Here is a 70,719-nt window from a genome sequence, read left to right on the forward strand (position 1 = left end):
CTGTTGTACAAAGCGAGGCATAATTTCTATAAATATTTATTCTAGTATAATTGATGATGCTAATGAAAAAACTATAGGAGGTGCCGTATAAACTACCAGCTTAAAATTACTGCTTGAGCGAGATTGTTGCTTGCAATTGCTGGTGTGCTTATCTCGTATATAAGCGTATATAATAACCGTTTAGTTCATTGACAGTCCCATTGAAGTGACCATTTACCTTGGGACGCTACCCTAACATCATCAAGGGCTACTCAACAGTTCACCCTTGTTGAAAATCATTCTTTCACTATTTTGTTGGTATCCGCTTTTTTAAACGACCTTCAGCAGTCGAAGTCAAGTTATAGGATATATGCGTACGAGCGTACGCTTCGATCGTCTTTGTTGTTTCCCGTCGTTCACCGTGTTGTTTTTCCGTGCCACACCACTTTCGAAAGAAGGAAACGAAATGGGTGGACCGATTGCTGCGACAGTCAGTATAGTCCTGACGTCCTTCAACTTGGATTTTGAACTTTGCGTCACGTTTCGCTGGTCACCGTAACCGCCCAGCTCAATGGTAAATGAGGAACGCTGCTCGTGCGTTCGACGAACAAATCAAATTTCTTGTCGATTGACCACTGGGTAGTGGCATGCGTGTATACCACTACTACTTGAAAATTACTCGATAAAGAACGGGGATGAACACCGACCAAAAAAACATGCGCCGGAATGCTCAAGGTCGGATGGTCAGGTAGAGTATATGGTTGATCGCTTGATTAATATGCTTCACCATGTAATCGTTTCGTTTTTTTTTTTCACATGCCAGGGATAAAATAATGTATTTAATGTACAACGTTTGAAACATTTTTACCGAAATTATTCGGTAGCAGCCAAAAATTTGTTCCAGAAAAGAATTTCATTGTCTATAGAAGGGTTCGTCGCTTTATTCTCATATGCAAGCGTTGAAGTCTTTTGTTCTATACGAGTGCGAATTTAATAAAAGTAATAAAATAATGCAATAAAGGTAAACGTTTGAGAAATTTTTACTGAAAAAACGCGATAACAACTTGAAAATAGTGCCACTGCCGATATATGGGTTCGTCGCTTGTTTCTCCATATGCAAGCGTTGAAGTCTTTTGTACTATATGACCGAGAACTCTTAGTTCCTGGCATTTTTTGTTCTTTTGCACGTGATTAACTTATTTACTTATCTTTGTTACCTCGTACCGGTACCGTGTGCAAGATGATCTACGTCCGCGCTTGATCGCAAAGTGAATGGAACGCGAATCACAGGTAGCGAACGGGTGCAGTTGCTGATTGTGCGCAGCGAATGGAAGCCGGCGCGTGCAACTGTAGATTGTGTTCCGATTCAAGGAGATCCACTGAAACCTTGCCTAGGGCCAGACGCACTTATGAACGGCTTTGAACTTCGATTGCAGAGCCTTGATATATCTACGGTGCAAAGAAAGGTTCACTCCGGTGCACTGTACCGTAATCAATTCAGTTCTAAATGGGTACGAGTAGCTGATCTCGCTGGTCAGCTGTACTTCTCGGTGCATTGATCGGTGAACGATGTGATGGAAAAGTGGTAAGCAATTGATATTTTAGCGGAAGAGCCTTTTGCTTACATGTGCAATGAGTGCCGAGGTATTTGAGCATGGAATTAGATATGCACATTTATCAATTCGTTCATCAACTCATTATAATAAACGAACATAAATGCACCTATGTTGTACTGATGTTTCTTTCACTTGCTTCATTCATTTTGTAAACGGAAAAGTACATAATTTGTAAACAAGACATTTGCAAAAAGTAGAAGTTCCATTTGCCTTTTTAAATATTATACTTCCTAGCCCGTTACTCTGATAGTTGTCCTTCGACACTTACAACGAGAATGCGCTGACTCACGACCAAAAACAAATGCTTCTAGAATCGGGCACATGTTTCACGATGGTGTAGAAAAACATGAATCAAGCCGACAAAAAACGTGACACCGTATGATGGCAACAATAATGATGACGACGACGACGATGATGATGATGGCTGAGATATTGATGTTTCTCGGGCTACTGCGATATGTTTTCATTAAAAGTAATGTGAAAAGGTTACACGCGTGAGCGGTGGGATCCGCAATATTAATCGCATTCGGTTGCTCAAATTTGTCACGTTGCCAACGGACATAGATCAACGTGAGAAACTTCCATTTGTGCTGATTCCAGGGTCCAATGGAGGTATGGGAACGTTGTGTGTAATAAGTGAGCGGTGGTGAATTTTTTGTTTGTATTCTAAACGCTGTGGATGTGAATGGGTAAATAAAAAAGATACAGGATGGCATGTTTTGTGTAGACAAAGTGTATCAACTGACTTACACAACACAATAAACTAATAAGACATGAAATATCTAAAAAAAATTCGTAACAATTTGAACTAATTTGTAGTTGACTTTTGGACCTCAAAACAGGTTCAGTCTTAAGTTTCGTCTTATTTGCTGGTCGAAGTGAAGTGAATTTTATTGGTCTACTGGTCACTAAAAACCATCAGCATCAGACCACCCTACCGCTAAGGCAAAGTATATTTTCATCTCGATTGCGGCAATATCTGGCGAGCTAAATTTAGCACTCCACGTTATCTTCCGACTGCGTAAGGGGCAGTATCGTTCGCCAAAGGCAGAAACATGACGATAGGCATTTGCTAAGAACTGCAAGTGAAAGACGAATGTACGTTCGGTTTGATTTTCTTCATATCGAATGGTTGCCTTTGCCAGTACCAGGCTGGTCCAGTCGAGATGATTTGCCAGACCACACGCCTTACGAATGTTTGGTAGCACTTTATTTGCCCAGTTGAAGTGAAAGCTGATTGAATAAGTAGGATCACAATGAGTATCGCTACTCGAATGAGCCAGCTGCATCAACCAGGGGGGGAAAAAATATCATTTATTTAACATCCATTGAATCCCTTGGCGGGCGATTTCAGGTATTGCAGGCATGTTTCGTGCCATCCATAAGTATCATTTGGCCCGAAATTCCCTCTCGCCAAGATGGAAGAGGCTCGTAAAATTCCACCGATGCACACGCACGAATGCACGAAAAATACGACGCGCTGCCCTCGAATTTACGACGCTTACGACGTACCGTAACCTGAACCGAATGACGACCTGGGACACGCAGTCGCGACCCGCCAAGCCCCAAACTAGTCAAACCGGGCTGGAAAAAGATCCCGTGGTGCGTTGCCGGAGTTTCTTCATCTTCAGTTCGGGCGGCGCACCACGGCGCAAGGCGCAATCTATTGCGCAAGCCAAAGAAAACGTGTATAAAAGTGTCCATGCCGCGCCGAGAGCTGGTTGTGTTTGTTCGCCGTCTGGGCAGGTTGTTGTTGGGGATGGTATTTTTTTTAGCTTCTCCTCCACCACTCGCTCTCCCTCACATCCATTGGCCACTCATTTTGTGTTGCATTTTTATAATCTCCCGTCGGTGGCCGTCCGGCGGTCGAAACCGTTTTGGAGGGCCACTTAGATGGAGCGAAAACCATCACCCAACCGGTGGGCCTCTTTGGGCCACGATGCGACCATTTTCGCACGCCAGATCGCGCGGGATGTCGAACCACCTCGAGAGATGGCGAGAGAGATTGCTTTCCACCAGCCAAACCGAACGTAGGGTTGCATTTTCCCGAGTCCACTGTGAGTCCCCAGCACTGCGTTTCGGTAAAACGGGGCCGCATGATCGCAACCTGTGCGGTGATGATCGCGGTGTAATTAAATTTTTTAATGAATTCCCGCCAAAGCTGGGGCAGCGGGAAAAATTTACACACTTGTTTGAGGCAAGGGTGATGAGTGGTGTGCGATACGCAACCGCAAAATACTTTATGCCATCTTTACCGTCATCTGTGGCGCGATAAAGCTAAAACATTTCTCTCCAGAGGTCGATGGTGTGATGCGAATGGTGCCTTTTAATGGAATTTTCAAAGCGGAGTTTACCTTGTGAAAAGGCATTTGTGCAGGATTTTGCAATGATTAATAAATTTACTGCTTCTCGTCTGTCACAAATATCAAAGTGCTGTGAAACTTTATGAAAATTCGAACGAAATGTTCGTTTTAATTCACTATGAACAACGACTCCGTAAATCGTCTATTTTGTAGAGCATAGACCGATCGTGGTAGAATTCATCTACTGTCATTTGAAAGGTACTTCCTACTCACGTGCTACCGTTAGAATGACGGAAGAGAATCGCAATAGAATAAGCCGCACGTCTCAGAATGCCGCTTTATACACGGTGGATTTAGATTTTATCTGCCCGCGCCATTCAATCGCCCGATTCCGTTCCGTTTTTTTGAAGGGCATACACCGGCAGTTCCTCTCAATTCTATTTCCAGTGACTCATGGTTCTGTTCTGATCGGTGATCGACATCGTTCCTACGATGGTTTATGCTGGCTGTCCGTGGGTGGTAGAACGTGTGAATGTACGACCATGTTCGCGTACTACGAGTTCATGTGCACGGTACAGGTGCCACAAATCTTAGTTAAATTGCTTTACATAAATGTCGTTGCTTCATAACGATCATTTAATTGAGTAAGTTGTCAGAAACATACGATCACTCAAGATTTAATTAATAATTCCTCGATATTTTATGTTTTAGTTACCCTATAATTCATGCTAATAATTCATGGTAATTGAATAGTAAATAATAATTGATAAATCGAAATAATGATGATAGTTTTACACATAATCAGTCATTTGATCTTTCTTATAAATTAGTCCATCGAAAACGCAATAACATTCAATTAATATACGTAAAAAACTAACCAGTCGGGAAGGTATTCAATGATTTGCAAGCGGCTCAAGACACTTAGAAACATTTCAAAAAGTTTTCATTTTATTCTTGGTTACTTCTTGGTTAATTTACTATGTTTCTAATGTAAATTAAAGTTTATTATGCATACAGCACGAAGTAATAAAATTAAATTAAAATAGGAGTCCAACCTTACAATAAAAGAAAAGAATTAGCACACATCGTTCGAGTGCGAGTATCAATTTAGCATTTTCCTGCTCGTTTACACGGTTGAGGTCTTCCACACGAAACTTAATTTCTGCCTCGAAAATTAGCCGTAAACCAAAAACAACCATAAACATGTGAGGATTCGCAATAGAAACTTAAGTAGTTTTCCAACGTAGCAGCACCATTGCAAGTTCCCTGACAAAAAAAAAACCTCACATTAAATGTGTGACATTCGATAGCGTGCACGATGGAATAACGATTCTAAATGCGTCGTTTGAAACGCAACCCGCGCTGCATGACGGATGTAGATGGTGCCTTTTTTTTTGATGTTGCTATTATTCATCATCCGCAATCCAGCAGCAATCTGTCCGCGGTCCACTCGAGCCAAGCGATCCGGGCGAGATGACCTCCCATACCGGCGTGATTCTGTTTCTCGTCCCTTGACTCGCCGGGACGGTGGTAGAGTTCTCGAATTCTCGGCTTTGAATTTATTACGCCTCGCGACTCACGCCTGTCGGCAAAAGGTGCAATCATGCTGGGGCTGAATGTCCTTGAACCTAGAAAATTCCTCCGAGTGGTTGCCAGCCACCAACTACCGTGTATCCGCTTGGTTGCGGCTGCCAAGCTTTCGGTTCTGACCGACATTGAACCAACCGACCGACCTGTGCGGCTCGTTTCCTGGAGCAAACACGGCCGACGTTTATCATCGGTTGCGTGCTTTTGGGGGCAGTGATGAGTTTGCGGAAGGGTGATGAGTGGTGTGCGATACGCAACCGCAAAATACTTTATGCCATCTTTACCGTCATCTGTGGCGCGATAAAGCTAAAACATTTCTCTCCAGAGGTCGATGGTGTGATGCGAATGGTGCCTTTTAATGGAATTTTCAAAGCGGAGTTTACCTTGTGAAAAGGCATTTGTGCAGGATTTTGCAATGATTAATAAATTTACTGCTTCTCGTCTGTCACAAATATCAAAGTGCTGTGAAACTTTATGAAAATTCGAACGAAATGTTCGTTTTAATTCACTATGAACAACGACTCCGTAAATCGTCTATTTTGTAGAGCATAGACCGATCGTGGTAGAATTCATCTACTGTCATTTGAAAGGTACTTCCTACTCACGTGCTACCGTTAGAATGACGGAAGAGAATCGCAATAGAATAAGCCGCACGTCTCAGAATGCCGCTTTATACACGGTGGATTTAGATTTTATCTGCCCGCGCCATTCAATCGCCCGATTCCGTTCCGTTTTTTTGAAGGGCATACACCGGCAGTTCCTCTCAATTCTATTTCCAGTGACTCATGGTTCTGTTCTGATCGGTGATCGACATCGTTCCTACGATGGTTTATGCTGGCTGTCCGTGGGTGGTAGAACGTGTGAATGTACGACCATGTTCGCGTACTACGAGTTCATGTGCACGGTACAGGTGCCACAAATCTTAGTTAAATTGCTTTACATAAATGTCGTTGCTTCATAACGATCATTTAATTGAGTAAGTTGTCAGAAACATACGATCACTCAAGATTTAATTAATAATTCCTCGATATTTTATGTTTTAGTTACCCTATAATTCATGCTAATAATTCATGGTAATTGAATAGTAAATAATAATTGATAAATCGAAATAATGATGATAGTTTTACACATAATCAGTCATTTGATCTTTCTTATAAATTAGTCCATCGAAAACGCAATAACATTCAATTAATATACGTAAAAAACTAACCAGTCGGGAAGGTATTCAATGATTTGCAAGCGGCTCAAGACACTTAGAAACATTTCAAAAAGTTTTCATTTTATTCTTGGTTACTTCTTGGTTAATTTACTATGTTTCTAATGTAAATTAAAGTTTATTATGCATACAGCACGAAGTAATAAAATTAAATTAAAATAGGAGTCCAACCTTACAATAAAAGAAAAGAATTAGCACACATCGTTCGAGTGCGAGTATCAATTTAGCATTTTCCTGCTCGTTTACACGGTTGAGGTCTTCCACACGAAACTTAATTTCTGCCTCGAAAATTAGCCGTAAACCAAAAACAACCATAAACATGTGAGGATTCGCAATAGAAACTTAAGTAGTTTTCCAACGTAGCAGCACCATTGCAAGTTCCCTGACAAAAAAAAAACCTCACATTAAATGTGTGACATTCGATAGCGTGCACGATGGAATAACGATTCTAAATGCGTCGTTTGAAACGCAACCCGCGCTGCATGACGGATGTAGATGGTGCCTTTTTTTTTGATGTTGCTATTATTCATCATCCGCAATCCAGCAGCAATCTGTCCGCGGTCCACTCGAGCCAAGCGATCCGGGCGAGATGACCTCCCATACCGGCGTGATTCTGTTTCTCGTCCCTTGACTCGCCGGGACGGTGGTAGAGTTCTCGAATTCTCGGCTTTGAATTTATTACGCCTCGCGACTCACGCCTGTCGGCAAAAGGTGCAATCATGCTGGGGCTGAATGTCCTTGAACCTAGAAAATTCCTCCGAGTGGTTGCCAGCCACCAACTACCGTGTATCCGCTTGGTTGCGGCTGCCAAGCTTTCGGTTCTGACCGACATTGAACCAACCGACCGACCTGTGCGGCTCGTTTCCTGGAGCAAACACGGCCGACGTTTATCATCGGTTGCGTGCTTTTGGGGGCAGTGTTGTTGTCTTCGTGGGGGCGTTTTTTTTACACTCCCAACCCCACCGAAATTCGGACGTGCCGTCGATCGGATCTTTAGAATCCGGGTACCCGGTTGTTAGGCGCAAGGAAGTCGTTTGAACGCTGGCTGGTGAAGTGAAAGGCTTCCTAGAGCGGCTTTTGGGGGCATTTTATTCCCCCAGCAGGTCGATCGTTAAGGGTTGCGTGGGCAGGGCTTTGTAGGGGACGTGACATTGGCGAGATTGCCACCGATCGCCGAATACCGTTACGATTCGAATGGGGCCTTTTTTTTTGCTGCCGGTGGGTTTTTGGGTGGCCTTAGAACGAATGCTAAAAGCTATGGCCGGTGAGTTTGTCTTATTTTTTCGCTTAATCAAGTAAAAGATTAGACGATCTCTACCGTACCAGAAAGCCGAGGGCTGTGGTTGATTTATGAGGCGTGCTGTATGAAACGCTCATACTGCTTTTGACAGCTGGCTGTAATTCGTTCGGACAGCTCGAAGGAAACGTGAAACGATTGCGAACCGGATTCGAGCGACCGTTGAACTCGCCAAATCGTTTTATCTTCGATCTGCCTCTCAGCCTGTGGCGTTTTTTTTTCTCGTTGGGGATGGTTTTCGGCGTAGGATGAGCCGCCGGCGATAAATCAGGTCTCGATGCTCGCTGTTGATCCAATCAACCTAAAAGAAGCCATTCAGCGTGCTTTTTTCGTGATGATCGTCGCGATCAAATCGTGCTCATCATCATCAGCGGGTTTGAGTGTTTGGAGTTGGAAGGGCTGGGCAGGATTTTGGGGGCACTTGACGTGGACGAATGTAGTGCCGTCGAAAATGAAATCACATGTACGCAAATGGACGGCAGGTACATCAACTGCGTCTGATGCGCTTGATCGCGTGAGATTTTACGCCGGGGCGGTTGCGCAACGAACACGTTTAGGTGGCAGGTTGGTGAACACTGTGGGGCAGTCTGGAACAGAGTGCTGGGATAAATATGTTTTTCATGACTAAACTAGGATTTACTTAAAAAATATGGAAGGTTTTTTCGAAGAAACATGTTCGAATATTTTGGGAATTCGTATGTAGACTGAGGACCTCTTTTACAATTTTACATGTTCAGCAGATTATTATTATAATTATTTTTTTTAGGGACGGCCAGGCCGTATTGAGATTTGTATAATTGTTTCTAGACCGAAAGGCATTTCAATGTTCAGCAGATTCAATATTAATAAAGAAAAGATTTATAAAAATGCAAAACCAAATCATTTACAGCAGAAGTTCATTGGAATTATTGAATAAACTATCCTTTATTATATCTTGGGAATAAGAATGAATTAATTAAATTGTGAATATCTCGTCTTCTTGTACCAAAATTTAACAAGTTTAATAAGATACACAAGACATTATGATTACATTCAAACAAAATCTTTTATCTTTAGAATTGAGAATTGGTGTACAATAAAATAATTATTTATTGAATAAATTTTTTATATTTTTAAAATTAAACTAAATATAACCATTTCTCACAACTTTTTCTAGAGTTTTATTATCAGAGGATTGAAAATCGTTTATCATACTATTCAAATTTCTCTCATGTTCTGTCAAAGAAAAAATCATTCAATAAAATACCGCTGCCAACTTTAGACTTGGGGTGCCATATAATGTGTGAAATCGTAAATTAATGTGATTTTCGATTAGATGTGATTTTTCTCGAACCAACAAAGTTTGGAACAATACATCGCACTCAAAGCAATCAAAACCCTTTTTTTAATCGGATATCTTTATGGGTGTGTTAATTGCAAGGATTCTATTTTAAATCCAAATGGATAGTTTGAATTTGTTTTATCTTTTTCTTCAATATAACATAGTTGCATGTGTTGTGATTCCTTTGTTTGGTGTACAATATATTTCAAGCAAATTTAATGCAATCAAAAATACCCATCTTTTTCAACGATCTCCATAGAATATTGTCCCCCACTCTATGACACCAACAGTCAATATAATTAAAATCATGAAATAATCAATAGGTTTGAAAACATAGCGTTTCTAAACGTTTGTCAACGGAAAATTCCGCGCTTTTATGCTCACCTCACTCAACATCAATGCAGCATCTTCCATCGGTCAATATTTAATTATTGAGTCTGAACACGAGCCAACGTGCGTTTGTGGAAGGGACTCTAGGCTCTTGGTGCAAAGTATCGAATAAGTTAAACACTCCCAACATGAGCGATGAAAAAAAAATGTAAAAAATTACCGGTTTCTATCGCTAATGATAAAATTTGCAACCCGCGAAGGTTTCGCACAAAATAGCTGTTCTTAGGTTCGCACTCGACCAATTCTCGAAGGGTCAAACATCCAAGCACTCCTCTTAGTCGCTGGAAGGCTCTGGCACATCGTACGGTGGCACGTACCAACCACCGGTTAAGCAGGAGGTCATGGTTGCTTTGGAACGTGCCGACCTGCAGGCGAACAGGCACACCAATCGGCCTCTTCACAGGATCGCTCACGTCACTGCCGTATAGTGATGAAGCTAGTTGACATCCCTCGACAGCTTGCTGGAGAGCCCTCTTCACCATGCAAGAAGAGCTCAGCCAGACCTAGACAACATTAATTACATTTATTTACTCGAAATCAACTGCTAGCATCGTCGTCGCGTAGCCCATCTTCCACTGCGGGGTCGCACTGGCACCGTATCGGCTATTCTAGCGAACTCTCTGGCGTTGATGCGGAGACGATATTGCACAAGCCATCCCAAGCATGATGTGCGATATCTTGCGACGTCAAGTACTCAGCTACCACAGATAAAAATCCACCAATGTGCTGTCCTCAATCCGTTGTACAAGGAGCGCTACCATTGCGATGGTGCAACGAAGAACCATGTGTTGGGCTCTCTAACAATGATAATTGGTTTAGAGAGGTGTATGTGTGAGTTTTTTGCAAACGCTTTTCTCGGATGCAGCAATTAAAATTGAGATTTGTATCTATTTGCAGCTTGCAGCATAACGGGTACTACGACCACACGGTCAGCTGTTCTTATGCGGTGGGGTTGGAAAATGGCAAATTGTGAGCTTTGGTGGAGTTGATGCAAATTTCATTATCCCACTGCACGAAGACAGGTCAAGATGTTAACGGGAAGATGAATATCGCTGTCTGCCATACAATGGGTCTTGATTGAACTGTCCGGTTTTGGAATGATGCTGAAAATATCCAAGGTAAGTCACCTCATAGCTTGTTGGTGGAATTGTGCTGTGTATTTAAATGTTATAAAAAAAACGATTGTGTTAATTAAATTGTTTCTTAAGCTTCGGTTTGATTTGCTTGATCGATGTGAAGTGTTCGAAAAGATCGTTTCTGCTGTGCTTCTTTCAAATCCACAACGGCAAGTAAGTGGTGTGATCTTCTGGGTGAAGTATCGCATTCAATCAAGCATTCCAATCACAGGGCGCTTCGTAATCATCGCAGCAACCATCGGTCAGCTTCGGCAACATCCATGAAATGTCAGTCTGACAGAGTTGCTTACAGGCCACCGCTGCCGAATGGACACCGTGGTGCTCTTTAATACAAATGATGGCTTCAACTAATGGCCAAACGATAAGCGGCAGCTCAGTGAGCGCGTACAAAATGGTTTTAACAGCGCAAGCCCTTTACGTACTGGCAAGCGATGAGTTCGGAGGCGCCAGGTCAATTTTTTGTTCGAATGTACTCTCCGTCTCCGTGGCCTAAGTTGGCAGAAAAACAAATTCCTTGGCCTAAGGGCATGATGTTGCGCTTAATGCCCGGTTTTGTTGCCCAGGTTGCTTCACCACTACATAATTGTGTTGCTCCACCGGGTGTTGGGAGGAGTCCGGAGCTGAATCAAACTCATAGACATTAAATGACGGACAATTGCAAATGCCAAATGAAAGACAAAAAAATCTGCATAAATGTGACTTAATGTGTGATCTTTCATGCCGGTTAATAATGGCATAATTATTTACTGCATTGCCAGAAGTACACGGAATTTAATGTTGTTTCACGATAATTTTCTTATTTCATTTAAAAAAAAATATCTAATTTTTTATGTTTTTTGCACTTGTTTCAAATGCTAATTAATATTCAGTTGAACACACTATCCTTTGCCTAGTGAGACGTTATGAGAACAACTCACGAAACTCATTTCACACGCTGCTCATTCACAGGGTGATCCGTGCTCAAAAGCTCCGTATATTTTGAATCAACCCCGTCTATGAGCTTTATAGCAGGGAGAGCTTTATTTAGGTGGGGTAAAAATAAAAAAAAACCCATGTTAATACTAAATGTGAAATGTGAAAAAAAAATCTATCGAGGATGATTCTTCATAAAAATACACTTATTCGAGTTTAAGCATCCTTGTAAATATTAATGAGTATATCTAACACGACATTACGTTAACAAATCAAAATGGGTAGTAAAAGTATACAAAAATCATCTCAAAAAGTAATTTTTGTTGTTGAGAAGCTTATCTTTATTTCTAGTGTACACAGTATAATAAATACAGCAACGAAATTGATGCATATTTACATTGATATCTTTTAAACTTCTACGCCGCAATGAGTGGCTTTTGCCGTAAGGCTAGGGTAAAATACTACAGCATGGACAAATACATATAGATGAGCATAAAGGGTAAAAAAGGGCTACACAGAACATGACAAGCTGTACACAAAACACAAATGGTACGATTTCTGGCAGTTGGGTAGAATACATGTTGACCAGCGTAAGGGTGTAGCAATAAACGATCGTTTTCAAACAACTCTCCCTTCAATGCTGCAATCAATCAGCAGCATGTTAGCGGTATAATTGCGATTATTCATATATGTAATATCACACATTCTGAAATGGTAGCTTTCGGTGTGAACATTATTTCCTATCGCTTCGCCTGCCTAATCGTACTCGATCGACTTGGACGACTTAATACTATGTGTGTGTGTGTGTTAGGCTATGAACGCAACCAAACAGCCAACAAACTCTGGCATTCGCTGGACTGAACATTGGAGTTAAGCTTGATGTTTGTTTTGACTTTCCCTTTTGGAGTGGAATAAATAAGCCTTTGAGGCGATGATAGACAAAACAAACAAGCAATACACGACGCATATAACGTACTTCTACAGCTAACAATAAAATGAACAGAACAGCTCTCATTTGAAAGGCGGAAAACAAACGAGGTTTTCTTTACGAATACTGAGACTCCCGTTGCCGCCGTTGCTTCTCCGACGGTGCGACCATTCGAAAGTTGCACATACAATCGTGAACGCGGAACACTGGGTGTATGAAGAAGAATCGGCAGCATTTTTTCGTAGCAAAATATATAAGCAGCTGAAATATTCTTCCAGATCGATAGGCGAACGTACGGTTATTAGATGAGAGCTTATACATAAATGGACTGCATGTGGTATATGAAAGGCTTTTTTCAACCAATGCTCCCGACGATCAGCCGAAGTTCTCAAAATGATGTATAAAGTATGGCCATTTACGGCTCTTGTTAACTTCATCACACGCCGACATGACACTTTTGGTGAGTGGACGCGGTCCGCAAGAGAAAACACCGATTTTCGATACCTACAATGGAAGGTGAAAACAATATTTTAAGTTGATCCCAGAGTTTACCGATTAGGATAGGCCACTTACGTAAGAGTGTTTCTTTTGCACAAATTTCAGAAAACTGGACATATCGGGACGTCCAAAATGGTTGACTGCTTTCAATCCAGTGAACATGGACGTCTTCGAAAGACGTTGGAAATGATTTTCGCAAATATACTGCAACGAAAAAATATAAACGTTTAAATACACTGTACCGCTAGAATCCTTCAAGGAAGCTTTACAGTTGCTTGATTTACTCACCAGCATGGTAGTTCGAAGATCGAACTTATGGAAAAACTGCGTGATGAAGATGTGAATCTCCAGTACGTTCGTGACATCTTTCTTCTCGACGTCTCGCAGCACGTCGATGAACCACTCGAAATGCTTGTGCGATGGGCAGATCCAAAGGAAGTACACCTTCTTACAGGCTACACCCGAGTAGCGGTTGGTGCTGGTACCGAACACGAGATCGTTCAGAATCGAAGCGTACGGTGTGACACCGATTCCGCCACCAACCATGACCGCCACTTCAAACTTGTACCAATCCTGGTTTCCTCCACCGAACGGTCCTTCGATGCGGATCTTCGGCTGATCATCCGGATTGTAATTGCACGGGTCAAAGTAATTACGCAGCTTCCATGTCCACGGTCCCTGCGCCTTGATGTGACAGCTGAGGAAGTTCTCGTGTGGAGCCGACGTCAATGTGAAGCTGTGCATTTCCTCAGGCTTTATTTCCGTACAAGAAAGCCGCACCCACTGGCCGGACAGGTACTTCAGGTTGGGTGGACGATAGAACTTGATCTTGATCACATCCGATGGCAGCAGGTCCGTCTCGATGACATCCAGCGCCATGTATTTCGTGCGCAGAGAGACGATCTTATCCAACGTGTAGACTATTCCGGGTCCGATGAAGAACAACCAGAACCTTGGAGCACCGGTCAATCGTGCCAGCCCGTGAATGAGACACAGCGCGTACAACACGACGTACAGCGAATGTGCGTTCCAGAAGAATTTGTACGCCTTCTTGCGGATTGTTGGATGTGCGAAGGCGAAAATGATGCACATCGTGACGAACAACATCACTCCGGTCACACCCGTGACGGTTTGGAATAACCAGTACGTAATGTCGGGCCGATAGTCAGACGTGAAGTGGACTTCTTTCGTGAGACATTTCAGATTTTCGATCGACTGCGTGGAAACGTGGTAAAAGTTGACGATGTGTCCGACGGTATGCAGCAGCGAGAAGAACAACGCCGTGCAGGCCGCGATCTTGTGGAATTGAATGTGCGAATCAAGCGGAATGTATTGCTGGATGGGGAATTCCTTCAGTTTGGTGAGTAAATTCCTACAAATAAAACGTTAGAATGAATTAACGATTCGAATGTTCTTATTAAGCAGGCCAGGAAGAACTTGTCTAATGTTTCGTTACCTCGACATGGTAAGTAGCAGCAGTGAGTAGCAGAACGACAGCGATGCAGCAGAACCTCGCGTAATTGCAATTCCAACGCCCATGATGTGCCGAAGATCGGTATGTTCCGCCATGAATGAGTAATCTGAAGCGAATGGAATGCAACGTTTAGCATGACATTCAAAGTACAAATACACACATTTATAAGCAAATATACTAACGAATAAATCGCTCCACAAATAGCACAATAGTGATGACGTAGAACAGGAAGAGGTAGAATATGTTTTGACGATTCTCCTCCAGGAAGGTCGTGTAGGCATCCCATTTTTCCTGCATCCAGTGGCGCCGTGAATCCGAAATCGGTTCAATGTGGAACGAAGTCATACGAGCAACGTTAGTGGACGTGTCGAGGAAGTTCTGCTTTGCACCCTTGCAATCTAAACCAATCGCCACAAAATCTCCCTTGTATTCCTTCATCATAAGCTTGAAGTCCTCGTACGTCAGATGATTCTTGTGCTCAAGTCCAACATCCTGATAAGGTAAGGAACAGTTTAGTACAAGCGTTCGAAGCAATTTTCAATAAGTAAATCTCATTTTGCACCATACCTGGAACATGCCATCGATTAGCTCGTTTACTTGATCGTCGGTGACGCTCGTTGTTCGGGCAATCTCCACAAGTGATCGCATCATTTCACTAAGCTCTCCCTTATCGATCACTCCATTACGATCGTTATCGCACATATCAAAAATGATTCTGAGCTTATCGTCGGTTTTGCCACGTGAAAACAACACCACTGTCTCCAAGAATTCCTGTGATGACAAAAAAAAATCATTTCTACATTATTGAATCCTCTGTGATCTACAAAATACTCACCTGGAATGATATTCTTCCGTCCTTGTCCTTGTCGACTATGTTGAACATCTTACGCACGAACATATCGTCCGGTTTCATGCCAAGTGCTGCCGCAAACTCCGACTTCGATAAGCTAGTGCGCATCACCGTCATCACTTCACCATCCAGCGAAGCGTCCGATCGACGTCGTCGTTCACCTGGGCGTAATCCGAAAGTCAGCGCATATGCTTCACGGAAGAAGTGCTCCAATCGCTTCTGACGACGTTCACGAGTTTCCGCCTTGGCCAGCATCAAGTCTCGGTTCGATTCCACGAAAGTCATAGCCTTCTTGTGCAGCACAAGGAAGTCTTCCAGCTTCTTGACGAACTTTCGGCGTGCCGAGTTAGACTCCAACTCCAGTACTAGATCGTGATCATTGGGCACACGCAGAAGAATGTACGGCTTCTTCGCTTTGTAGTTCTCCTGCGACTGCTCCACCGTGACCACATCGACATGTTTCAGGTTAAAGGTGCGCAATTTCTCTCCCTTTCGATCTACGGTGTAGATCGCGGCTTCCGGACCAAACTTTACCGTCACCAACCGTTTATGGTTCGCGTGCAGCCACTCGCGGGCAACACTCTTCTCTACCGACACCTTGCTGTTGGCAGTGTTCTTCATCGCTTCTTGTTTGATTTTCAGCTTACGACGTCGGCTGTTCTGCAGCTTGATCACGCAGTATCCTGCACCCGCGCACAGGATGGGCACGAAACCCAAGAAGACACACGAGTATATGTACGCCAGCTCTGATCCGGAGAAGTAATCGTACCCCTCCAGATAGTTACACGGCTCCAGTAGAGTGGCGTTCAGTTGCTCTGGCTGTGGACATGGATCGCCCTGCTTCCAGTGGAACACATCGCGCTGGATTTCATCAGATTCAATATCCGTACTATTGACGATAATGTCCCACAGTGTGAATTTGCGAATTTCGGCTATTTCCTCCTTGGTGAAAATTCTATGGAGCAAAACCCAAAAGACAGAAGAAATTACACTGCATGTTGTTTTTTCTTGCGTATGTGTCATTTTCCTCTTACCCATTGTCTTCATTCTCAAACCAAAAGCGATCGGCGTCTCGGATTCGGGTAAATTGATCGATAATGACTGCCGAAAACAGTTCGCCGGGTCTTCCATCGGACTCCAGCATGCCTCCGACGTAGACATCCACATTATCTAGCCGATTATCGTAGGTGTTGATCAGCAATCTGTGCACAAGAAAATACATAAAACAATAGAATGCAAATACAGTTGACTTAAAGAGATTTCTCATACTTACTCCAACAGTTCTGGCTGGCGTTCAAACACTTGTGGGTTGATTTCTCGCCAATTCTTCTTCCTGGGTAACCGATAGGCTGCCCGAGCCGTGTTATAGTCCGGTAGTCCATTGTCCCGACCGCGCATTATGTTCAACGCACCAAGATCACGCCGTGTAAATTCCATTGGACCAAACAGTTTATCACGCACGTCCGAGCATAGCAGTGGATCCTCTTTTTCGGCAATCTGTGACGCCATACCCATGATGAACTCTTCAACCGGTGTGTTATCCAACACATCCTGCAAACAAAACAAACCAATCAAACTTTTCCAACACACTTTTCCCTGCACGAACTTACATTTGAATTCCACCATGTGGAACAGAGCCGCAAAGCCGGGAAGTCCATGTTTGTACGCCGGAAGTTACATTGACCATCGCGACGGAACAATCCGGGCGGTATAAGCGAATGACCAAATCGGAAAGCCGCCGCCTGGAACATGTGACTTACACCCGGATGAGTGTCCGCTTTGTAACCATCGTACGGGGTCAGTTCCTTGTCCAGGAACGCCGGCAGGTACTCGTACGCGACCACATTCTGCAAACTGGCGATCACCACACGTCGGGCTCGCTGGAAAATCTCCTCATCGCTCCAATCTCGATGCTGACGGCGGACTCGCTTCGCCACCACATTATGCCAACGCAGAAACAGAATGGCGAATGAGAGCAGAGCCGGGTTTTGATTCGTTCTTGGATCGCCCAGCACTGTAACGATGTTACGAGAAGCATTTCATGAGTTTCACGTAGCACACATGGTACTTCCGAAAGGACTACTTACAGTACAGCCGTTCCGGGCTCAGCATACGCATGACATGTGGAACAGGATTGTTAAACAACGGCACGCGCAAGGTGTTCTTCACCGGCATCGTGCCCTGCTTGTCCGTCAGCAACGCTCCATCCTGGAATGATCGCATCGCGTTCAACCAAGCTTCCGACGTACTGTAGATGAAGCTACCATCTATCCAGGCTGTCATCTGATTGATCTGCTCACGCGGTGCATTCGGGCTCTGGCCAGTGTTGCGATCATACGCAGCTCGATGGAACGGTATGTATCGATCACCACGGCACTCGCGATCATACATTTCGTCACACTTCTCAATCTCGATGCGATGCATCTCGATCGGGCAGCCTGATTCGGATGCCATGACGATCTCGTTCGTTACCACCTGGCCGAAGAAGGCGAGCAGAGCAGTACGGTTTTCCATCGATGGTAGACCGTCGGTGCCGCGCATGAAAAGTCTGCTAAGCTTGCGAGGTGATGGCCTATTTGCACCGGCCAACACGTACACGCCGTCTGAGTACGCTGAGGGAGCTTTTCTCGTTAGATGGTTATCTGTAAAAACAAAAGTAAATTTTGTTTACAATTTTTTCGGAGCGTGCTTTGCTTCTGCATGGGATATAGAAGCTGAAAAAGAAGTTGAAAAATTCACTAGCACCATTATTTTGCATATGAACACCTGGAGGAAGGCAATCTTGATGATTCAATCTCATGATTGTTTCCTTTAGCAATCAAGTAGCTCATATATTGGTTACTAAATTTGGCAGCATTTTTAAGTGAGCTGTAGTATCGCAGCACTAGTGAATGGCACTAATGCAACCAAATTTTAATGGACATTGCGTTTTTGCTCCTTATTTCTGCAAAAACATTTCCGGCACTTTGTGGAACACACACACACACACCTCTACTATCTGTCCCTTCTCTTAGGTGCTTGTAATTATAATCATTCTAAGCCATCGTACTGATGCAACACACCAATCGGGACGCGGAGCATGCTAAATAGCACCCACCTAATTGCTTGTACCTTGTGCTAATTTACATATTTTAAGGGATAGGTATGTCTTAATGGATGATTTTCTTGCCGGTGCTTAAGTTGCCTTGCTGGAGCACCCCGGCAGTGAGCTGGTGGTAAAGCAAACGTTCACCAACTAAGCGAAACACGGACGCGAAGACGAATGGGACGGCTAACAAAAAGTGCAAAACGGAAGCAGTTCAATGTCAATGGCGAGCTCATAAATAATAATTATCCCTAAATTGTCCATTAATGGTTGCTCCGTTGATGGAGCCAAAGCAGCACGCCTGTACTACGGTGTTATTAGCGTAGAGTGCAAGTGCAACCGCTTGTGGTGGTCTAAAATGGTAGCGGAGAGTGTTTCTGTGCCATGTTCGTTATGACACGCGTTTCTGTACGACCGAACGAGGTTTTAAATATTTGTACAAAATACACGGAATGAATCATTCTTATGGGACTGAGAGAAAAAAGAGATAGATAGAGAGACAAACAGAGAGAAAGAAAAAGAAAAAATAACCCCAGACATAACGCAAGAACGTAAGATAAATTATGCACCGATAATTGCGGGTGTAAATCCGTCGGAACATATGCAAAGCATGCATGTACGACTGGCAAACACTACACATTGAACGTTATTTAGTACATTGTACCGGTGCATAGCCTTTGAATGCAGCGATATTCGGAGAATAAAATACTACGATCGCCATGCAACTGCTTGTTACGAAAGCACATTCCAAATTTATGACATCACACGCGAATGATCGCCCTAGTAATCATGCGTCATAAATATATCGCACAATATTGTATACGCCCAATATGCGTACCGCAATTAAACTCCTCTTTGTGTGGAGGATAGAAAACACATGCTTGTGTTACATATTTAACACGGTTGGCCTTATCATGCTCGACGGTATCTAGATCAATGCCGTAGATTAGCGTTGAATGTGTCAGCGAGGTGATAATAATAATTAAACTTCAAACATGCGCACTGACATCCTAGTCCGCCATCATACATAATGTATGATGTTTCGTGGTCTCGACAGGAAGAAGTTTTACGGCAGGTTTTTATTTTATGGGTGTAACATTGCAAAAAGCAACACTTTACGCGAGACATTAGGCTCGTGAGTCTCCATTCATAGCCACTGAATGAAGTTCTGAGTACAAATCAATTATATCTTGTTTTTGTAAACCTGTATGCCCTAACATGACGGTAACACAAAGCACACTTTTTTCACGATCTTTATTCGAAACATATTTGTTCATGGCATAGCGATGCTTTACAAGCTTTTTTTTTATTCGTAATACAAATATTTGCTCATTGCCAAAACGACGTACATGGTAATACTTAGCCCTTTGTTCAATACCACTTCTCCAAAAGTGAAATGCATTGGATTGGAATAAAAATGCCTTCGCGATCGCGGTTTCACGTCATACTGCACTTAATGCACTGATTCCATATTGAGCATATTGAATTCTCATTTTGGAAACGCTCCTATTCGACAGCTACACACAGGCGCGCTTTTGAGGTAAGGATTGATGATGACAAGCAACAGATACCATCAAACGGCGCGCAGCAAGTCGGCTGTACTAAATTAACGAAAAGCATTGAGAAAGCTGTCGGCGTACAAAAATAAAAAAAAATATTAAAACGATATACCTGCATTCATATTTCGGATACTCAACATGAGCTTGTGCTCTTTTTTTTTCGTCGAGGTCGAGGTAGCAGGCGACCATCAATTATTTCTTTCCGACGTTTATAAATGACTTGGAGCAGGCGAATTGTTTCATAATGCAATTAGCATGGCGCAGGATTTTTGCATCCGTCCCGATGGGAATGCAAGACCCAATGGAATGTGTGCTTTTTTCAGCCACTCAAAATTCACTAAGACAAAGTAAATAATGTACGACGAAGGTTATGCATAAAAAAGCCGTTTGCAAAAAAGAAATCGCAAAAACATTCAAGAGCAAAAAAAACTTTAAAAGCGTTATTTCACACATTAGAGGTGATGAACAGCAATCAAAAGTGTTTAAGGATCTTGTAGTTGCTGCTTTTGCAATTAAATTCCATTAAAAATTGATAGTTTATTGTGTTTTCGTCTCATTAGTGTTTGTTCTTGAGCCAAATCTCAAACATATGCTTAGTTCGTTTGACGCCAGCTGAGATCAACATATGCAACACCTATGTTGCCCTGCTACGTGAGCTCGTGGTGAAGAAAGACTGCCTGACTGACAAAAGCTCATCGTGCTTCTGAACCTCTGTTCATGCGCATTGCGTTGACACTTCGCTGGCAACTGCGAGCACACAAGGGCGAATGATTTATGATCGTAGCAAACGGCGACAGAACATCACTAACGACACGTTGAATATGCTGGGCACGATCGTAAAGGATGGAACGATCGGTCGAACGATGAATGAATCAACGGTGGTGTGTTGGGTTCGCAGATTGTTTCAAAAAAAAAAAGAATAGCGTTACGAAAACTCCACGCCGGCGGCATTTTTCGCAGACCTTAGGGCGACACTTTGATGGAGGTCCGAAGTGAAAAAACTCAACATTAAACAGAACAAAAAGGACTTGGTGTTAGATTGTTGAAAAAAAAAATCCATTACGCCATTTGGATCACCAGCAGCGGCATTGCCCCGCCATAGGTGCACCTGGCACGGTTTGAATCATTCCGTCGAGCTTGGACTGCGTGTCGCCAGCCGTTTGAAAAGCACACGTCGTGCGGTATTATTGATTCAATTTAGTAGCTGCTGCTGGTGCTGCTGTTCGTGCAACAAAACGGGTTTAGAACGACGTTGTTAGTGCCGGTACCTCCTGCTGGCAACCGCAGTTGAAGCTGGGTTGCTCATGGGAGGGCGCACCACATCAAGGTAATCCATCCTTGCATCGATCCTTCGGAAAAAAACGGCCACCACTAGGGCCACCCTAAGGAATGCACCGATGGAACAAGGCACACGCAGTGGCATACAAAGTTAACGAACGGCATTTGGGGCGGAGACGCGAAGGGTACGCTTAACGAAACGAATCGAACCTGCCACGGAGCCCACCCTAGCAGGTGTGGCAGTGAATGATACATGGATCCGAGTCACTCCTTGCGTGGACTCGCTGCCCTAAGGGTCTGATAGGATCGCGGGACGCTTGGGTTGGTGGTGGAGGGACATTTTTCCACCCCTTTTTTTTCTCGCTACCCTGCTTTTGGCACATGCAGGTCGCGTGACTTTGCGAACTTGGGCGAGTTGCGGTTCGTTCACGTGCCGCAGGGCTCACGCGGTGAATGCGTTAATCGATTATGCGAGTGATATGGTCGAGGCATGGGCGGATACGCTGGAGAAAAGCATTCTGTGCGTGGTTTCCATCTTTGCACCCCTATATTTAAGGGAATTTTATATGAATGCACCCTGATTGTCATGATAATTTCATACTCATTTTATTTAAATTACTGGTTTACTGTAGAATAGGTTTTCGAAGCCTTCATTTAGTGTCAACACAGCAACATGACTGTTGTGTTGTTTAAAAATGTTAAAATAGGAGAAGTTGTTTACAAGACATTCGCTTTTAAGGTCATAGATGATCAGAAATATACACTCAATTTAAAAAGGTCTCTAAAAGGATTCGAAGCGAAAAAAGTTATTCTATTTGAATTATTATTATGAAAAACAAAATCATTATATAAACTTCATCTTAGCGTATATCAATTGCTGTAAGTTATAACCCATTCATCATATCACGTGCAGTTATGAGCATTGATTGGACTAAAAGAAAATGAATAAATTCCTTTGGAAATGCAAAAAAAAAACAGTGCACCTAATAAATCTAGAGTACAAACGAAACGAAATACTTGCAACAGCCTGGCGATCGGTTCCACTAATTAGCCTCTCGGAACGATGGGAAAATTGCGAACAATTCCAGCGCCCACATGAACCCGCGATACGATCAATTGCCGGGAATTAAGTTTTTCTTACCCCGCGCTGATGCCCGATAATCATAAATAATTAAAATTTACATCTACATTTGCAATTCCCCGACACTGAACATCAGAAAGCGAGGTTTATATTCACCAAACAGCGACAGAAGTGGCGCGAGGAATGTAGCGAGAGATAAATGAAGGATGCGAGACGGATACGGAGCCAAGCAGTTGGCGAGTAAGCAGCTTAAAATGTAATAAAACAAACATAGGCTCCAGATTTATGGACCAATCTCGCGTTTATTCCTCGCGGGGGTTCTCGCCACTCACTCGTAGGTCTGCCTGCTGTGCCGTGCTGGTTGAAAATTGAGCGATCGACGTAAAAATTACGCTTGATTCGCGGCGACACTGCACAAGCTAGTGCTCCTGCCGCAGCAGCACCGAGACGGGCACATGAAAGCTCCCAGCAAACAAAGTTAAAGTCAGCTACAAGTCAAACTGTCGTCGAAGCGTTCGCCCTCAAACTCCGGGAATTTTGACAACCCCCTCCTGTGGGGAGGCCCCAAACAGCCACCCTTTTATTTTTTCTAGGCTCCATGCGTGTGTGTAAGTGCTTTTTTTGTAGGGGAATTTTTCAGACGACCCGCTGCGTTGACGCAAGGTAATCGGCACCGGTGGGTTAAGTGTGATAAATCACAAAATTATGAGCGATACTCCGCAAAGTCCGCAAAAGTTCACCCAAGAAGGACTTACCGACAGCTCCCCAGTCCGGATGGGCGAGGTTGTTGTACCATCCATCGTAGCGCTGCTTCTCGACGTGGCTCATCAGGCTGGATTCTGAAAGGAGACAGAAGCGGAGTGAAATTGAGACGAAACATTCGATGGATTTGAGCGATATTCCACCCCCAGTCAACGTTTATGGTAGCCTCGGGAAACCCAAACCCTACGATTACGATCGGATCACCCGCGGTCGGGTCAAGGCGAGTGAAAGGCACAAGCAATCCGTTCCCGCGCCCCAAAAAGGATTATGTCTCGAAATGATAAAAATATCCCACTTCGGACGTGTGTGTCATATAAACGAAGGGTTCTTTGTAGCGGGCGATTAAAAAAAATCCCCATCCCCGGTGAAGGCAAAACGCGCCAAAAACTAATCTTTCTATCGCGCCTTGGTATAATCCCACCGCAGAAAGAACTGTACTCGTGAGGAAGGTTGTTGCAAAAAGTTTGATTTTTTTTTGAGTGCGAGCAACCCATCGTAAAAAGAGCAATTTACAGTTCCATGTCACCGTATCGCTTGATTAATGTTCCTTTTTGCTCGATCGTAAATCTTCGCCAGTAAAGCGTTTATATTTTTCCGCACGTCCAACCGGCAAACTAACTCTGCTCGTGATCTGACCAGAAGCGAATGGCCAGAATGTCCGATTTGAAGTCCCCAACCGAGAGTTCGTGTCCCCGGGCAGGGGTGACCTTAGAGGTCCGATTTTAATAAAATCACATTCATATGCCAATCTTGGATATTATCTCGTTTGTGACGGACGGACGGACGTTTGGGACCTCTTCTGTCTTTGGGTCGTGATTTTTGTACAGGCTCCCAAGCTTCCTGTGGGTAGTTAGAACGAGCACGAGACATTTCGCAAGTAGTTTTCGGGGATTTAAGAACTTCAAAAAAACGAAAAGCAATAAATGGCAGGGAAGACGAAAGTCGACGTTCTAAGCTGTGCTGTGGCCGGGAACAGCGTGGCGGATCAATTCGGATGTGGTTTAATTATGAATGTTGTATCTGCTTGCTTCCCACCGGTCGCTACCGGGTACGGTTGGTATTTTGCCACGAGAAATGTGCAGATAATACTGCATCCGGTATCCAACTCGATCCCAGCCATTTCGCGTTCACATTGGCGTGAGAATCGATGAACGCCACTGTTGGGCGGTTGTTTGTCGTCGCGCCATGCGATTCGAACGGATGCTTGGGCGAAAAGGCAAAGTTTCCATCTCGGGAAGGAAAGAAACACAATTTGCCTTAAAATGCTTAATTTCATCCGTTCCCGCCGTTGTTGCCTAATGAATGCCTTCTGTCACGGTGGCTGTATGTCTTCATGAATTATAGATGCAAACTTTTGATGGGAGAGAACTGCCGCAAAACGAATCAGTACAATGATGAATATCGACAGAGTGTTCATACTAAAAACGGTGTTTAAGAATGGAAAGGCTATGCTTCTTGAAATTAATTCAGCTTCGCGTTCCAAGCTATCAGCTTCGTGGCGGAATATCATTCACATAATAAACATAAATATGAGTTTTTAATTTTAATGTGATTTTGAATCTGTTAATATTCATAAACTAACAATACCACGAAAACTATTCGTACCTAAAGTGGAGTTTGTTTTGAACCTCTTTTGATTCTGTTATTAGTGTTTCAATACAAAGAAAAATTGAAATTTTTCACCTGAAAATACAGCTATTTAGCAAATAACAATTCTGGTTTGATTAAACTTATTTTAAAAATACAGATAAATCTTTAAAAAATGTGTTACATATCAGTTATCACATCATTGTATTCAACAGAACCATTGCCTTAAGTTTAGTTCCAAACAAACGTACATATAAATGTACATTTGATAAAAAATTTTGCCATTATGCTGGTTACAACATTCAAAATATGGTTTATCCGTCCATATGTAAAAAATAAACGTTTCAATCATGTCAAATGCCAACAGCGCTATACACCTGTGGCTTTATCACATTTACACAACCGATAAAAAAAACGTCTAAAAGCGTTTTATGCCTGGAACAATAGAGAATCAATTATGCTCGAGCCCCCGTCCTATCAATTTCCATCTCCCTCTATTCGCGTTGTCACGCAAACTCCTGGTGAAGTGCAAGGCTATCGGAGTATTATCCTAAATCACACCTTAAAATTGGCACCAGCTCCATCGGACCCTCCCATCGTTTTCTGATATCTTACTAACGCCCGACCCATAGTGAATGTTGCAGAAAAGCAAACTGACCTACAATGCGGCTCACATGACCACAATGCAGACTTTCAGAACCCCCCAACCTGCGCGCCTCGAGCAAGACACGAGCGATGACTTTCGATTTTCAAGTGGTGCTCCAAAATGGATCAACTCTCCGGTCCATTCAGCATCACGACGCAAGGCGTAAGGATTTATTAGGCTCACAGGGAGTCACTATTTCGTAGAAGGTCCAATCGATCTACCGTTCGAGAATGCACGTTCGAGGTGGATGAATTTATGCGCGACGTTATTTGTTAGCCCTGTGTATATCGAGATCCAAAGCTTCCAAGTCCGGAGCAGTTCTGCGTGTCGACGAGCCCGTGGACCTCAATGCACGCATGCAAATCTAGGCTATGCTGAGGTAAAAACCTGTCAAGTGGTCGCCCGTGTAAGAACCACGGACAAGTTGTAACACCGGATTCCTCCAACCGTAAGACAATTTAAACGTTCGATCGCACTCGAGCCGATATTGGGCGCGTAGAGACTCGATCCTGCCACACGGATAGGGTCGCTCGGTGGTGCACTTTGTTGAAGACATCCACGCAGCAACACGACCACGAAAGGGTCAAGCGAAACGCGGGATCAAGTAGGGCCACAACATTTGCCTTTCACTTAAAGCGCGATAATTGCACGAAATCAGCCCCACCGTCACGAGCGTTAAATGTCGCCCCGTTGTGCGTGGTGTTCAACCCTCGTAGAGAGCAGACTTGTTGTGGGCTCTATTTTCGTGGGGGAACAACATCGCGTTTCGCGGTAGGACACTTCAGGAAGCAAGCGATCAATCTGCTCCAACAAATCTTCAAGCACACCTTACATCCTCCAGGTTTGTCCTGCGATCCACGCATGGTGAAATGCTGGTGTCCAACGACTGGAGCATACAAACGAAGGTTTGTCAGTGGGCGTTGTGGCTTGCCGATGGACAAGTTTCTTCAGCAACACCTCCGGTACGTAGGAGTCAACTTGTTGCACGAAACAACTCACCCACCGGGCACCGTTTTGGGCACTTCTTGATCGGACGTTTTCGAAAATGGTAATGACGGTGCCGGCGGCATGAAACATGCCACGAACCAGTTTGTTTCGCGTCCCGCTGATTGTTTTCTCTCCCGCACCAATAATTAGCGATAACGCAAATTGTTTGCCCTACCGCAACAAGAAAAACGCTCCAAATCGATCCGTGCGATTGGGGTTGAAACGAAAGCAGCGCCACACGATCATCATTCATCGGCGAGTGACCGATCAGGGAGTCGAGATTGGATGACGCGTTGGGACGTTCGACGGTTGGTTACATGATCATAAAAGCGGTAATGAAGATAGCCAAAATGGAGCCCGAAATCGTGCTTTCCGACACCAGAATTAATGGAGTAGCATATCCGCGGATGGCAGAAATCGGCCACAACGCGAAAAAAAAACCAGTCTAACGTGTAGAATCTAGAAGTGTGCTGAGCTTTTCTAATCCTAGAAAAACGGAGCGAAAGATTAACGAAAAATACGATCGTGTTCCGATAGCAAAAGGACCACCAAACGCTGATTTTCGTTCGCCATATTCCTGTACTCGGTCTGCAGGCGCTAGGAACGAATGGAATGTGGGATTATTTATGATTAATGCCTCCCAGGAGGAAATCAATTTTGGCCTGACGAGGAAGAAAACGTCAACAATAAACCCGCCTTTCTACCGGCTCCAGTTTCTAGTGCTTCCTTGTGGCAATATTTCAATAAACCAGCGAATCGACCAGCAGCCCCGTAATAAAATTCTAAAGCCCCGCTCCAGCTGAAGTACCCAGTATCATAAAATTTGAATTGCTGTCAATCACGAGCCTGCCTCGGTCGTGTTCTCAGGCGGTGGTTTCGCACAATATACCGCGCGGGTTCGAGTGGTTCGGTCGCGTGCTGCCATGACAACGGACCGGAGCAATGATTAAGCTTAATCCAAAATTACCATCCGGCCAGGTTATTCAAGCTGTCACTTTGGAATGCGTTACGTGCAAAAAATGAAGAGGCAAACAGGCAAACAGTATGAGCAACGTTGGTCTTTTGGTCTTCCGCGGTTGCCTGGTGGCATCGGCGTGCATATTAATGGCAATCATTTTTCACACATGCGTTTGTGACGAGCGATCAGCACGCCTTTGGAACAGGTTGGGCTAGTCTGTGTCCCTTAGATTATAGCTCTCTACAGCCTCCTTTGCCATGCCGATGGTATTGTATTTGGAAGTAGTCAACGTCATGACGTAAACAAGCGCTAAACGAGTTGGAGTATGATTTGAAGGCTTTTTTACTGCTCTTGCCGGCTGAAACTCAGCATTGTCGGTTATGTTAACTAGCCGTAAGGGATATATTACCACATGAATTAAAAAAAAACACAAAACCAACCGCATTGGCCACCGCGCTATATTTGTTTTAATAATCACCTCGTCATAAGGCCAATTTCACGAACCTTCAAGTCCACGCTCACATGCTGCAATACTTCGCGTACGGTGGCATGAACAATCCTATTAATAATACCCGCTCTTCAGCATAACGGCGAAAACGAGCCTTGCTCAATAATTGCTCTGGCTCGTTATTCCGACATTCGAACGGCACATAAATAACAAGCCCTTAATCACGGGGAAGGCGATAAAATAAATTCGATTTTCTCCCTCGAACCCTCGATGCGCCCAAAGATCAACGATTATGTCTCAATTATTAGGATAGCTCTGGCAGGTGGAGAGAAAAGCAGCACATAAAAACTCGTTTCAGCACATTTATTGTGCGGCCATTAAATCGGTCTCATAAAAAGGAGCGTATTGGCGGGCCTTTTTTTGTGTGTGTGCAGGTCGTCTTGCGTGGCCCTGGCCCTACGGTGACTATTTGCAAAAGTGGGAATGGTATAGGCTACCGAAGGGTATAGGTCAGCTGCAGCATCGCAGTGAGCTTTACCACCAGTGCGAGGTAATCCATTCCAACTGCAGCGATCGCTCAAATACCCAATCCACCGATCGGTCGGCACGTACGCGCACAATTCCTTCACAAATGCGCGCGGTGAAATCACACGGACCGCTTATTCGCCTTTCGATCCGGTGCTCTGAACCGTGCGAGCCACAGCTTCGGCGTTTTTCTATCAATTAGCGTGGAAATGAAGGCAACCGGGGCCTATGGCGGCATAAAAAAAAATGGCACCTCCTTGTACGGATGCCGCACTCGAATGGAAGGTGCGTTGACAAAACGTACCACGCTATTAGGCGAATGGCGGATCCGGTTCCGAGCCGCGTTCGAACCGCGTTCGTTAAAATACTTCTAATCGAGATGTTTGTCATAACTTTGCGAGCGGATTCCGTACCGGCGCAATGGCGATCGGCGTCGGTGCATTGCGAAGTTAATTAAAAAGCCCCATCCGAAGGTCGGCCTGTGCAGCCGGTGGCCCAGTTGGATGCTGCACGAACGACAATTACAACCGACCCTCATCGTCCTGACGGTTTTGCGACGTTCCTATGATTTAAGGCATGCTTCCCTCGTTCCGTGAAGGTCACCACTCGCGAAACCGCACTCACCTGTGTTGCTTATTATTAATAACGACTTCTTGTGAAGCTTGTGCTATCACTACGCCATCTCAAAACGCCGGCGCTTTCGCTTAACACCAAACGTTCTTCGTGTTATCATCCCCAAAAAAAGCTCACGCGTGGGTTTTTTAAAGCTGCCGTCGAAAACCCACCCACAGGCCGTCTCAGATCATTAGCCGCAGTAATTAACCAGCGACGGAAGCGGCATGTTCCCGTGCTGTTTATGGCAATACGACTCGGCTGGAATAGCTGTAGAGAATGACAGAGCGCTTGGCTTTGTGTGAGCAACTCCCTGGTGAGATTGAAAGTGTCTTTTAACAGCCTTCCCCCGGGACGTCGACTCGATCGGTTCGAATCGATTGGCTACGGTCTACAGGCAGGGGGCCTTTTATGAACGTTTAAATGATCACGTTGCATCATCTTTGCAAATATTCACCAATGTTCAACATTGTGGCGCATGGCGCAGTATAAGTTTAACGTGCTCGAGTTGATCGTGATGATAAATCCAAATATTCGTCTTTAAAATGTAATATAATATTGATCACGATAAAAGAAAGGCATATTCAATAGATAAATGAGAAACTTTTTAGCCGTTTAGACCGTTACTATTCAAGATTCACAAATAGTTTCAATTTGAACTCAATCTCTATCATATATGTGAAACAATCGTTGGCATTTGTTGCCTATATTTATAAACAGTTCAAAATCATAAATTGCTCTATTAAAAATTATAATTAGATCAAATCAAATTGGGAGGATTTTTTAAAAGATTTATCACATCCTTTCCAAAGGTAACAGCCATCTAAAAAGAACAACTTCTAACACCAAGTAACATACGAAAATGCATCTATTCACCAATATTTCATAAGGGTACAATTATTTACTTGCATTGACATACAAACAAACTGATACTACCCCTTTTAATCATCGCTAATGGATGCTTTTTTTTTACTTTTTTTGCTACAACGTAAGCGACTTTTTTCAGCTACTCTAAATGCAATCCAATGCACCTGCAGTCCAAACAAGTACGTGGAGTAAACGATCCTCAACCAAACGGCTTTCCGTCGCAGTAAACGATCCTTTCACATCTCATCAGCACCCAAATGGCCATTCTTCAAAAATCGTTTCTCAACAATTCCGTCCCTTATTGAATCCGATCGGTGCAAATGTTTCCCACTAATTACAACGCGCCCAAGCTCTGAGCTCACCAGAATGGCCTCAACAACGCGCGGAATGTCGTACCTCCACGCTCCGGGGTCGCATATTCGCACCCGATATTCCGTGTCTGGCGTATATTAACGATTCCCGGCGTTACCTCATCGGTACAATGCAAAATCGCACACACTCACAAAAGGCACGTCCTAGTCGCACTTTGCAGCACCTTCTCGTGCCAACCATCACCATCAGCCGGTGCATCGGGTTATGCAATTCCTTAACTGGCAAGTGCACGTTTATCGTGTAACATCTTGGCGCATCAGCCGGCTTCAGGTCGTTCCGTGAACATCGACGCTGTGTGTTTTGTCTCATTTTTTTTCTTCGTTTTCAATTATTTTATTCCACCGACGGAGACGGAGATCCTACACGTGCTACACGCTCCAAAAGCGGAGGAATGAACGTTAAGTACCTTCGCGAGGTGCGATACATATTCGTGCGGATCCGGCTGGGGACCGAACCGGATGTGGCTAACCAAAGACGGACAGATCCAGTCACTGACAGGTCACGGTTCCCGAGCGTGTGCTTCGATGCCACCTTCTGCCACTCTGCTCTGGTGCTTCTGTCGGGAAGGGAGGAATGTACGATTCTCGAGACACGATTTCAAGGTCCTGCTATCGCTTTAGTTCACAGCTCAGCTCCGTCTCGGAACCAGGTTCTTTGCTCTACTAATGGTCGGTCCGATTCGCATGGATGGGCGAAATTTAAAATGGGATTTGTAAACGTGTTTGCTGCCCTCGTACAGAGCGCTCTTCGGGGTAATGTTTTCATTTTCGCTCCTGTCCATTTGTTAACTTTCCGACACGCAGCTGTGCTTCTTTTTCAGATACTCTAATCGTCCCGATCATTCGTTATCGGGTCGTACGCTTCAGAGCTTCTGAGTGAGTGGGCACTTTTTTGCCTAATTTAATTGGATGGCATTATGGGCAAGTTCTGGCCAGAGCGGCATACTACGGTGGACTAATCTTTGGGTTGTATAATTAACTACTTGATTGCTGGGCGGAGCAGCAAAAGCTAAGGTTAATCACACGTGATGGACGGAGACGAATTATAATGCCAACGATAAAATGGTAGTGAAGGTGAACTTTATCTGCTATGGTGTTCTTACATCCGAAGCGATTGAATGGGACCAGTTTTGTGTTTTGAGAGCAAAAAAAATCAATGTATTCTGTATTCATGAGCTTCAGAAAGCTTTTTTGCTACTGCTTTAAATTTACTGCCTCTAAAGAAATGATGTTTTTATCGAAAGCCCCATGCAAAGTTCATCCAAAACTCATCTAAATCATCGCAAATTATATTTCCCGATGCAGCCTTCGTGAAAAATCGCCAATAAGTTACATAAATAAGCGGCAAGGATTTTGATGGGCGATAACCTTGCGCATAATGTGTTGTGAGTGAAACAGGGACGAAAGGAGCGCTCTAAGTTTGATCCAAGTTTGCTAGAGGCAATTTTTGCGCATTTTAATTATTAGAAAAAACTACCGATCCTATCGCACGAGCTGGTTTCGCAATGAAAAGCCCCCTTATTGTAATTTATGGCAAGAGTTGAATGCACACTCGGAAACTTTATCGGGGACATCTGTGAAACAGATATTGTTCATAGACTAGCATTCCTGCATCTGTCGGTTGTCTTTTCCTGTTCAATCTGCCCATTCGTTGCCTCCGATGAGGCTGATTTTTACTTTACGATCCGAAATGGATAATGAAGAAGCAAAATCAACGAGAACTATTCAACTGGCACTTATCATTTGAAGAAGAAAAAAACCTTCCACAATGCATCTGCCAAACGTCGTGACCTGCTGGTTGGTTGTTCTTTTTTCGCATCGTGATTCGCACAACGGCTAATTTGAATAAACAATTGCTGAATACCTGAACTGGAGATCGTCTTCGGAACGCCTCCAAACCCCTCCGAGCAACCTTCACCACCCGAACACTAGTGGCCATTTTTTTATGCACCATTAACTAAAGGGCACGCGGTACAAACAAAATTACCTGCGGCCACCTAGCTACGGCATGGAGGAAGTAAAAAAATCATCCCAACCAATTCGAACCCATCGACGAGTCGCATGATGCCGTCCGGTGGTAAGTAGCTTCGGGTTTGGACTAAATTCCTTTGAAACATGAATTAGCTACACCACCCCGATGCCGTGATGCCGTGACCCTGAACTGCCGATTGATGGTTGCTTGGGCAGAAGGAAGAAAAATGACCATTAGCTCGACGGCAAACTGCCGTGATGGACCGTGATCGCCGTAAAGTAAGGCAAAAAAAGATGGACATTCAATCCCGAAACCATGTCCTCAGCACGCGCAGTTCGTGCACTCACATCAACCGGCTCGGACAGGAGGTTCTATTGATTTATCTTGGTCGTGAGATCATTCCCCCGAGCAGAAGTCGTACGGTTAGGAGCGCTTCTTGAAACTTAATCCGATCGTTGTACGCTAAAACCGATCATCAGTAAAAAAAACGGGAATCAAACAAACATAAATTATACCACGAAACATGTGCAGCCGATGCTAAAAAGCCCTTCACCACAACGCAATAAACGAATGGCGTTTTAGGCAATGTAAAACCATGTTTACAAATCTTTTTCCTGTTGTCATATGTTACCTCGGTGATCTACCAAGGCGTTGTAATGTCCGGTGGCCACGTAAAAAGTGACAGTAAGGCGTCACAAAAAATCGTCCCCGATGTGGAGCTGTAATGCAGATTAATAGATGTATTAATCACATGTCGGTGAAGCATACCAGCGTGCCGTGTCCTTGCGCGTGCTCAGTCAGCGATCAAAAATCAAACCCCGGTCTAGTCACGGGCCAAATGATCGCTTGAGCTTCGCTTGTTCTCTTGGCACCTCGGAAACCTTGAGCTTAGTCCTCATGCGCGGCCGAATTGGCCCGCTCGAGCACCCACAAAAATTATCCCATCAAGGCTGCGAAAGGGCGCTGTACCGTGGGAAATGTTTGGCAGGCAAATGAAGACAAATGAGCTGCAGTTCAGGAACGAAAATGCGTTGTGACGTTTGCCACAATCTGTCCGATCGCTAGCTGCAACCAGGAAATAACCATTACCCGTCGATGGTTTCATTTCACACCCGATTAGGGTGATTGCTATCGCGAGATTTTTGATAGCGCCACGCCATTAACGATCCGCTGGTTTCCGGTACAGATCGTTACGTTCCAAGCTTCTGTCGTGGGTTCGATCGAGAAAATCGAAGGTTGGGTCGACGGATTTGACCATGCGGCAGCACAATTAGCTGCCAATCTGATGAACACCGCCACCAGATCGTCAGTTTGTGGCGCGTTCGAGCGTAAGTCGGTGAATGTCAGAACGTTGTGGCAAGATTGATCGACTGCCTACCCAGATCGATTACAGCCGGATCGCGGATCGAGGTATCTTCCCAATTATATCATCATCCCGTGCACAGTTGCTGTACTTAGTCAGCTACTTAGCTGGCATAAAATTGCTGGACCTTAACGAAGCCACCGCCACACTTCGCTCGTCTCCATCCGGTTCCGGTGCTCAAGAGTGCGCTGGGGTGCAAAAGGGTGTTATTATTGTCACGGCCAACCAACACCATGTCCTTCCTTGCAACAACGGAAATCCGCAAATCTTCTTTCCGAATCACAGCCCCCTGTGAAGCCGACACGCTGAAAGGAGCACAGTTTGCTCATCAATTGGCTGGCGGCGAAATTCACTGCCAACGAAATGTCACTGTCTGTAGAAGAAATAATTATGGACGATTGAGAAACAAAAAAACAGCCCGTTTGAATAGGAATAAAGCTTATTTTCGTTTCACGGTGAAGTAGCAACAAAAACTTGCCAACTGCAACCGATGCAGCGTGCTGTTTAGCATTCCGCACAGTCGGCGTTTGCAGATCAAACATCGTCGTCCTTGAGAGCGCCAAGTCGCCATCCAAAGCCCGTTTCATAAATCATAGCTTAAGCCCGCTCGACCTGCTCGACGGTGAGTAATTGGCGGTTAATGATAATTATTCCAAACAGCTTCGAACCCACCGAGCGCCCTCTGGCGGATGCAGCAAATGCAGCTGCAACCAGCGTGCCATCGGCCAAACGCGCAAAGGTGTCAATAAACGTGAGCAGCTTCGAAGCCACGGGATGGCAAACCCCATTAGTGGTGGCGCATAATGATGCTCGACCGCACGCCGTCGCTTAGAATTCAAATTGTAGCTATAAGTAGAACGCACCGTCGCAGGATATACCGCGTGTGAAGAGCACTCCACGCGATGGCAGGCGACGTTTATCGCAAAACAAACGCTAATTAGCTTGCCGTTTTATTTCGTTTTTCGCATTTTAAAACCCTCGTGCACACAGCGGGACTACCGTAGAAGGCGTTGAGTTGATGCCGTGAGATGCATCTTGCGGTGCTATGCGACGAATTGGTGCATGCATAACCAAAGCAATCGGGTCGATTCGACGGCCGGTAGATGATTTACCGCGTTTGGCAAACCGCCTGCGAAGCTGGCTTGTTCTGACACCGTATGGTTGAACTTTCAGACGCGATGGGACAAAACTCAACTCGTGCGTGAAAGCACGCAAAGAAGGCCGTAAAACGATGCGAAGGACACGCGACTCGCGATCGTGTCAAATTGACAACAAAACGACGATTAAGTCGAATAATAAGCGCGCTAATATGAATTACAACCGTGGAAACCGGTGTGCTTCGTCGGACATGTTCGCGATGCTAGCGATAAGCGTCCTGGAGGTTGAGTGACAGATGACGCGGGAACATTGCTGAACAATTGCATAATTTGTGTACAGCGGCACTACCGTGGGGAGATGCATCGCTGCAACGATTGTTCCATCCTGGTACGGTCGGCAGGATTGCGAAGGAACCGTGCACGCAACGGGAATATGAGCGGTGCATAAATTCCCGTCGATGGGTTAATTCATCTCGATAACGAATGGGCCACGTGCATCGCAAAACAAGCCGGAATGCATCGGATTCGGATGGGGGTTTTGTTGACAATGCCTTTTACTGGCCGTGCCTTGGGCGCTTTGGTGAGCTGAAAGTGCCTCGTGAGGCTTTGGTGGGGATTATGACTTTTCACGACTGTTGCAGATGAACTTTCAACTCTGGTTTCAATGCAAATTTTATGCCACAGCATAAAAGCAGCAATCGGGCGTGATTTATTTGCCGTTGATTTTGCAGCTTCTCTGAAATGCGAATTTGTTCTGCATACAGCATAGTGTACTTTATGTGATGTCGCATGAAATTCGTCATCTTAGGCATGAGTTTTCAATAAATCAATTATGATGTCGATTTATTTCGCTCGAAAATGACCTAAAAAGAACGTAAGGGTATAAATAAATAATATCAAGGACACTTTGCCATCCTCGTAAAATAGCGCCATTATTGGATGAAATTTAACCCTTATGTTAAATTTTCTTTATGCGATATGATGTGCCTTTCCACTCACTCCCACACGTATGGCGTTGATTTCATACTCATTACAAAGGAACAAAAGCTGCTTGCTGTAGGTTTTTTTTTCATTGCTTTTTAACCATCATCTGAACTTAAGTATTTGCTACTCAAGTTTGACCCCTTCGTTAAGTTGGTGAATTTCTTGTACTAAAGCTCGCCGCACCATTCGAAAAGCTGCTGCCGGGCTTCGCAACACCAAGTGAACAGTCCGGTAGGCAACGCGCGTTAACAACCATTTCACCTCCATTAATGTCACTTTGGGCTAATTGCGTCATTTGCCAGTAATCGAGCCGAGCCGATAATCCCTGCATGAGCTGCACCGCGACGCAAGGCGGCCAAAATCGATCGAACTAAATAAACTGCAAGGTGGAACACTTACCGGCGGCGTCGGCTGCAGGGATCGTAAAGTGCAAGGCCAACAGGCAACCTGCCAGGACGGCGGCTGGCCAACGTGGACCCGCGGCGGGTCGATCGAGGGTCCTCATGGTGATAGCTCCTGCTTCAGTTGCTGGCTTCCAGGGACTGCTTGCATTGAAATATCATTTGCTTTTATTCCACCACGCTCGGTGGGTTTATTCCACACGATTTCGATACTTCGCTGCCAGGTGGTGGTGCCACCGTAGAAACTCGCCACGGACCCTCAACAACCAGCAAACAACGGGGTGATCGACGATTGCAACGATTTTCGCAACAACGACACACCGCTCGACGAAAGGAAGCGCACTCGAACTTTCCTCCCGTGGCCGTGATCGACTTATTTCACTCTTCTCCTTTCACTTTTAACACATCGGTGGCGGCGGTGATGATGGCTGCCTGAAAAGCCGCTGAACACACTTATCACGCACTGAATTTTATCGCCTCGAGGCGCACTACATTTACACACTTCTACTACTACTACTAGTACTACCACTAGCACTGTTTTCGGTGTCGTGTGATCGAAGTGGCTTGCGGTTGCGGTAACCTAGAGGGCTGCAGCCGAACGGATAATAAAATTAAATTCAATCAATACAAAGCACTTCGGAAATAGAAAGTAATCGCAGGACCGCGCACAGTTTCGTGTGATTGCGAATTCAGCGCGACTGTCACCTAAACTTAACTTAACCACACACTAACCCCAGTACGGTAAAACAACCTATTAAACCACACGCCATGTATCGAATAATGATCGCCAAAGATGGGAGCAGTATATGTGATCCCTGGCGATCAATTGCACCCAGCGCTGAGCGAGAAAGTGCGTACGAACACAAGGAACAACGCAGGTTGACAGGTTACACTGTCATACAGATTTTGCATCGAGGAGGTCAAAATATTGATCGATTTTTAGCCTACAAAATGCTTCGTTTTACCGCGCTACCGTAGTTTATAAATGTGAATTTTAACGTTCGTTGCGTTTCAGATAGCGCACTGATATACCGCGTGATGAGATCACTGGCATGAGTCTAGCCTGACTGGTCGATGGATTTGCGCTGAAGGAATCTGAAGGATCCGGGTTAAGTGTACCCCGGGGTTAAGGCGAAGCGATTGGCCATCGAAAAATGAACGAATTCCTCAGCCCGAATTTCGAACCGTTGTCGTGGTCGGTGGTCGGATGACCAAGGGTAAGTGAGTGGAAAATCGCGAAACACCGGCAAGCGTCGACCAGTGGGCACGGAAAGACGCAGGTGCAGCGAGAAACTAGACGACGCACAATTTATATCAAGGCCAATCGTCGATGACACGTTTCGGAACACCTTCGGGTGTTTCGATAAGAGCAGCAACGGCAGCATACAAAAAAAAAACATACACACGCAGACTGCGAGTGTTTTTTTTCTCTCTTCTTTTTACAAGTAGTACCACTGCTGGCACGACATGATCGACCCGAATACCTGCCGGCGAAAGAGAAGAGAAGAAACAAATCAATAAGAAGTTAGATGCATGTTGTAGCGAAAAGGTATGAAACGTTGAAAAATTTGCTTTAATTTTGCATTCAATTTTGCGGTATGCGAACCGCTGGACATTCGTGACATGGCGCCGTCAAGGATATTCATTACAGTTGAAATTTTGGCTTCACTCTCGTGCAAGCCAGCGGCTACGATTTCTAATCAATGTCATCGGCAGAGGAAATTGAAGCTCAAATCACGGCTCACCGAGCGCGAGCATCGCTATCGCAAAAATAATAAATCCTTCACGATTTGGGGTGCTTTTTTTGTTGTTTTTGTCTCCACTCGCTCATTTTTACCTTGAAACTATCGGCTGTGACGGGGAAAACTGTCTGATGACCATAGTTCATTTGAAGTGCTAATTTTTCAAGCGAACTTCCTTTTTTTGTCTCAGGCCGCAGCAGGGTGGCTTTCTACAAGTCACTCATTTTTATTAGGTGATGGTTTTTTTTACTTGAGTAGTTTAGTTTTTTGCTATTGTTTTGTTATTAAATACCCATCAATATTCATTATCCGCAGAGGGGGCGTTGTTAACGGCTTCATCGAATGACAACGAAATTGCCCACGGCTGGATCTCGAAACTGACAGCCATGATTGAGAATACATCCGCAATTAAAGGTGGTGAGGATGCACTTGCGCCTCGATCACCAACACCTCATGAACAACGGTTTGGGCCAGCTTACGTCTAGCGTGCGGCCATGTTTATGCCACGGCCCGAAATGAGGTAATCCGGGTTTTATTCGAGTTCAAGTGTCATTAAAAAACCCCACTTTGAACGTACCGCACCGGCCACGCTTGGCAACTGTGTTGTGCAATGGCCGAGAGGTGTGTTGGTGCGTTGCTAGATAAATGATTGGCCCCAAAAAATTGGTTTCAATATCCGATCGGGTGTGCTGGTAAATCGCCTTTCCTTCGGTAGGAAAATCGCTGCGATGGTCGGAAAGCACATGAACCGATCGTTGCTTAACTAGCTTTGCTGTCTCTGTTACGATCATAATCAGGTAAACAATTTATCACGGCAACTGATGGGCCGCTTCGTGTCGGAATGGTTCGAGAGCTTGCTACATTTGGTGGGAAACCTGTTTATTATGATAATTATTTTAAAAATATGCATCGATGACAAGCTGTAACCAAGCCAGATGATCGATTCGTGAAGGCTCTCCTCTTATAAGGCACACAATAATCATAAACCATCGAAAAATACCACTCTAAAGTATTCTAAACCCAAAATAAGTCTTAAATTACTGGCTCAATTTATTTTTGTATTTTACATTATTCATATAAATTGCAAAAGGCTAATTATTCATGCAAAATTTGATTGGTAACATTTTTACTCGGTCTCAGTTAACATTTTAACATTTTCAACATGAAAAACAAACACTATAAATTACTAGCTTTTTTATCAGAACAACGAAATAAATCCCAGTGCTAATTTCAATCAAACAGAAGGTAAAAAAGAGCAGCTCAATGGAGACCGTAGTATTCGAGTGAACGTGGCTTAAGCTTCAGAAAGAATGGCAGGATACTGCATTAAAAGATGCACCATGAGCGGAACGATGTGGGAGACACGCGATTGCAATTTATTGCAATCGCTTGTCACGCAAAACCGTGCGTAGGTGAACAACTCTATAGGCGATGGTATGTGACATCTTCAGCTGGAGCCGGTTTTGGATAAACCAATTAATACAGGCAAAGAATTCATCCAACCCACCCTACCGAAAACTCATACGTGGCAGAGTACGATAAGCGCTGGTTTTGCTTATTCAAAGGTTCGTCGCTTACGGTACGTCACAAGTCTTTCGATCCGAGTGTCTGAGGCGGATACAGATTACGTCGTTTCGATTGCCACGTACGACAATATTCCAGCAGCTTGCTCGATGACTAATGATGTAACAATGCATAGACTTCTCATGGGTTTAGCTCCATGATCGATTGATTTCATTAAAGCAAAGCAAACACTCTTTGGTGTTAGTTGAATCACATAATTTTACGATCAAAAAATTCTTATATTCTACAAAAAATACTCAACTATTTATTTGACTTTAACCATTCTCTATTTTACAACCGATTAACTTCATTTGAAATGAGCAAATTAGCCGTCCAATTACTGCGGTGGCCTACACTTCTCGTGAAATAAATCACGAGCATTGTTCAAAATTTCATGAAATTTTCATCGAATCTTCCATATCTGCAAAATACACCCCAAAAGCTACGCAACGAAACGGACGAACCAACGGCTGCTCGTCCAAGGTCTGGGATATGATTGTTATCCGGACCGAAGGCTCCATTCGAACCGAGCAAACAGACCAATAAAACAAAGCCACCCATCGTAAACAGCCACCGGCGAAACCGTAATCCGCCGAGAAGGTAAAAAAAATAAATAAACAAACAATGCAGAAAATTAAAACAGCCTTGATGCCGGCTCAGACATTCGCTCGGGCCTCATCGATGTTCGTATAGTGCGAGGAAAGCAAGATATGCCAGAGACCCATTTGTTTATCATCTTTCGTTCCTTCGGTGGGCGTACCACGCTTATCTACCAACATACGAACGAACATACGAACATGATTTCAACATATAATGCAATACTTTTATACTTCTTGTAACTATCGTGTTGGTAGATAATATTTGCAATTTATATATTTTTATCATCTCGTTTAAGGCTTGGGAATGAAATTCAAAATGTTCTGCATCAATGTTGATATAATCGAAAAAAAATCCCTTAAATTGTTTTGGAATCTCGACACAAACTTCATCAATAGTAGAGGCTATACCTGCACCCAATGGAAGATCGATTTTTCAAGAACAACCATCGACAATGACTCACGCTCCGTTGAATCACGGGCCAATCCCAGGACCAACGCGTACCTAAGCGGATCTGTTCAATTTCAGAGAAACCCCTTTCGTCCTTGCTGACAGTTTCGATTGTGTGACAGTAAGGTTAGATTGCGTGTAGATACACCACAAAACGCCAGCCTTCTTTAACGCCATTCATCCGTACGGCTTTATTCAACATCGGCTCAGCATGTCAGCTATATTGTGCTTGAATAAATCGAATCCGATTCGCGTATTTCACCGTTCCAGTCTGACCGTTTGTCTGTCTATTCCCAAAGATCTGCTTAGCAAACAACACAATTCTCGACGTGTGTCGATGTTGACCTTGCTGTTTTTTTTTCTAAATTGACAATCATTGAGATCGAGGGCTTTGTTAGGATGCAAATAAAATAGTTAAATGAAGTCAAAAATTGGGACACATGCTTGTGGGCTTATTATTCCGTCAACTTTTACGCAACATGGCGAAAAGATCCAGTTACAACAACCGAAACACTTGCTGCTTATACGCACCGGAGCATCGCGTCTCGATGGTTCGAACGATAAAGCAAAACAGTTCACTCGGTTTCCAGCGAGTCACTTGCGTTTTCTCGCCCATACCATCATTTCAATTCACCTGCATTAAGACAGCTTGCTCCCTTCGTAGAGAAAACCTTCAACTGACTCATTTAGCAAGCAATTACATTTTTCTTTTACTTTACGGCAACGGTCGCCGACACAAACGGCCTGTCTAGCCGGGTGAATATTGTCATCAACAGCAACACGGACCTCATGGTGTGTGCACTTGTGCATCCGTTAGAGATCCGTTCGCACCACGATCACGTTCGCAACTATCGCTAAGGACACACGCATCAGGTGCACCAACGCGACCGATCCTAGACCACTCGCACCCACGAAATTATTCAATCGCTTTCGCACGCCTCGCCGAGCCGGTGATAAAGCTCGCCTTAAATTACCACCACTCGATCGAAGTGCAATAAAATCTAATTTACATGCATTAGCCCACGGTCGATGCGTGAGCGAACGGATCGACGGATCGAACGGACCGGACTCACTCGACAAGCCCGCGTGCCTACTCGCGCCGGATGTCGAACTGGATGTGCCTCGTTGCCTTACCCACTGGTTGCCTGGTCCACTTGAAAGGAGGTCACTGGTGCGGGTCGGGGTATGGGGAAAGGAGGGCCTTCGATCAGCGGAAGGCTGGTTGAGGAATTGTTCAAAGTTTCAGATAAAAAAGGACCCATTAGCAGATGGGGCCCGCGGTGATGGGGCCAACGATGCTTCACGGACGGATTCTCGAAGGAACGGTCCGAGACGATGCGTCCGCGTGCAAATGATCGTCCGAACCGGCTCGATCGCGCTTTCAGGACGACCTTCCGGACGCGGCGTTTCATGGTTGCCGGACACACGAACGATCGAGCCGGATCGGCGACACGTCGACGCGTGCAACGCGGTAGTGGCAATTCACTTTCAAAAAACCACCATTCCACGTTCCGTTTTTGCGCATGCTTCGTCGGTGGTTCACTTTCGCGTGCCGCTGCTGGTCAGGCTGTTGTCGCGAGGAACACGCATCCCCACACAATGCTCTACCAAACACACGCTTATCCGGTGCGATCGAGCCCGTGAGTTCCACCTGGTTGGCAAAGCTCACGAGAAACAATTCGTTCCACCGCTGTCGGTGTCGGTGTGTGTTTCTGCGATCGTTCCATCGTGCCGTGGTGTTGGTCCTCACGATCGCCTCACAGCTGACTTTCAACAGGAAAACGGCATGCTCGAGATACCACGCCGCCGTTGCCGCTTCAGTTCGTGATGCGAATCACGATTGTGGTCGCTTTCGATAAAATAAACAATTGCTTAACACGGCTTGTTAGCCAAAAAAACGCGAGCAACGATCTCTTAGCAGCACACTTTACTGAATGATGGAGACTTGTATGGGGGCAGTTCAAATGCAAGTAAAAAAAATCTTTTCTTCTCAATAAAGGATCAGAGTGACTTCAAACTAACATCTTTCGATGATGTTTTTAAGCCAAAAACTGTATTTGAAAAGACTTTAGTTTCGGTCACAAATAAGCCTATCGTGGATTGACAAGTTTATGATTAGGTATTTTTAACAGAAACTTAATACAATCCGTCGCTTAAAGGCAAATTTGAAATAAATGAACGACACTCGGGATGGCATTTACATCCAGAAGTTTAAAAAAAATTACAAAGCAAAAGCAACTAATGCGCGAATTTAAAGCGGGGTTTCTCGCCTACCGTTGAAGTCTTTTGTTTGTTTGCGTAAAAACTTCAACCTCACTGCTTGCTCTCTTAGTTTATTTCCTCTATCAGTCTTTGGGGCTCTCTCTCTTTCTCTCTCTCTTCTTGTCACCCACGATCACTCACCAACCAACGAGGGCTATCAGGGGAGCTTTTTCTAGCCACCTCGAGCCACGCGCTTCCCTAAGAAGTGAGATCCCGGCTGGGTTCGGCACCACTTTCGGTTTCATTTTTCTGCAGCATTTTTGCGCCTTTACACCCATCTTGCTGGTTCTCTGCCATGATGCAGGCATGCCGTTAACGGAAGCTCCCCGGCTGCAGAAAGAAAAATGTGACACACACCAGCTTAGGTCGCGAGAGTGAGCTCGATCGAGCCACGATCGAGCCCGCGAGCCTTCAACATGCACGAGGTAAGGGACCTGCTGTCTGTGCGCGTGAACCGGATCGACAGAGGGCGCGCGTACAAGACGAGCAGCAACCCAACAACAGAAGCCTTTTGCAATTCATCATTGTTTCATCATCTCGCCGACGAGGGCAGATTCGAGCCGCGGAACGTCGCTTCCTCCCTCAGGCTCGCTGCCACGATAGTCGGTCAGTCGTGTCGCGCCTACCATGCCCTGAAGCATGCAGCAGCTGAAGATGATGGTTGGATGGAAAAGCTCGAAGCTGGTGGAAATGATCGCTCAGAGGTCGTGCGTCGTAAGGGTTGGCGCACTGAGACGCGAGTGCGAGTGCGTAACGACACAATGCCTCCCCCCCGATCGTTGTTGGGCGCCGCACAAAAGAGACAAAGCTAGCTGGGACGGGCAAAGCACGCGAAAGAATGGCCTCACGGTGGAAGCTTCGTAGCTTCGTTCGTTAATTATTGCACATATATATATATACTCACGATGCGTTGCGCTTTATCTCCGGTCGCCTGGCACATTATGTAATGCGGCTTCTTTGTAGCGCATACCGTCGCACGTCGCGGTTAGGGGAGACCAACTCCGAGGGTTGGAGGGAAATTCTTCAACCCCCGCAAACGACCTCGAGCCCCCGTGGTGGTGGTGATGATGATGGTGAGCTTTTGATTAACTTCCATTATCGGCGCACGATCGGTTCGTCTGCTTAATCAAGCTAAAGTGTGCCACCAGCTTCTCGATCGAGCGCGTGACGAAGCGGGTGATGGTAATCCGAGAAGCTTGAACACCGGGTAAGGCGGTAAACCTGAACCCTTCGTCTACTGGGCGTAATTAGGCGACCCACCACCGTATACAGCAGCAGCAGCCCTTGGTGTGAGTGCATAGGCGGGAATGTTTTCACTTTTCTCGCTGCAAGGAGGGGTGATCTTGCGATCTCGCGCGCGGATCATCGTCGGAGTGTCTTTTCGCGCCGTTTCGCTGTTGCTGCTGGCTGAGGAATTCCTTCGCTAAAAGTCAGCCACAAAAGCCTGAGCCTCAACGAGCTGGATCGTCTAATTGTTGGGGAATGCTGGCAAATGAACACACGCAGCGCGAATGGTGGCAATGGAGCGCGCACGTACGGTGAGTGAACGAGAGTCTCCGAACGAGAAGGCAACTTTCGAAAGCTTCACCACAAAAAAGCATAAAAACATTGGGGGAACCGTCTCCACGACACGCCCCGCTAGCGATCGATTGCACCGGGACCGGTGGTTGTGCACGAAAACGGGCAACGTCTCGACAAGTCGCCAGCACTGGGTTTTCAAACCCGTGGGTGCTTGCATGGGAAATTGTTTGCGAAAAAGCGAACCATAATCATAACCACTTCCTCACAAAAGTCGCCAGCCATGGCTTGAGACAGAGAAGACAGTCCAAAATCGCTACCGCAAGCGACGAAATCGAACGAATGCCACCCTTTTGGGGGCCACTCGATGGGTAACGGGAAAATAACGAGAAAAAAAAACGCCAGCAAAACGAGCACAAGGCAAATAAATGGCACTCTTCAACTGCACACTCGGGTGGGGCGCGGATCAACGAGACGCACGCGGCCTCCCGCCCAGAGGGAAGGATGTGATGAGAAGATGGAGGCCGCACGCGGGACAAGACAGTCACAATAGTCACAAACTTCTGCAACTGGCAGGCAGGCAGCGTAGGCAAAACATCCGAGACGAAGCCCCCAAAACAACGACACCAAACGAAATCGCACACGGAATCCCTCGAAACCCGACCCACCAACACTATCCAACGCGGGGCAGCACACGATCACACGGTGGATGCGGGCGCGCACGCTTTTGCCGAGATTCCCGCGGGGAGCCAGAGTCCAAGAAAAAGCGAAAGCACAACCGGACGGGCCGACGTGTAGCCGAAGACTTCGGTCTGGCTTCGGAGATCTCGCTGGTTTTAGGGCTGGTTTTGCGCACCGCGATCGCACGCTATCGGATGCGCTCAGGGAGATCGTGCGTGAGTCGCGATCGCGAGACGATCGAGTACTAAAGCCGCGAGTGCGCTTAGTCGGTGCGTGCGCACACTCACACAGAACCAGCGCGGGTGCCCGAAGCCGGTTGGAGTTTTGGAGTTTAGTTGGAGCGGCTTAGCTAAAAGGTGAGCAAGTTGAGCGCCACGCATTCGAGTGCCTACAGAAGCAGGTGGGGATGCTGTTGTGCTTTATCCCACGTTTATTGAGAGACTGAGGGTCTAAGTGTGTGATACTAATACCAGCGACGCCGGGAAAATTTTTAATTTTAAAATTCTTAAAGGCTACCCGTAAACATGAATATCGTGAAAATAATTATAACAAGCACAGAACATGCATAAAATATATTGCGCTTGCGTTCCAAGCGTTTTTTTAGAAACATTCAACAGAATGCCACCTTTGAAGCGTTTCTTGATCATATGTGTTAACAAAGGTTGCACCGGCTCTAATTCTTCACGTTCTACGTTTGTGATGATTTTTTGCCTTTCTTTACGTTCATTCGTATTTCTGTTTGTATTCGTATATTCTGTGACATGGTATCCTGGAAAATTTGTCTACGATTTTGTGCAGAATACGACGGACATGAAGATGGCGGGAAAGCAACACGAAGCTTCATGTGCATGCATAATATGTTATTTCTTATTAAACAACAACACATGCCTGTGGATATTAATTCAAAATATGGCATTCAATATCGGTCGCACATGCGGGACGAGCAGATGTCGGGAGGATCAGAACGCCTAGGAACTCCAGCAGTGTCTTCTTGACGGATCTCAAGGATGGCGTTGTTATGCCATCATCCAGCTTATCCAAGTACAACGTGTTCGTAGTGAGCCAATGCTTGCTTGAGCCTGAATGCGAAACGATTGGATTTGAAGGAGAAAGTGTGATCGAGTCTTCAGCAGATGAGCCTTTGGAAGCTACAAGCACCTCTGAAAGTGAATACACTCCAAGTGAGGATGAGAGTGCTCGATCTTCGATCGAGAAAATAATCATCGGCGGATTGACTTATGCTCAGCCCAAGGTAAGTTGCTCTTTATTAGCTTATAATGCATTTTTTTTTCAACTAGATAACTTCACTTTTTGTAATTATAGTACTATACAAAAGTGTACAACGAACTTTCGCAGGATGTTGTCATGAGCTGGCAAAAAACGGAAATGCGTACCGTACAGCTTCTGCTCGAACTTTATAAATTGTTTCACGAAGGACACGTTCGGTCGGATCTGAGGCGGCTTGTCCTTGATGTGGTTGTACGCGTGCTTTAGACTCACCCGGTGGTACTTCATGAGATACGCCAGGCACAGTATCCAGAGCAACTTCACCATTGCCTTGCATTCCTCCTCGATCATGTCGGCCACTTCATGGAAGTAGCGTTCCAGGTTTTCCTCACGATTGTCCTTCACTGGGATTCTAACATAGCGCGTATCCTTCGCTGGCAATGGGGTATCATCCAACTCGCTCTCGGTTGCAACATTTATGACCAAGATGATAACCAACTGTCGCATTATTTCCACCGATGCGGCGCTTCCACCACAGAGGTAAAGGTTTTTACGGAGCTTCGAAACTCCATCGATCGGTTAAAATCTCATGATCTGCTAATTACTGGGCATTGCGCCTGCGGATATGCAATTTGCTTGACACACAATTCACACTCAATTCCAATTGCTCCGCAAAGTTACTGTTGCTTGACAAACACGCTGATACTTACTGGCTGACTCTTGCTTCCTTACATACTTCAGATACGGATGAGCATGGCATGACAATTTTCTTCAAGACAATATTTCAAACATTTCAAAAGGAATGATTTTGATAATACAACTTAAATGCATTACAAGAATCATACATAAACAATAATACTTATAAATGACCACAGTTACTAATTCAATTATAAAATAATAGATCATACGCATGTTTTGCATTAAAATGAACCCCATCAACTGGTTCGATCCTAATTGTTATTCCTTGAGATGAATGCATGAAAAACAATCTACGAGCAATGGTTTACAAACATTACAAAATTTGGAAAAGTATCCAATTTATTATATTTCTCAAATTGAAAAAAAAACCAACTGCTATTTCAATCATCTCGGAAAAAGAGCACCCATTTTAAATCCTAGCAAATCTAAAGATAGATATGAACTATTTACTTGATGCATTTAACTCCAAAACTATATAGCGGACCGCACCATGATTGGCAGAATGTGATTATTATATTTATTTAACCCCTTCACTGTGTTGTACGAAAGGTGCTGCGGGCATGTTGAGCGTGCATCTACTGTTCAAAGAATCAACTGTTGGAAAGGCGTTTGCTAAACGCCTTTTTTTAAATCGAAAAGACTTTTCAAATGTCATTTGCAAGACATAATTAAGCCCTGACATAGGCATTCTAAATTCAACCGACATTCGCATTCGTCTAGTTACGTTCTTTTCGCAAGTTGCTAGTTTGTCTCTGAGCAGATACTAGGAAAATGGGCGGAAAAAAAGATGGCCAAGGGAAAGAAAAGGTTAAGCAGAAATCCAAAATATCGCGCACCGCGCGTGCGGGACTCCAGATAGCAGTAGGAAGAACGCATACTAATCTGAAAAATAAAGTGGCAAAACGTCTACGTGTCGGCGCAACTGCCGCAGTTTACGCCGCATCCACCTTGGAGTATCTGATCGCCGAGGTTCTGGAGTTAGCTGGTAACGCCATGAAGGACTTCAAAGTGAAGCGCATCACTCCCAGACATCTCCTTCTGGCAATCCGCGGTGATGACGAATTGGACGAATTGATCAGAGCTATCATCCCTGGCGGTGGCGTTGTCCCACACATCCACCGATTGCTGCAGAACAAGAATGGTTCGAACTAAAGAGAACAGCCATGTAATATAATATACAGCCATGTAATATATTTTGAACCGTATTTATTCATTGAATTCTTGGAGTATAACCTGAAGAACCACAACAGCAAAGAATCCATCCCAAGAATTCCGTTCTCAGAGTAGGCTAGCTTGAAGAGTCGGTTTCTAAGGATGTAATTTCTGCGTACTCCGCTACGCAAGTGTGTACCTAGAGAAATACTTTAGTTTTTCCGCAGTAAAATCTTATGCAGTGTCTTGGAGGTACCTTCAAGGAGTTTGTTCATGCAAAAGCAAGCCATCTGGTGCATCGCAGAGTAATGTTTCATTATTATAACCGATTTGCGACTACATAACCAAAGATTTACACCTTGGCATCCTTCAGCGGCAATTTGACAAGTTGTTTTCACTTCAGTACAGATTTGTGGTGAAAATCGAGTAATCTAAGCACATTTCATTGATTGTACAGTACCATCGTGTGATATCATTGTTGAAGTATATAAATGAACTAAGGAACATTCGTATATGTTGTCGGTCTGGTTTTGGGTAAGAGTGGTTTCTAGTAACTAGAGTATATTAAACAGTATTTTTAATAATACACATTTCTTTTTTGGAGTGAGCGGTACTGACCTTGTTATTTTATTTAAAATGTGAGGCGATCATTCTTTTTTTTAAGACTAATAGACCGCGGTACGGATTCCTGACATGGCACTTGATAATTAGGTATTTATTTAACATTGTTCTCCGTGTCCGTAACATTCTGCTGGAAGGTTATTTTGGTGGTGATGTTTAGATCATCGACCCGCACAACATCGCCCAGATTGAGCTTCTTTGGTAGGGGTTGCGAGTGACCAACTATGCCGTATGGTCGCAGATGATAGATCAGGTAATCAAGCACGTACATTTGATTGGGCGACACGTAGTGGAACGAGATAGCATTGTCCGAGCAACAGTCCAGCCCCTGTAATGTGTAAGGCGAAAAGAAATTTCGTAAGAATCGTTCCTATTTTATGGGATGTATTTTTCCATACCTCGTCTGGTTTGTAATAAACATACTGAAGGTACCAAAAGTCCTTATCCACATGATTCGGTATGAGATGGTGCTCTGGCACAAACGGGAAAAATCTACCGCGTCCAAGTGAATCCCTCGAATCGCCAGCCAATACTTGGACCGCTTCCATACACTTTCCCATTTCCACATCCTCGGCACCATCGCTGTCCTGACGACATATCGGATTCGGTATTGCATCCTCCACAAAACGTTTCACCGCTTCCTTGCTGAGCACGTATCCGGCACCGCCAGACATGTAGCCTTGCTTTACATAGGGTTTAAACCGGCATCCGAAGTAAATGGGATGACTCGGTGAATAAGAGTACAACATGTAACGGAGATTCTCCACGATCACGTATCTGTAACCAAAAAAAAACAAATATCAAATATTGGTCAATCCAATCTTATCTCAAAATATTTAAAATATTACGTGTCGTCGTCGGCCTTAAGGAACCAATCGGCGTCATCCAAGTGATGCTGATAAATGTACTTGAACGCCTCTTTCGTCTTAGCCCACAAATTGTTACGACCCTCGCTTACCGGCAACGCAACCGAGTCTATCAGCGGATCTGCGAATAAACAGAAACTAAGTGTTAGAACTCCCCTACTATCCACAATATGCTGCTATACCTTCGACAGAGCTCATAAAAAGTACTTTGTTGCAGCGGCCAGCCCACGTTCGTTTCACATGTAATGCCTTCTTCTTGTGATTGCTCGGATTGGTCATCACCCAGCACAGAATACGCACGTCCCGCTGAAGTTGATGTGCGAGCGATGCGTTCTCGTGAGCATGCACTTCCTCATGAGCCGCATGTTGACCAACGTCCTGTTCCGGTCCGGAGGCTTCTCGCAGATCATTTCCCGTGTGTGGATCACTCACGATCGATGGTGGTTCACGTTGACGAGAGTAATCAGGAATCCACGGTTGTCGTCCGTTCGAGGAGGTGGTGATCGTGGCAAACATGAAGCCTAGGAGGGCTCCGAACAGCAATGTGATGAACGTTCGTGGATAGTTACCATTGCGTGGACCTGAGGAGAGAAGTTGATAAGCAATACTCACAACCCGAAAAGAAGCACTCACTAAATTTAACAAACCTGTCAGTGAGACGGTATTCTGCATCTTCAACTGCGCCTTCGAAATGGGGGAAAAAGCAATTCATATTCTGCTGTCGGCAGATGGTTGTAGCGATCGATATCTCACATGATATTGTACAAACAAATGTCAGATTTCTACGTTTTAAGGTGGCATTTCAGACTAAAAGACATTTTCTGGTTTTGTTTGTTTTAGGACAAATAAACCAAGCACTGCTATTGGACTTGCTGTGTCAGCTTTCAGAATGAATAAACACAGAAAGGCAAACAAACTCGTCTGCTTTGCATTTTTAGGCCAGAGCGTTTGGATCACGATACATAAATGTAATCGATAGGCCAAGAGAGTGCAACTATTACGGTAATCTTTTCTTCATCGTCTTGCGGCTGCCAATATTTGCAGCAATCTCCCTTAAAATTTGGTTCACAAGATGGTAGTAATAAAACACGTATAGGTAGTTGACTGTGTTTCACTTGAAAATAGCAATTAGTAAATTAGTTAAAATGCACTGGAAACAGTGTACAAGAAAAAGTAACATAGAACGCCTGTGATAGTGCTGAACACAGGTGGCTTATTATAACTGGTATATCATTACTACTTTTAATTATGCATCGTTCGTCACACGTTAGAACATTCATTCTCATATAAGTGATATGAAATTGTGTTAATTTTGCTCTCCAGAATCGATATGTCTGTGTATAATACTATACCATCCATATCCAACCAGTATTGTAGGTAATTCTCGTTTTCTACAAATTCAAAAATAAATTACATTAGCCAATGAAATTAAATCAATATGATATCAAATCAATTGTTATCGTTTATTTGCAACGCTCAAACAGTGAACATAACAAATGAATTAACTAGGCTATGTTCTAGACAATAATGTGCCAATTCCCAAAAAAAATATGATGTATTAGATATTATTTCAAAAAAAGTTTTTGTCAAATTATACTCATTTCGAACAAGTGTTAAAAGATTATTATCCATGTTTAACAACCTTAATTTAAAAAAGGATTGTTATACACGTGTGTAATAGAATTCAAACGTAACCCATGTGCTTTTGTAGTCGAACATGTCTAGTGCACATTTTAGTAACCTTCCAACATTATAAATTTGCACTTTTTATTGCAACAGAAGTAACAGAAGCTCATGGTGTAATTTTTGCAAATTGATTTTTGGAATTGAAGATACATTTGTGATACAATTTACTGTATCAGAAACTTTTAGAATAAAATTCATTTTCAATACTTCTAAACCTATTGCTATTGCAATACCAACCAAACCTATTGCTTGCAATTTGAATAATATAAACCCGCATTTTGAACTAATGAACACGATATACGAGGGAAAATATAGTACGGCAAATTAAACATGTTTTGAAGGAGAAAAGGAAGAAAGGAAATCCCCTAAAGACTGGTAAAAATATCATCACTGCACACAACATGGATGCTTTGTCAAATTGTACACAACTTATTGTATACAAACTTGTGGGTGCAATGCTTACCATTTACCAAAGCAAGTTGCAATTGCATGAGGCCTGTATTGTACTAACTCCACCTTTCAATTATATCTAAATTTTATCAGACGCAGAAGCAATTAGTTTGGGATCTAATGCACAATAAAAAAGACAATTTTGTCGGTTTTAAAAATGATCTAAACAAACGAAGACTATAGAGAAGTTATTTCACCAAAAGTGCTTTGCAGCCTCACATATATTTATCAGGTTACAAGCTGTATATTTGCATATATGATCAATCATGCACCATGTCTAATTGATATGGTACATACCATCGATAACGGTAATAAACTAAATGAAAAACATTGTAACGAAGTTGTTTTCACTGTTGATTAATAAAACCATTCGCATTCGTTTTATGCTGTGTCGAAGCTTACACAAACCGCACATGTTTGGCCTAAGAGTGTCTTGCGGGTGCAACCTCTTGGCCAGTTAGTGGCATCTTGTTGATTAGTCACCGTAACACATAACCGCAGGCTGTCCACTTAATCTTGCCCCTCGGGCCACGCTGGCTAATGCTCTCGCCGCGTTCGCCCATGTGAAGTGTAAATTGGGTAGCAGTAGTTAATGCAGAGCCGTCGCTTTACTGCAGAGCCATTGCAAACAATACGATACAAGCTCAAAGCATTTCGGATAATATTTTTCCAAAGCCCACAAGGTCGAGTCACTCGCAATTATGCATTCTCACGAAAGCCGCATACTACAACTGAATATCGGATAAATTAGTTTATTTCATACATGAATTCAAATTTGTTCTCCACATATTACGGCTTGCAGCTACAATTTGTTCTGATTTAGGGAGTATTTTATCGTTTCACGGAGCCATTTTCTTAACCTAATAGCTCCTAACTGCTATTCATTGCTCACTGCGGCGTATATGAGATTCCTTTTGGCGAACGTTGCCCTCACTGAAGGGAAATATTTTACTTTAATAAAAACTTATTATTCCTGAACGTGATGGCAATTTGACTATATGTATCATTCCTTAGTTTGCAATTGAGATACATCACTCGCGCAACAACAGATCACACATAGAGTATAGAGAGAGTACAAATAGGAATGCATGATGGATAAACGGAAAATGGTTAATAGTAGCGGAAAAAGACAAGTGCAAAGCTGTTAACTCAATTAATCGAGATCGATTATCGAGATTTGTTGAAAGCGATTCAATATGTTGTGATCTCTCTAAGGGAAACACGCTGATAAAATAAGATTCTATGAAATTACGAATAATGATCACGATGACTACAGAAACGCATATAAGAGTAGCATTGAGTAATATAGGCAAGTTTTGTAATAGATGCAAGACACTTCATTTACATGCATCACAAACTGGAGGTGTATTCGTTGACAAGAAATAATAGTCGTTGTTGAAATCAATTCTCAGCCTTAAACTCAATCAAAAACAAACCTTGTTCTCGAAACGAATGATAGAAAAATATAACGTAAGAAAAGCAAAAACACGCTATTTTCAGACGAAGGAACATAGAAATTGAGGAAAGAAAATTACGATAAGCATTTAAGAACCATATTATCATTCTTTTTTTAAAGTTCTCTGTTTGCATGACACAGCTTAGTTCGTTACTAAGTTTGAGTCTGAATTATTCTTCCCGATTCTAGAACTTAGAACTCTTGCAAGCGATATTTTACACCTCTAGAAGTGGCAGTCTCGCACGATTCGGCAATAAAATCGAGAGCTGGAGTAGATGTTCTTAAAGGACGAAGAAAAACTATTATCTGTCAAATGGGCTCACGGGTGAAAAAAATCTGCTCCCATTTGCAACCAGTGATCTCCTTCATGCTACATGCTACTCTTTAATCCTAAATGACATTCTTTTCGAGTGAACTTACCTTACCAACCAGGATACCTCATTCAAAAGTAACACATTCACGCATTCATACATTCAAACCAATCGATCATTGCACGGGTGTGAAACACATTCCGTGTTGCAACATGTACGCTCCTCGGTACAGCTTCACTCTACTTCTTCTATGAATCCTTTCGTTTTTGTTTTGTTTTGGTACTTTGCTTTACAACTAGCATTAATTAGTTATTTGGTTCATTAGCTTTGGTATCAGAGTCCGTAACGTCCTGCAGCATTTCATCCACCCTTTGGTAGCGGCTCTTGTAGGAATTTTGCCGATGGTGTTGAGAGGCCTTTTTCGTGGTGGTCTTGCCTAGATCATCGACCCGCACAATATCACCAAGACTGAGCTTCTTTGGTAGGGGTTGCGAGTGAGCAACTATGCCGTATGGTCGCAGATGATAGATCAAGTAATCAAGCACGTACATTTGATTGGGCGACACGTAGTGGAACGAGATAGCATTGTCCGAGCAACAGTCCAGCCCCTGCAAAGAGGAAAGGAATTTCATAAAAATTCATCCCATTGGTTCATTAAAAAATGCATTTGTTCCGTACCTCATCTGGTTTGTAGTAAGCGTACTGAAGGTACCAAAAGTCCTTATCTACATGATTAGGTATGAGATGGTGCTCTGGTACAAACGGGAAAAATCTTCCTCGTCCAACCGAGTCTCTCGAATCACCTGCGAGTACTTTAACCGCTTCCATACACTTTCCCATTTCCACATCCTCGGCACCATCGCCGTCCTGACGGCATATCGGATTCGGTATGGCATCCTCCACAAAACGTTTCACCGCTTCCTTGCTGAGCACGTATCCGGCACCGCCAGACATGTAGCCTTGCTTTACATAGGGTTTAAACCGGCATCCGAAGTAAATGGGATGACTCGGTGAATAAGAGTACAACATGTAACGGAGATTCTCCACGATCACGTATCTGTAACCAAAAAAAAAACAAATATCAAATATTGGTCAATCCAATCTTATCTCAAAATATTTAAAATATTACGTGTCGTCGTCGGCCTTAAGGAACCAATCGGCGTCATCCAAGTGATGCTGATAAATGTACTTGAACGCCTCTTTCGTCTTAGCCCACAAATTGTTACGACCCTCGCTTACCGGCAACGCAACCGAGTCTATCAGCGGATCTACGAATAAACAGAAACTAAGTGTTAGAACTCCCCTACTATCCACAATATGCTGCTATACCTTCGACAGAGCTCATAAAAAGTACTTTGTTGCAGCGGCCAGCCCACGTTCGTTTCACATGTAATGCCTTCTTCTTGTGATTGCTCGGATTGGTCATCACCCAGCACAGAATACGCACGTCCCGCTGAAGTTGATGTGCGAGCGATGCGTTCTCGTGAGCATGCACTTCCTCATGAGCCGCATGTTGACCAACGTCCTGTTCCGGTCCGGAGGCTTCTCGCAGATCATTTCCCGTGTGTGGATCACTCACGATCGATGGTGGTTCACGTTGACGAGAGTAATCAGGAATCCACGGTTGTCGTCCATTCGAGGAGGTGATGAGCGTGGAAAACATGAAACCCAGGACTGTTCCGAACAGCAATGTGATGAACGTTCGTGTATGGTTTCCATTACGTGGACCTGATAGATGTGAATAACACGATTGGAAACAAAAACAAAGTTATCAACTGAAAAATAGCTATTCTATGTCAAATCCACCTATTAATGGGACGTTATTCTGCATCTTATACTTTGCCTGTTTCACGGTCTACTTGCACAAACGTTCTATTTGCGACAGGGAAAAGTGACCCTACTGCTGAGCGCCTAACATTTTTGCCTGAGTAATGTAACCGTTTTCATAACCGTGAAAAATTTGCGGCTCGTAAAGCTAGCTTCCAGAATGTTGCACGATTGTTGGACAAACACACACGTTTTCCAAACATCCTCATTTTGTCTACGACGCATAAACCTAGTCGATATGTCAAGAGAGAGCTAGTATCATGGTAATCTTTTCGCCATATGCTATGCGACTGCTAACGACGTGCCGTACTTTATTCACCACAGGTTAATTATGATTAATCGAAAGATTTATTTTCTGACTATATGACTATATGGTAAAACATGCAATAGAACACTGTACCAGAGAAAGAAAAAAACAATTAGGAACGTGTAATAGATTGAATGACCATCCTACTGCTTTAAACGTTTATGCTGTGTTTTATACTGATCACGTATTGTGAAAGGTCACGCGTTCTATGACAAAAAGTTACTAAAGTTAGGACGTGAACACAAAACGTGACTGTATGTTGTATGTTTTAAACTAAAGAGTTTAAAAGCTACAATTAGAAGCCATTTTCGTATTTCTTTTTATAACGCTCCATAAAAATACGATTTTTTCATAAAGCTTGAGTATTAAATGTTTTATGTTTTTTTTTTCTTCTTTATAATTTAAACGTTAAGTTTATACGATATTTTATTTTCTTATCTATTTTGCTATCTATAATTTGCATAAAAAATAACAATATTTACAAGCCATCACTTTATTTTTGTCAAAATACATACCTAGATCGGGGATCTTCATTACGAACAGTAATAATTACGCCCTCTGATAACTCAATCGAATGCTTTCCGCTGCAACTTTTAAATACACGTCAAACCGGCTGCTTAGTTACGTTTTGAACAAAACTCGGCGCAATGTGAGATTCATTTGGCTATAGTTTTATCACACAAACGAACAGTAATCATTTGAGTATGTTTTGCACTGCCACACGACAACCCCGTATTGCGCTATTATAGCGGACACATTACAAATTCACTTTTAATAAATTTTTTTCGACAGTTGTTACGATCAAGCCTTGTTGCTTAATTTCATTATAATAGTTGCGATACATTCAATAACACATTAGAGTTTATTCGGTGTATAACATATGGCTTATCACTGACTGCGTGCACGATACGAAAAAAAAATTCTCTTCTCCGAATGTGGTCAACACGGGGAGAATTTTAAAACCGCGCACGTCTCATCACCTCTGTAGAACAAGAACTCAATGATCGTGTGTGTAGTTTATCAGTGACCGTAACGAGCGGTTCTCGAGCGGGATTAGATAATGAAATTCTGCATTAACCCACTGCTCGCTTGGGTCATTATCATTTGCAATTGGCGCAGAATATTTATGTTTCCAGCTTTTTCGCTCGCTTTTGTTTTCATTCGGCAATAGGGTTGCACTTGAATTTCCGACCACGTTTGTACAGAGTTCGCAATCGCTGAAAACACTCACGGTCGCTGGCACTAAATGATGACCAACAATCCTGCAAATGAGAAATGTAGGGACATATTAAATACCACTCAACGAAAGCGTTAACAGACTCGCTACCATCATCCAGCCTAACCCTCATGGTTCGAGCATATGTCTAAATGCGTTCATCGACATTAGCTGCACAACAAAAGCGTTCTCTTCCAAAACAATTCAATACGGCATTTGGAACTAGACCAGATCGCGAAGGTTTGTTTGGATGCAAATTACACCTCTCTCTCGCTATTGATAAATATGGAACACAGAGTGTGTGCAGGGTAAGAACCGAATAAATGTCAAACATGCTAATTTATTCGGAATGGTATTGTACGAAAATAATAAACAGATGGAAAACAGAGCGATCGCATCGATGCCACCGGAAACACGGTTAGCTATGTAGAAGAGAAATAATTCGTCTGATGTGGTGGTACGATCGCGCCTGATATAAAAGCACGTGTACAGGCTAATGCTATTTTTTAGAACATTAAAAATACTATCCTAACATTGAAACTTGAAATACCTAACGGAAACAAACAGAATGCTTTGCACAGCTGTGCAACCTATTCGGTCCATTCCGCTTAACTGTTGCGAAAATGCATGATCAAAGCTTATGGCTTGTATATCTTTGAATGGACTTCATCACTAATAACATCAGGGATAACAATTAGTACCGCAACTAACTAAACAGTTTAATATAGACATTTCATCTTTGCAAAACTAATATAAAATAATTCTACGTACTTTCTGGCAGCTCAACATTAACGCGAACAAAATACACAAACGTTCCGTCTACACACATGTTAAATCTAAGCAATCTGCTGGGATGTTGCCTAAGCGGTGCATCACAGCATCCTCGATTGAACCAGATGTAACAGGAGACAGTAGCTTCTTTGGTTTCATCTATTCAAGTATCGTCAATTTGGATCAATAAACACTAATTGAGTGCCAAGGGAATTCTTACAAAGCTTAACACGGGAACACTTATGGTTTCAATGCAACATTTGGTAGGAAGAGACATTTGCTAGGTAAATATAAACAATGGTACTTACTGGAAGTGCACAAGCCTGGCATACTCAAAAATAACTTATGCGCGAGGGTTTGCCATTAAAAACATCCTACAATCTGCTCTTCGCAACGCAACCAGCATGCAAGCAGGAAACCACTGAGTGATAAGAGACTGAGCGATATGGTAAGCAATCACTGCTGTGATGCATGAGACGCTGTTTGACCACGACGACGATTCAGGCACCACGCCATAAAACTACACGCAGAATCATGGGTTTGACGAGATTCTGTAAATTTTGCGTAACTTATAGCACGACAATTATCCGAAATTTCCACCCGTCTCCACTGCAGATGTTAGCTCGGGAATCCAGTATTACTCACAAAGCCGTCGGCCAGGGAAATGCCAAACATACTTCTTTTTCGGCGACCGGCAACTATACGAGATACTTTATCTTTTTTTGCATTTCGTAACAGAATGTTCTTGTGCAGTTTTTAGCCGCTACTATGCATGGTATGCGTGTAGATGGAAACTACGAACGAACACCAAGCGAGAGTCTAGTTTCCCTTCACTGTTTTACTTTTGTAAATGTTTTTTGACCTGATATTTTGATGCTAAGTGTCTTGACCTAACGTCAAAATGCACAAAAGACCAACCTATAAGTTTTAAAACAGCCCTGCCCAGCTGCAGCCGTAACACTATGCGTTTGCTTGTGGACATTTGTTGAAAATTAAGCACTTTCCTACCGCCAAAGGAAGGGGTTTTCCTTTGTAAAAGAATTCTGCATTGTTTACATTCATTCTCGCCTTGCAAACAACAATCCTTTTAAATTTTAATGATCCTTTTCGCTTTTAATTTTTTTCCATTTTGAGATACGCATGTAATAAGTCAAAGCATTAATTATTTTACCTTAAGAAGCATTTATATAATATATAAACGATTTCATAACAATTTATGAGATTCAAACAATTCCTTGCATTTATTTTTGATCTTGGTATATGATCTGTATCGAGTCATATGCAAGCAAAAGTCAATACATATTATATAAAAATTAAAATGTGCTAGCTATGCACTAAATTGAGGTTGCATATGAAAGAAATGCATAAGAACAAAATTAAATTGCATTTTCAAAAGTAAAAAATTAAATATTTCTAGATTAATATGAACCAACCTTACGTGCATCCTGCCGTTGTTCTAAGCAAATTAAATATTTTACAGCTTTTCAATTAGAGACTAACAATATCCAACTATAGTAGAACGATTAATTGATGTTTTATCAATAATTACCAATTGATTTAGTGTTTTGCATAGCGTATTGTACGTTAAAATAATGTTACGTTCAACTATCGCTATGTTGAACTTCAACTCCTTTCATATTGCATCAAAGCCCCCTCAGGCTTACACACACTGCGAAAATGATCAGCTGTCAAAAAGCGTCGGCACAGAAGGAACAAGTCGTGCCCTGTTGTATTTCGTCGTAAAAATATTAAACCAGTATTTTTTGTAGTTTGTTTATATTCTTCTGAGGTGTAAATGGGTGTTTGTTTATATGTGATGTTTGTGATAAGATTAGTGTAGAAGGATTTACCGTATTTCGAAATCATTTGTTGTCTTGTGTGCAAGAAGCTGCTTCATAGACTGTTCTTCTTGTTGGATCTATTTTCTTGATCTTGCGTTGGCAGTATAGCATTTGGGGAATTTTGGCGGTGTTTGTGTGAGCTCCAGTCAGTGGTGAATTTAAAAAATAACTTATTGGCGCGAAGGATACTCTCCCAACATTGAGCGTGCTCCCTACACGTGCTTACTTTGAAATATACTTTTGATTTTGTTTTTGAAACCATGTCGCTGCGAGGCTTTAGAAAGCCGGTCCAAAATGGAAACCACACCGACGAGAATGATGTGAAAGGTATGTATTACTACTAGTCGAACACGACACACAACTCGGCCACCAGAAATGTTTATATTTGGGGAAAGAGAGACATACGACAGGGTTGACAGTGTAGTATATTATGTCATGGATGATTCAGATGTAAACAAAACAGCATATACGATCTTGTTCGCCAAGCTTTTTTTTAATGACAGTTTCTATTTTACTATTTTTTTTTGAATGAGCTACATCAATTTTAATAAAGAGAAATAAACATTAGCAGAGTCGTAAATAAATTAAATTGATGAAATTGATTACCTTTACGTGAACTGTTCGTGGCATTGATGTAGTTCAAAAATGTCTACCAAAAAATTTACTTGATTGACGATATCTTCTAAATAAATTTATTTGACTGAAATAAAAATTTGCAACTTATACTAAGTCATGCTTTTGATTTTGTATCCTTTATTTTAGATGTAAAGCTGGCTCTCCTACCAGGTAGAAAACGAATACAAATTATTGGCGACAGTGACAGCGAAAGCGATGCAACTGCAAGTCCGATAAAACCTGTGCCTATACCGATAGTCGGAGCTGTGAGAGAAAATGCCACCGATTCTCCTTCTGCAAAGTTGAGCGTAAAGGATAAAGAACTGCGACTGCAAAAGGCGAGACAGGCTTGTATGGAAGTGGACGCTATGCTATTGCAGTCTGCTCTAGTATCAAATGGATGGGATGTGGACAAAGCAGTGAAGGAGTTGAAAAGCTCGTCGGCCAAACGGAAAATAATGTCCAGTCCTTCTCCAGTGAAGCCCACCATTGTACCGGTGGCAAATAGATCTCCGGATCAAAATGAGGCAAAGAAACGGCGTATTCAGCCGATGAACAGAAGTGATGAAGATAGTGACGCAGACTCCGATCGTCCTACTGAGCTCGTATTTGATAGCGATGAAGATAGCGATGGTGGATATAATCACGCCAAACTTGCAAAAGATCGCAAAGGAGTGGTAGAGTTTCTGAACACGGCTACATTGAACGAGATGATATGCGTAAAAACGTTATCTATGAAGAAAATTGATCTGCTGGTAGAGATGCGTCCTTTTCGCGATTGGTCGAACTTGGTAGAAAAATTGAAAACGCATCGCTCACTCCAAACGGAGATTCTAAACAACACGCAGGAATATCTCGCACGTCGAAACAACGTTGCGGCGGTAATGAGTAAATGCAAGAAAATCGTGAAAAAGCTAGAAGAAGCTATCGAATCCGGTGGAAGCCGCCTTGTTGAACAACCGCGAAACATACCAGAGGCGCTGAAGCTAGCCGAGTACCAACTGGTCGGTCTGAATTGGCTCACCATCATGCACCGCAACAAGATGAACGCTATTCTGGCGGACGAAATGGGTCTCGGGAAAACGATTCAAATCATCGCTCTGCTGGCATGGCTTAAGGAGAACAAAGAGCAAACAAATCCGAGCCTGTTAGTGGTCCCCTCGTCGACGATGGACAACTGGGAACAGGAGCTAATAACCTGGTGTCCTGAATTGGTGGTATTGAAATACTACGGCGGCCAGGCGGAGCGTCGCATGATACGAGTGGATTGGGCCAAAAACGGCATCAAGGAGGTGGACGTTGTTCTCACTACGTACCATATGATGGGTGCTTCTGGGGAAGAGAAGAAAATGTGGCGTGTAACGCACTTCGATTACGTCGTATTCGATGAGGCACATATGTTGAAAAACGTCCAGTCGCAACGATACCAGAATCTGATACGTATCAATGCAAAGCATAGGATTTTGCTCACGGGTACGCCATTGCAGAATAATCTTCTCGAATTGATGTCGTTGCTGTGTTTCGTGATGCCCAAATTGCTAGGGTCCAAGGTAGATGATATAAAAGCTCTCTTTCAGGGAAAAACGGTACGTATGAGAGAAGAATGATGTATTCACCAAAAGTGAGTCATAAATTTAGCACGCTAAAAATCAATCTATTTTTTACAGAAAACTAGCCAGGGCGAAAATGACGAGGAGGTGTCCTCATTCGAGAAAAATCAAATTGAACGTGCGAAATTGATTATGAAACCGTTTGTGCTACGAAGGCTTAAGAAAGATGTACTATCATTTTTACCCCCAAAGCATGAAGTTGTCGTAAGTGTAGTCATGTTCAAGTTATTGTCACCAGATACTCTGCAAACAAGTGATGCATGCAAACGTTCTGAACTTTCAGCTCAAAGCCACCATGATAGATTCGCAAAAAGAGAAGTATTATGAAATCGTTGATCAATGCCAAAAAGCTACTGGTGTAATTAAGGAAAATACCGAAATTAGTGGAATGTCCATCATGATGGACTTGAGGAAAATGGCAAATCATCCACTGCTGTTGAGGTAGTTTAGCATGACTTATGAAAGCCATATTATTTGCATATAAAAAAACGTCTTTACTGTGGTGTTTTTTTTAACAGATACTACTATTCTGATGATGATGTGCGTGGTATCGCACGGAAGCTCGCAACAGATCCTGAGTATAAAGGTAAAAATGCAGACAACATTTTCTATGATATTGCTTACCTTTCGGACTTCAAATTATTCCAATTGCGCGATAAATACACGGTAAGTTGGGTCGTAAGATTGCCTGTGGAGCCTATGGTATTCTTATTGTCATCAATATACTACAATAGAGCCTGTACGACCTGCGGCTGCCGGAGAAGTTGATCACAGCGTCTGGAAAATTTCGTCAATTGGACGAGCTTTTGCCTAAGATGAAGGAAGAAGGTCATCGTGTGTTAATCTTCAGCCAGTTCACCATGATGCTGGACATCATGGAAGAATATATGAAAATTAGAAATCACGAGTACATGCGGCTGGACGGAAGCACACCAGTTACGGAGCGGCAGGAGATGATTGATCAGTACACGGAAGATCGGAATATCTTTATATTTATGCTCTCAACAAAGGCCGGCGGTTTGGGCATAAACTTAACTGCAGCGGATACTGTAATCATCCATGACATTGACTTCAATCCATACAACGACAAACAGGCGGAGGACCGAGCCCATCGATTGGGTCAGAAGAAACCAGTTACGATTTACAAGCTTATAACGGAAGGTACGATCGAGGAAGGCATGCTAATGGTTGCCCAACAGAAGCTGCAGCTAGAGAAGAATGTCACCGAGCATGATGGTAAGTCGAGATGGATGAAATGCTTCGTTGACTTGTTTTCTAATCGTGTTCTTTTCATCTATTGCTGTAATCGTGGTACAGGCGACAACGCAGTCAATGATCACAAATGCATGGTGAGTTTGTTGACCATGGCGCTGGGCTTGGACGAGATAAAGGCTGAATCAATACTGAAAAATGAGTCTCCCCAAAAGAAAACGATGGACGAAGAGTTCTAAAAGCTTATTCAGCTTTAACGTAGTGTTTGTTACCTGCAGCATACTGTTTCTCCGATAAAGCTAAGACGCACTAACAAGTTGAAGGCGGTAGGTCTCCAGAACCGTTGCTGAATACGCGTAAAAATAGCTCTTTGAGAAATGTTCCAACCATGATATTGATGATCAGCTAGATGACTCAAATTTTCGCAATATCTTTTGTATGTTCACTCTTTTTTTTTTAATAGAAACTATTTATGTCAACTAGTAGGTGTATGACAATGTAACGAACGGTTTAGATATTGTAAACAAATATATATGTCCACTATTTGTTAAGAAAAATTAAACCTAATGACCATTTACATTACGAATCTGCATTGGTGCAAGTGGGGCGCTCGAAGAGATCATTTGGGCTATTGCAAAACGATTTCCCATTCCAGCGGTCAACCGGTCAGGTCGTGGTGGGTAAACATATCGTTCGATTCCAAGGTAAGATACAATTCGGGTATTGCTATTTGAATACGACGGCAACGCAAATGTCAGTCAAAGTTTATGGCCTTGTGTGGTTTAATTGGATAGCCTGTAATAAGGTTATGGGCGTGCCGTTTTTCAAAAGCCTGAGCATGGTCGGATCTTCCAGTAACACTTCCGAATAATTTCAATTAATGCAATAACGCTAAACACACCGCTTCATTCCCAAGCCATAGCTTAGATCAGAATCTAAGGGCAGGAGATAGCGCTCCCATCCCGCCACGATATAATGATCATCGAATTATCATACTGAATTGATTATTATCACACCGGGGCACTTTGTTTGGAGAAGTATTGAAATTATATCTGGCAGCTGAGTAAACTCTGCAGCACTTTTGCGAGCAGACTGGTAGAATTCGTCGCATTAAACTGGCTCAAACAGAATTGATTTGCAATCAAAAAATTGTTTTAATTGCTTACCTCTGCTACGGCCGGCATTTTGCAGCGTGTTTACACCAAATCCAAACGGAAAAGGCGTAAGACAAAAAAAAACGGCACAAAGCAGCAGTAACGCCGGCCGATTATTAATGGGAAATGTTTTACGATTTTTCGTTTTCGCTTTTCTTTCCCCCAAGCTTTTTTCCTCAAGCTTGCAGTTCCCCCCCCCCCTCCTGGCAAAGCCGCATATATTATCGCGCGTCTTCCCCAAGGCAGGGCGCAGGGGTGGGGCAATAAAACAAAACAAAAAAAAAATAACCCGTTCCCAGAACCTTCTGAAAAATCAAGCTCGCGCCCCGGCGCTCGTTATGCGTTTTCGTTTTCGCAGCCATCCTTTTTGCAGCGACCCCACGGGCGTCAGATCGATCTCACGCGATCTAACCTCCGCGTTGGAAGCCAGGAAGTGGCCGCAAAGCCTTCAGATTGCTTGCGTGGAAAAAGCCTCGGTCGAGGAAGCGAAGATGAAGCGCGAGATCGAGCGTAATTGCGGTGCGGTGGATTGAGCTCGATGACGCCGCCCGGAGGGCTTCTAAGCTCGATGAAAAACGGCCTACCATTATCGTGTGTGTGTGTGTATGTGTGTGGCTCTTGTCAACTTCCGTTTTCGGACGCCACAGCTCATTGTCGCCATCCATTTCTTCGGCAACCGGGGGTTTCCCAAAACAAGTTCAAGACCAAGTCATCACCTCATGGGGTGGGGTTTTTTTTTCTCGATTTGCTGCTGAGCCTCTTGCGGAGCCTTTTGGGAAGCCATTTTGGGTGGCCCGCTCCAAGAACGATCGTTTGATCGCCACTACCCGGGCAAAGCACGATGCTCCAGGTGTCATTGACCCGTGGCCACAGGGTGACGGTTTTTTTTTTATCTTCGGGGTGGGAATGGAACACAATGATGGGCTCAAAGATGGGCTTCCATCCGCCGGGGCAAAAGACAACCTTCGCGCGCGTCAGTTCGAGTACCTCCACGAGCGCGTATCTCGAGGCGATCGGCCAAGTGCCTCCCGTAAAGGTGCTGGAAACATTTTAATTGGATGCTCTCGCGGCCCAAACCGCGGCATGGAGTGGGCTTCGAGCGTTGCGCGGTAACCTTGGAGCTAGTGGAGGCTCCAAAGGCGGTATATTCGGCACCTCCCGAATGGTGGTGTTCCTCCCCGGAAAAATCCGTCTGCTTCACTGCAGCGATCGCTGGAGCGGGCAATCGATTTCGCAAACGAACCTTTACGACGCCTCAAGGGGATCGAGGAGGAGCAAACGCGAAAAACATACATCCACAAACCTCGCCAACGCCAAATTAACCCAATCCCGTCCTAATTCTCGATGCCATCGCTAGCATCCGGTCGCGAGCGTTATTACGCGGATCCGAAGCGTCCAGCTCGCAGGTTCTCGCTCATCCCCGTGTGTGTGCGTGTGTGTGGTTGTTGCCAAAAAGCATGTCCCCCGACATGCGGCCAGCCAGCGAACGAGCTTTGTACCGGGGAGGGATGACCGCAGTTGGCGGGCTCCACAGGCTACAGCCCTACCCTCCGACCACACTGCGAAAGATGGTGGGGACTAAGCCACTATAAAGCCGCAACACAAGACGTTTGCCAGGTTTAGTCCATCGAAAGTGACCGCAGCATCAACAGCTGCAGCCCTAATCCGGCTCGATAACTCGTGCTCTCGGTGGGGAGTTTTGTGCGTTTTGAAAATTAAATAAGCAAAAAAAAAGGAAAAACTCGCTCACTCGCCCACGCGCTTGGCTTAGAAAAAAACAGGTTTTTGGGGTTTCGTCGCTTAACCGCTCGCGCAAATCACCGGACCCGCGCGAAGTGCTTCGTTGAATGGTGGTTTTGCTAAACTCTCGCACCACCCTGTAGTGGCTCTGTAGTGTGAACGCGAAAAAAAAACCTGCTACTCTTTCAAAGGGAGAGAGAGAGAGAGAGAGAGAAAATTACACCCTTCGATCTTCAACCCTTCAGCTTGGCAAACGCGCTGCAGGTAGGTAACGGATTTTAGCGCCAGGGAAATGCCCCTGAAAGCCCACTTTTCGTGATGAGGGAGGAAGTGGTGCATTACCTGCGCGGGAAGGGCCCTTCGGATGCAAACTTGAACCGGTTGCACGGTTTGTTTGTGCGGTTTTGGGACGCACCGTGAGATCGCTTCGATTGTTTTATTTTGACCTCAATCGCGGGCGCGATTAGCGTGATTTGTGGGTTTGCTTCGTTTGATTGAGGGGGATTGGGATTTGGACCTTCGAGGAAATCGAAACACCCCATCCGCGTCAGCCTCGGTGAGGCGGGCGCACGCACGAGATGCACCTTGCGTAATCTGCGCGCGCGCGCACACACAAAAGAGCGTCGTTTTGGGTTGAGAGAAATTATGAAATGTTTTTCGAGCCATTATTATCAGCCTTCGCGCGTAGGCATCGCTCTTGAGTGTGTGTGTGTGTGGTGAGGGGAAGGAGGGAGGGGGGGGGGAGCTCCGAAAGGGAAACCGAATGTGTGTCGACTCGTGGGGAGCGAGGAATCGGCTGGTCCGTTTTTGAGATGACTGAAATTGGGTGCAACAACAAACACATGGCAGAGAAAAAAAAAGCACCCCAAAAAAGCGATCCAGTGAAAGTGACCCTCGGATTGCTTTTGGCGCAATGTTTGCAATTACTGTGCACGTGTGTGTGTGCGCGCGTGTGTGTGCTTGTGGCGGTCTCCTTGTACGCATCGAGTATCCTTCGCTTTTTCTCGCCTCATCTGACGTCACAGCTCGAGGTGGAAAGAACACGCGGATGGCCTACTGCGATGTATGCTTGTTGGGATTGAAAAAGAAAAAAGGCGGCTTCATTCTCGATCGCACTTGAACCGTGCCTAATGCCTACACCGAATGCGACCCCTTTTTGTTCTACGCACGTGGGTGATCTTTTTTCAAAAAATTAATGTTTCCTCCCAAGAAAAAAAAAAACAACCCCCCAAAAAGCAACCCCTAAGCTGCCACCACGCGGTGTCCTTACGGCGAGAATATTTTAGCTTATTTTGACAGCCACAAACATCCCGCACGGGTCGTAAATTCCTGCGCACGTTGTTTTCGCTTCGTGCGTTTCCGCTTGCGGGCTGCTGTTGTTGTTGCCTGGTGTTGCTTGGTGTTGTTTTTCTATTCTGTTACGCTGCGATTATTATTCCGGCATAATTTCGCGTGCTCAACCGAGTGCTCTTGGTTCAATCTTCCGATCTGAGCCTCCCAGAACGGAGCTCGAAACGCTTTTGTCTTTAGCGAAGCGAGCGAAACGAGCGAAACGAGCGAAACGAGCGAGATGGGAGGGACCACAATCTGCATATTTAATTAGTCCTCCAGCCAGCCGGTGGGAAGGCCACCGAGAGAGGCTGTTAAAACAAAATGCCGCTCGGTAGCGGTGGCCACAAGCGGGCCTTCATTAATTATGGCCCACCGGCGTGAGTTTGGCTCGGAGTCGTGGAGTCTTCTAACGTGCCTGCGAACGTCCGGTCACCGATCAATCCGCGGGTTAAATGGGCTCACACACACACGCACACACACTTGGCCATCGAATAAGCCTGTCCGATAAGATTGTTGCCGCGATCAGCCCAAGCCAGGGCTCTTCCAGCCTGCAGACTTCTGCGTAAGCTCGCCTAAATAGGTGGCATTTAATTTCCTGCCAGGGAATCTCAGGCGTACTCGTGCCTCTCGAGCCTCTAATGAATTCCATCGCGCTGAACTTCACAAGGCCGTGCCATCGCCCCAGGAGGTGGGTCTTCGACATCGCTGGCTTTGGGGTGTTTTTCCTTTTCTTCTCTTTTTTTCTTCGGTTGCCACACGAGTCGCCATTAGAGTTGTGGCTTATCGTGGCCTTACCTTTATCCTGCGCCCTTTTCAATCCCAGCCCTGCAACAAAATGGTACTCTCTCGCTTCACGGCACCCTCTCTAAGGTCATTTCCCCCCCCTCCCCCCTCACACCCAGTGCCCACCATCCCTTAGGCCCTAGAGACGCGCTGGATGGGCTGATGGACCAAACCGGGCCGAATCTCCATTAGAGCAGTGACCTCGTTTCGATTTCGATGCCGTGCAATTGCAGCAGCAGCACCGTGTCTTCTGCGTTTGGTCTGCAGGGGGAGGTAGTGGTGGTGCTGGTGGGGGAGAGCGGGGGGCTACTCAATGCAGTTTCCCCCCACCTGCTGGCTCAATAACCTCCCCCCCTTCCCACAAACGAAGGAAGAGCTCGCAAGCAAGCAAGCAAGTGAAGAAGAAAGAAAAAAAGGCAACCACGCGCTCCATCGCGCTTTCCATCGCTTTTCCTCCAATCTTCATCGCAAGGCGTCACGTTCTGGGCATTTAACTCGAGCGGTTTCAAATAACAAAATCGATCGGGTGCGCAGCGCGACGTAATTAGGCTTGCGCGCCCCGTAAATGGCAGCATCACTCGTGGTTTGTGACGTCGGTCAGCTCAAGGGACCGCACAACATATAACAGGGTACCCTGTATATAAGTGGGTATGAAGCAAAAAAAAAACAAAAATGAAAAATTAAACTACCCCACTGATCGGAGTATGCTTCCCCTGGCTAAGTGCCGGCCAATTCCTCGCCCCCACAAAAAAACCGTTACGTGCCACGCGTGCCGGCTTTCTGGCTTCACCGAGCGAGTAGTAGAAAGGAAGCCTCACCGTTCACCTGCATCAAATGCAACCCATCAAAGGCACGTTTTGGGGAAGGAGGGAGGTTTCTAATGCGCGCCCAATTCGGGCGTAATTCTCATCATCAAGCCGCTTATGCCACCTCGACGTGTGTGATGTGTGAACGTGCATAATCGGCAGCATAAGCCGCATGCAGCATCGTTTCCATCGTCAATTAGCACCAGCTTGGTCAGCTGACAACCTGTTTCCGACGAGCCGTGAGCCTTCCTGAACGAGCCCGTGTGGCATGAAAAATAAGCCATCAATTATGGGCCAAGGCCGGTCGTGGCCGCACGGTCCTTTAACGTGGCGTTACGAGCGCGTTACGATGCTGGCCCGTCGAGACATAACGATCCGAATTCGCCCTCCCCTTCGGGTGAGTGGGTGGATGCATATTAATGATCCTTCGAGAGCAGGTGTGTGTGCCGATCGTCAGGGAGGTCGGGCTTCTAAACGGGTTTTCTGGCACACCGGAACGGGTTTCTTTTTTGTTCATCGTTCAGCGAGCCGTGAGGAATGTGATGAATGTGTGTTGGGGTGTGATAAAGTTCCTAACCGCTAAAAAAAAAAAATGCCCGCAAACTGGCCGAAAATCCGATCCGATGATCGTGGGGGTGATTTGGGGGAGATTACGTCCCACGCGGCGGTGAAGCATTTGAAATGGCTTCATCTCATCGAGCGGGGCTTTTTGGGGGGCTTTTGATCACCTTGCTGAATCTGCTGTCAGCGCTATTACGAGCTGCCCGGGGCATTGCTTGCCGAGAAGTGAGCGTTAATGCATCGAGCACTTTGAGTAGCAATCAGACACATCAGACTGTGCCCCGACTGTAAAGTAGTTTTTTTTTTCTCTCCACATTTTTCTTCTTCCTCGATTGAGAATCATTAAGATGCCCCGGCACGTGCAAGATTAACTCACTGCTCACTGTTTCCGTTTCGTGTTTTTTTTTCTTCTGCTTCTTTTTTTTTGTCGTCCTCCAGCCATGAAGCTCACCCTGGTGGTCATTGTGGCCGTGCTCATTGCCACGTGTTGCGCCCTTCCCGTACCAAAGGAGGAGGTATTTGCGGTGTACCCCGTGAACAGTGCCCTGGCACAGCACTCAAGCGATCTGCCAGTTGAAGCCAAACCCGAACAAGCCACTGGACCGGTGGCTGCGTCCGCGGCGAAAGATCTCACCGTCGAGAAGGAGACACCAAAACCGGAAGTTGGCAGTGGATTGGGGGCTGAAAGCACGCAAGAACAAACGAAAGCTGCCCCCGAGAAGCTGGAAGAGACCGTCAAGGACGATGGCGTGAAAGCTGCACCCGAAGTGGTGGCAACACCGGTGAAGGAAGAAACTGCAAGAACTGTTGAGGAAGCAAAGTCGGCACCTCTGAAGGATGCGACGGAAGTGAAAGCTGAGCCAACTCCAGCTGCGGTGGCCGAGTCGGCTGTTGATGTTCCGACAACGGCGTCAAGTGAAGATGCTCGACGAGAAGTTTCCCAGTCGGTCCCAGTTGAACCCGAGCCCAAGATGGTTGTTCCAGAGACGAAAGCTGCCACGGAGGTGAAGGAAGTCACGGAGTCGAAATCGAGTGAAGAGAAAGAAACCGCTCCGGTCGCTAAAGCTGTGGTTGAGGATGTGAAGGCGTCTGTCGATGAGAAGGCCAAGGAACTAGCTGTCCCAACGAGTGAAGGAAGCGTGGTTGAGAAATCGGCAGAAGTCACCACAACCGTAGCGGAGCAGGTGGCAACTGTTGCACCGACCGAAAGCAAGTCCGAGAAGCTTACTGAGGAAACCAAAGTAGAGGCAACTTCTGAAGCTCGTGCTGCTCCCGTCGTGGAGGCTAACACCGATTCTAAGCCCGCCGAAAAGGTCGCGCAAGAACCTGTGGTGAAGGCCGTACCGGAAACAGTGGAAGCGAAGCCGACCTCTGTGGAGATGACGACCGTGAACGCTGAACCAGCTTCAGAGGCGAAGGCCGCGGCAAGTGACGACGTTAAGCCTACTCTGTTGACCGCTAACGATCCGGAACCTAAGACCGAGGGAAAGGACGAAGTCAAACCCACGAAAGTGCGTGCTGCCCCGATTGTCGAAGGACTGACGGTGTCCCAACCGGTGGAAGCTGAACCTGC

At 44.5% G+C, this 70,719-nt stretch overlaps 7 protein-coding genes across 7 annotated transcripts in view; 3 read left to right on the forward strand and 4 right to left on the reverse strand.

The window, feature by feature from the left end:
- Positions 1-13,050: 13,050 nt before the first annotated feature.
- Positions 13,051-36,194, reverse strand: LOC128722673 (dual oxidase). The gene is made up of 13 exons (XM_053816350.1): positions 36,089-36,194; positions 23,266-23,349; positions 17,595-18,149; positions 17,118-17,521; positions 16,781-17,058; positions 16,542-16,709; positions 15,493-16,462; positions 15,225-15,428; positions 14,840-15,149; positions 14,640-14,763; positions 13,472-14,555; positions 13,259-13,387; positions 13,051-13,189 (listed from the first exon to the last, which is right to left on the reverse strand). The coding sequence occupies exons 1-13, from the start codon at positions 36,192-36,194 to the stop codon at positions 13,061-13,063; spliced, it is 4,545 nt and encodes a 1,514-aa protein (XP_053672325.1). The 3' UTR covers positions 13,051-13,060.
- A 9,606-nt stretch (positions 36,195-45,800) lies between these two features.
- LOC128724053 (dual specificity protein phosphatase 18-like) lies at positions 45,801-46,709 on the reverse strand (the record flags this gene model as incomplete). Its single annotated transcript, XM_053817818.1, has 2 exons — positions 45,801-46,063; positions 46,298-46,709. Coding segments are annotated over 2 exons (675 nt in total), but the record flags the coding sequence as incomplete, so codon positions are not given.
- Positions 46,710-47,600: 891 nt separating this feature from the next.
- On the forward strand, positions 47,601-47,981 carry LOC128726171 (histone H2A.V-like). Its single transcript, XM_053819963.1, has one exon. The coding sequence runs from the start codon at positions 47,601-47,603 to the stop codon at positions 47,979-47,981; it is 381 nt and encodes a 126-aa protein (XP_053675938.1).
- A 715-nt stretch (positions 47,982-48,696) lies between these two features.
- LOC128724054 (glycoprotein-N-acetylgalactosamine 3-beta-galactosyltransferase 1-like) lies at positions 48,697-50,140 on the reverse strand. The gene is made up of 5 exons (XM_053817819.1): positions 50,116-50,140; positions 49,651-50,049; positions 49,451-49,589; positions 49,001-49,379; positions 48,697-48,930 (listed from the first exon to the last, which is right to left on the reverse strand). Exons 1-5 carry the CDS (start codon positions 50,138-50,140, stop codon positions 48,697-48,699), a joined length of 1,176 nt encoding a protein of 391 aa, XP_053673794.1.
- A 3,089-nt stretch (positions 50,141-53,229) lies between these two features.
- LOC128723118 (glycoprotein-N-acetylgalactosamine 3-beta-galactosyltransferase 1-like) lies at positions 53,230-56,077 on the reverse strand. The gene is made up of 5 exons (XM_053816827.1): positions 56,021-56,077; positions 54,701-55,099; positions 54,501-54,639; positions 54,050-54,428; positions 53,230-53,979 (listed from the first exon to the last, which is right to left on the reverse strand). The coding sequence occupies exons 1-5, from the start codon at positions 56,037-56,039 to the stop codon at positions 53,677-53,679; spliced, it is 1,239 nt and encodes a 412-aa protein (XP_053672802.1). The 5' UTR covers positions 56,040-56,077; the 3' UTR covers positions 53,230-53,676.
- A 3,516-nt stretch (positions 56,078-59,593) lies between these two features.
- LOC128726260 (SWI/SNF-related matrix-associated actin-dependent regulator of chromatin subfamily A containing DEAD/H box 1 homolog) lies at positions 59,594-63,231 on the forward strand. Its single transcript, XM_053820057.1, has 7 exons — positions 59,594-59,660; positions 60,096-61,534; positions 61,616-61,762; positions 61,842-61,999; positions 62,077-62,224; positions 62,293-62,794; positions 62,876-63,231. The coding sequence occupies exons 1-7, from the start codon at positions 59,594-59,596 to the stop codon at positions 63,007-63,009; spliced, it is 2,595 nt and encodes an 864-aa protein (XP_053676032.1). The 3' UTR covers positions 63,010-63,231.
- A 6,355-nt stretch (positions 63,232-69,586) lies between these two features.
- Positions 69,587-70,719, forward strand: part of LOC128724056 (fibrous sheath CABYR-binding protein-like) — a 2,105-nt gene continuing 972 nt past the window's right edge. Inside the window, exon 1 of the mRNA XM_053817820.1 lies at positions 69,587-70,719. This exon is cut by the window's right edge and continues 644 nt beyond it. Coding sequence (XP_053673795.1) covers positions 69,587-70,719 — 1,133 coding nt within the window.

This window comes from Anopheles nili, chromosome 3 (assembly GCF_943737925.1).
Source record: "Anopheles nili chromosome 3, idAnoNiliSN_F5_01, whole genome shotgun sequence".
In the NCBI taxonomy this organism is placed as follows: Eukaryota; Metazoa; Arthropoda; class Insecta; order Diptera; family Culicidae; genus Anopheles; species Anopheles nili.

Excerpts from the sequence above, each read along its gene's own strand:
- LOC128722673 (XM_053816350.1), bottom strand. The coding sequence starts at position 36,194 with ATGAGGACCCTCGATCGACCCGCCGCGGGTCCACGTTGGCCAGCCGCC. Across the intron at positions 18,150-23,265 it reads TCCGGACTGGGGAGCTGTCG|ATAACCATCTAACGAGAAAA; the intron begins GTAAGTCCTTCT and ends TTGTTTTTACAG. Across the intron at positions 14,764-14,839 it reads ATTTGTGGAGCGATTTATTC|ATTACTCATTCATGGCGGAA; the intron begins GTTAGTATATTT and ends CATTCGCTTCAG.
- LOC128726171 (XM_053819963.1), top strand. The coding sequence starts at position 47,601 with ATGGGCGGAAAAAAAGATGGCCAAGGGAAAGAAAAGGTTAAGCAGAAA.
- LOC128724054 (XM_053817819.1), bottom strand. The coding sequence starts at position 50,140 with ATGCAGAATACCGTCTCACTGACAG. Across the intron at positions 49,380-49,450 it reads CTTAAGGCCGACGACGACAC|ATACGTGATCGTGGAGAATC; the intron begins GTAATATTTTAA and ends TTTTGGTTACAG. Across the intron at positions 48,931-49,000 it reads TTTATTACAAACCAGACGAG|GGGCTGGACTGTTGCTCGGA; the intron begins GTATGGAAAAAT and ends TACACATTACAG.
- LOC128723118 (XM_053816827.1), bottom strand. Across the intron at positions 54,640-54,700 it reads TTTTATGAGCTCTGTCGAAG|ATCCGCTGATAGACTCGGTT; the intron begins GTATAGCAGCAT and ends GTTTATTCGTAG. Across the intron at positions 54,429-54,500 it reads CTTAAGGCCGACGACGACAC|ATACGTGATCGTGGAGAATC; the intron begins GTAATATTTTAA and ends TTTTGGTTACAG.
- LOC128726260 (XM_053820057.1), top strand. The coding sequence starts at position 59,594 with ATGTCGCTGCGAGGCTTTAGAAAGCCGGTCCAAAATGGAAACCACACC. Across the intron at positions 59,661-60,095 it reads CGACGAGAATGATGTGAAAG|ATGTAAAGCTGGCTCTCCTA; the intron begins GTATGTATTACT and ends CCTTTATTTTAG. Across the intron at positions 61,763-61,841 it reads CCCCAAAGCATGAAGTTGTC|CTCAAAGCCACCATGATAGA; the intron begins GTAAGTGTAGTC and ends CTGAACTTTCAG.